The following is a 70,268-nucleotide window of genomic DNA, read 5'->3' on the forward strand; positions in this document are numbered from 1 at the left end:
AGCCAAGAGCTCGAGCAGAGATCGCTCGATCTTTGCCGTAGCAAACTAGAAGGAATCGAAGATCCAAATCGGTTCCCTAAGCTTCCCGAGGAGTCAAGGATCATTGTTAAGTCATTAGATCAGCTCCAGCATCCCGAAAAAGGTAGTTCTCTCTCTTGAACCTCACACCGAGCATCCATGGCGAAGCTCGCTTCCGACTTCCATTCTTGTTATTTCTTGAAGCGCTTTTCTGTCCGAACTACTCCGAGCACAATCTACTTCATTTTTTCTTTAACTATGCATAATATCCCTGAGTCGAACTCTACGCCATAGCCAAATCTGTCGAACTTTCTCTAGCCAAAACTGGCAATCCAGGACTTGATCAAGACCTCAAGTAAGCTTCTTGAACTCCATGTAGTGCTATTCTATGAGTTAATCACATAGGTATGCTCTAGATTGCACTTATAGGCTCTTCCATAGATGAATTACGTGAGCTTCAATCATGTTTATTCTGCCATTGGATCACTCTAGGCTTTGGATATGTTAATCTAGGGCCCGAGACGAGTTGATTGGCCTAAGTTTCGGGTAAATTGGTGAAGAATCCACCGTTGATCATCGTTGGGAAACTCTTGGTCGTCCATGGTTATCTTCCAAGCGGGGACGAAGACTAGTCAACTTGTGTTGACTTGGTCAATGTCTACGCGGAGGCGTCCACGTTAGCTGTGCATAATATTTGCAAACATTTTTGAAAAAAGTAAAAATAAATAAAATCCAGATCATATGGTAGGTATTAGACCACATGTCCTGATTTGAGAATTTTCAGAAATAAAAATCATTCTCGTATTATAAAACTAATTTTCAGAATAAAAAATAAAATTGTCTATCAAACAGTCGAGGATTAGCTGAGTCATTCGATTTGGGCCGTAGGATTTAGTAGTTAGATCGAACGGCTAAGCATTAGTCTCCCCGTTCGATCTCGATCATTAGTTTTAGTATGTAGGTCGGACGATCTAAATGTTGGCAAAACATTTAATAAAATATTCTGATGATTTTCAGACTATCCTTTAGCACTTTATTTATCTTCGGTTTGTAGATGTTTATTGTATATGGTTAAAGATCACGAGATGGCAATCGGATAAAAATTGCGTGAAGACTTAAGCACTTCTGTGAAAACATTCGCTGAGGATCTCAAAAGATTTGTTCACCAAATTTTTTAAATCGGAGCTTGAAAGATCAAGTCAAACGAGGAAAATAAAATTCATGAATGCAAATGTTTCGAAAAGATCAGCTGAAATTGGCCACTCTTGATGGAAATGACCAATGAGAAGATTTCTATCTTCTCAAGAATAGTACATTGTTGTGTTAGAGAAAATCTAAAAACGTCGGCGAGGAACAAAGAGTCAACACTTGTTTTAAAAAAATCCTATCTGACCAAGGGAAAGCAGTTCCAGCGCAAATATAAGCTCTCTCTCTCTCTCTCTCTCTCTCTCTCTCTCTCTCTCTCTCTCTCTCTCTCTCTCTCTCTCTCTCTCTCTCTCTCTCTCTCTCTCTCTCTCTCTCTCTCTCTCTCTCTCTCTATATGTATATATATAGTCACTATGGATCTACCATTACCTCCACCCACATTCCTCCTCTCTCTCTCCTCCTCCTCCTCCTCCTCCTCCTCTCTACAGCCACCTTCGCCGTGGCCCCGACCGCCAACTTCTCCGTCTCTCCACCACACACCATTTCCCCCACCACCTACCCCTCGCCTGCAGCCACAACCTCTCCCTCACTACCTCTCCGATCGCCACCGCCGCCTTCTCCCCTGCCACCTCCCCCACCGCTTCCTCCACCCCCACCAACCCCCACCCCCTCCTCCTCCTCCTCCTCCTTAGCCCTTGACCCAAAACAACTCCAAGCCCTCCAATCCCTCAACGTCCGCCTCCCCAAGGACCCCTGCTCCTCCCAGTCGGCAGCCACCACTTGTGATGCCGCCAAGCCCTTTAGCCACCTCACCTCCCTCCACCTCACCAACTGCTTCTCGGACGACGTATGCTTTCGATTTTACTTTCCCTTGCAAATGTTGCGCCAAGATGTGCATAGATTTGTATAAAAGTCCAGGTGAGGACTTGATCTAACATTCAGCTAATAGGTTGAAAATTGTTCTAAGAAAAGTAGCACTACTTTTGAAAATGCAATTTTGCACCTTGAACTTCGACTCTAAGTACCACTTTGCACTTAAGATTTGCTATTGCTGCTACCATTAGATGACATCGGTGTCTCTGGCCACCATATCTGGCGCAACCTGGCTTGCCGTGGCCTGATGCCAACCTTGAAGCCCCCACCTTCCTATATAAAAACTGCTTGGAAATCTTTCTTCATCAGCCTACCTCCTCGAGGGCGCGCTACGGGACCGCCGACCTCAATCTGGTAATGACTACAAGTTCACATTCTAAAAGAAATCTCCAAGATCACATAATCATATTTTTAGTTTCTTGCCTAGTTGGCCCCGCTCCACTTTGTTGGAGAAAAATTGCATAATTTTCACGAATTGGTCAAATGCAGCGGACCAGGGTCAAATGTGAACTAACATGCCTGAACATGATTTGATTTGAAGTGATTTAGAAAATAGTTTCTTAAAAATGATTGCTGATAAAAATGAATGAATGAATGAATAATATTTTTATCGTTTAGGAAAATATATAGACATAAATTTCTGTCAATAATGAAAATAATTATATTTTCAGAAAGAAATTGTATCTATCTCATCGGAAAACTAAAACAAGAGAGGTAACTTAAGATGTTCGATTCCTGAATATTCATTGCCCCGTGTAGTGTGAAGGTTGTTTGATTCAAGGGAGCTGGAAGTGTTCTTGCATATGTTCTTATACAGATGATGAGTTGCTTTTCCTGCACGGATTGGGCTTCTCTCCTTCAACACTTCTGTTTAGCACCAATTTGTTAATCTAACACAACAAATGAGCCAAACCACATTATTTTTGGGGAGAAAATTACCAAAAAGAGTCATAAACTTATTATACTTTTGCCAATTAATTCTAGCCTCACTTTTGCCAATTTGATCTTCAAAATTTTAATAGTTTGTTAATGTGTTTAATCCGACCAATTGATGACGTGGCCGTCAGCCATTGTACGTGGTACGATCGATGTTGATGTTGAAAACTTTTGAAATCTTTAATTTTTTATTTTTTTTATTGGTATGGGCCAACAGGGGCCTGCGGGCCACCGATCGAGATCCTATGAGGGAATTTTGATTGCATGGAAAGAAAACGCTCTTGTACGAACAATACGTCGCTTGTGTTAGTGATTTTGGACATTGGGTAGCGCAAATATGTAAGCTGATCGTTTTAATTGTCGATGAATCGAAGTGAATTGAACTTGGAACCCCGAGTGGCTATTTGGCCATGGGTATGAAAAGGAGGATTAATTGCCAATGAAAAACCCTAAACCGATATACCTATGACAAATTTACCCTAAACCTATATAGTTGTGACAAATTGACAAACAAAGACGACATAAAAATAGAGTTAATACCATAAAAACATCAAACCGGAACATACGTGACAAATTTACCCCAAATTATTTTTTGACCACGAAAAAATCCAAACTAGTACGGTTGTGACAAATTTATCCCAAACTATTTTTTGACCACTAGAAACCCTAAATTGATAAATCTATGACAGTTTACCCTAAATTAATTTTTTTACCACGAAAAACCCCAAGCTGATACACTTATGAAAAATTTACCCTACGTTAAATTGGGTTAATATCACAAAAAATCTCAAATTGATACATTTGTGACAAATAGGGCGTAAAAATCCCAAACTGATATATCTGTGAACTACCATTTGCCATCTAACTCTGCAATTTGACGATTAGATTTAATAAAAACTAACGAAGGGTAAATTTATCATAGGAGTACTAATTTGGGGTAAATTTGTGGTCAAAAAAATAATTTGGGGTAAATTTGTCACGGATGTATCAGTTTGGAGTTTTCCTTGGTATTAACCCTAAAAAAATAAAAAGGAGAACAACTAACGTGGAACAAACCGGGAACAAGAGCAGATCTCAGCCATTGCAATCCCGGCAAACCAAGTGAAGAGTGAAACCACAACCCATCCCCAAACCAAGCTTGCAGGTCCTGCATACAGAAGGCTTGATCCATACAGAGGAGTGATGCCAGTGACGAATTTCATCGTCGAAAATGATATTGCAAGAGTCTTGACAGAGTCTGCCACCGAAAATATATGAAAACAATTATACAATTTAAGCGTGGAAAAAGGGAGTGAAATATGCTAAAATTTGAAGCTACCATCTCTCTTCTGAGCTCTTGCTTGTAGCCCAGCTCATTCAACCGCCTCTCTCCAGTATCCATTTCTGGGAATTGGGTGTTGGCCTCTGCTTCTTCGTTGTTGAACCCCATGGATCAAAAGATTTGCCACCTTGTTGGCTTTTTCTTGTGTTCAAGATCATCTTCAAATTGTCGTAAACCAAATTTGCAGAGAGACCAAGAGCGCAGAGAGAGAGAGAGAGAGAGAGAGAGAGAGAGAAGCATTGACTCATGCAGATTTTCCTGAATTTATATACGTGCAACGTCATGTTCCGGCGATGAATTTACAGACGTGTACAATTCCAAATCGAAAGTAAAGAAAAGGATAAAGGCAAGGGTGGCGTTATAATAAATTTAATCTTTTTCCAACATTTTGACTTGCGGCTAGTTGGTTGCATACTGAGAGTACGAGGTCAAACAAAACCAAGCTCACATTATTCAACCAAAGAGAAACATCCAAGCTTTTGAAATTGAAGATTGTTATTCATTCTGACATGTCTTTGTGTATGTAAAGCTGGAGGTCGCTTGCAAATTGAGCCAATGGGAAGAGTTCCATTATAAACATGCTTGCATACTTTCATTCCTTTTTTCCCTTCTGGTTTGAAATAGTCTAGTTCAGACTTGATATACAACGCCGACTTGTTCTTGACCACCAAACCAAGTCGAATTCAGCTATCCTGTATACTCTATGTTCACACTTTACATGCCAAAGAAAACAGAGCAGTTAAAGCTAATGAACCCAGATGAAAAGATTGGGTCTTCTTTTCTTTTTTTTTTTGTTTTTTCTCTTTTTACCCCAATTGAACGCTGTGTTGGCCTGTTGGGTAACCACAAATGTCAACAGAGCAGAAAGAGATGGATACGTGGAAGGAGATGGACATAGATTTCTTCAACGATGACAGTATCAGAAGAACAGGAAATAATCATATTAATTGGGAGGATTGGCGAAAGGTTGACCAAGTGAATATTCCATAGTATTATACATCCACCGGAAACCGCACATGGGGACAAAAGATTGTGATATCTTTCCATATACTTGACCTTCTCTTGCATCAAGATTTTCTCCTTTTTAATTTTTGAACTCCATCCAAACAGAAGGCAACAATGATCCTTAATATAGTTTACAGGCCATCTGGTCAAAACTAATATTACCAAGAGCATGTTTTGTAACAATTTTGATTCTGATTAGAATCATATTTTTTGATTTTATTCCCTCGATGATTTTTAGAGAATCATAACGTGTTCCATAACTACACAAATTTTTTGTTCTAGGGTACAATGGCGAGAATTCTTTTTTAAAAAATTTTCAAATCTTTTTAAAATCTTTTTTACTTTTTTCTGATTTTTAACTTTTTTAAAAAATTAAATTTGTTATTTCCCCCATTTCTTTTTATTTTTTTCATTTTTTATATTTTTTAATTCCCCCCTCCTTTTTGAAAATCTTTAAATTTTTGTGTTAAATTCTAAAGCTTAGTTTTAAATTAAATTTTAAAAAATGTATTTAAAAAATTATTTGTCAATAAATTCTCAAATCTCATTTTAATTTTTTTAAAGTTCAGAAGTTCACATGAAAGCCTACATGGACTTAATCTTTTTAAAAGAGCCGAGACTTTATCCTTTCTTGTGATTCTCAAAAGTGATTCCTTTTTTCTTTCAAAATCAAAAAAAAAAATTATTATTGTAGTCATTTCAAAATCCTCAAAAAGAGGAGAATTACTCCGGCTAAAGCTTTGAACTGATCTGATCTTACTGAATGAGTCATGTTTGGGAAATTCCTGTGCAGGGGGGAAGTATATCATATCTGAAAAGAGCATTCGAAACTCTGCCATCGGAGGAGCAAAAGCTTTGGCATTCTCATGCTTATGAGGTTACCACTTCCCCTCCTTTTTCTCTCTATTTTTCGGGTTTTCGTTGGATGCTTCTCGGTTGCCGTTGGTGTGATTTTGTTGTCGGTATAACTTCAATACAAGCTGGTTGGTACAGATATAATCGGGCCTCTGGATTCATCCTCGAGTCCCAGATTTTGTGGAGAAAGTAGAACTCTGGAAGCTGGCCAAGACTTATGGAAAGTTTTGGTGCACATGGCAGGTTGACCGAGGTACGTAGATCTGGTCATTAACATGTGCTTCCCAGGATATGGCTCTCATCGAACTAACTGGTGGGAACTTTCTTTTGGCTCTCGCTTTGGATTTTGTGGTATGGGAAGTTGATAAGCTTCCGATGGGTGCGCCGGCGCTGATGACGTCACCTCAGCCATCAGGCTGGGGCTTATTGAAGCCAGATGTGGTGATGAAGAGGGACGACTGGCACGGCATTAGTACTGATCAGCTGAAGGTGACAAGGGAAGCCATTGAAGAGCCCGAGCGGAACCATCCTTGTGTCGATCATTGGACATGAAATGGGTTGGGCTTTGCTGTCGACATCGTGCATACTGATATGAAACGACTTGCATCTTTTCCCTAAATGAGCTTTAAAGAATGCACTTTCTGGTGGCAAGTGGAAGGTACATGCACGTAGCTTCATGTTGAGTGTGGGCATTGCAAAATTTCGAAGTGCTTCTAGACATGTATGAAAATGTCATTTTCCTCAACGTAGTCTCCGAGTTTTCAATAAATTCGATCCACGTGATTCCATTGTTAAGTGCACAACCATATTGACAATTGCGTTCCCCGTTAGATTTGTTGACGGAAGGATTATATTGAGCGAACTTATAAAAGTTCAGGGATTCAATTGAAGAAATGGTTCGAACGTAAAATTGATCATTAAAAAGGTTCAAAGGCTACTTATTTTTTCCTTTTCTTTTTCTTGTTGGTCGACTGCTTTTAATGGGCACAGTAGAATACTTTCTTTTAATTGATCACAATCAATAAAAAAAATATTTTAACGTCTGCGAAATTATTTAAACATAGATTATTATCAATATTAAAAATATTTTTAATAGACTAATTACTTTAAGTGATATAAATATTTTTTTAAGAAAATATTTTTTAAATTATTTATTTTTCACGAAGCAAAGAGAACTTCATCTTATTCCTTGCTGATCACTAGCCATTGTCCTTGTCACCTCAGCCTGCCGCGCATCGGTGTCCCATGTTCCTGCTTTGAGCTTCCATGATCGCGAGGGTTGAAGCTCTAGCAATGGTGGCTGGGAGCCGAAGATTCAACAACCATGATCGCGAGGGTTGAAGCTCTAGCAATGGTGGCTAGGAGCCGAAGATTCAATTGGAAGGACAATCTACATCACATTAAATTGAAGGAGGAATCAATCAAACTTTTTTGAAAGTAATGAGAAAATATTTCAAATAAATTCTTTAAATCGATCTTATTTTAAATAAGAATGTAAAATTGCCATGAGTTATTTCAAATAAGAACCTGATCTCGTCGACCGGCTAAATATTTTAGCCGATCAATGACATTTTAGTCCAAAGATAATTTTAACATAAATTTTAGGTATATTAATAAAATTAAAAAAGCTAGAAGTTTTTTTTTTGCGAAAGATCATTTTCCAGTCAGGGGCCAGCTCTTCTGCCTGTGGCCGCCACCTTACTGCTGGTGGAGCAACGGCAATAGCCGAGGATCTTCTCCTAGATCCGGGCGAGGGTCGCGGTCGTCGCGTTGGCCAAACCTTCTCTATTTGCACCTTGGGTCTTGTTGCTTCACCGTGTCTTGTCACGTCGCTCTAAACTAGCGACTCTGCTCGCGGCACCCGGCGTTCATTGCTTCTCTGGTTTGCCAGCTAAACCCCCCAGCTTTCCGGTGACTTCCACGCAAACCCCTTACCAGCAGCACTCGATTTTTTAGTGATTTCATGCCAAATTCCAGTGGGCCTAGCGAGTTTCGGTCTTTTCTTTGCAGGTTAATTGGTCAGTCAGGAAGGTTTATTGTCGCTGTTGTGGTTCTTGCTAGCTGTTCAGCGATTCCTTCGCTACCGTTGGCGTCGCTTTCAGCCCTGGCCGAGGCGCTGCGACCCCACCACCCATGGCCGACACTCCACCGATGATGATGCGGCGGCCACAGGCAGTGGGCCTAAATTTATCTATTTTTGTGGGTTTTCTTTTTTGAGTTTTAACCTTTTTTTTCTCTCTTTTTTTTTTTTTGAGTTTGTCTTTTTTGTGTAAATCTTTTGGATTTTTTAATCTAGGGGCGGCTGGTCCTCTCCCATGTCTTTCGTTGGCAGCCTCACTTGGCTCTCTTTGATCATAGCCTGAAATCGGCTATTGTCAAAAGTAAAAAAAAAAAATAGAAAAAAGTAAATAACTCAAAAAGGTAAATGAAGAAAATGCGATTCACCAGTCGATGAGGTTGAATTCTTTCTTTAAACCGATATGACTATTTTATTTGAAGCAAGATTGATTTCGGGTATTTATTTGAAAAAATAAAAGCAATTCAAATGTTTATTTGAAATAAGACCAACTTCAAAGCTCAAGCTCTTTTTGAGAAAATGAGAATATTTCATGCTTTTATTTGGAATGTTTCCAAGTAGCAGTTCGGTTTTGGAAAAAAAGAAAAAAGAATTAACAGAGGAAGGATGATTTTAATTTTCTGAGAAAAGACTACTCGTGCGATTCGAACTTTCCACGTGCAACGGTAATCAAAAGCTCGCCCGGAATGTCCTGCGCATCTCCCGCACACGCACTCGCACTCGCAGTCCCGATTCCAGCATATTCTCTCCGTCCCGGCGTAAGAACAACGTCGAGAGTCATATCGTCCCCTTCGTCCCCCTCCTCGTCGCCACCCCCACTCTGCATTTCGGGGTCTCCCCTCTTCTCCTCCCTCTGCTCCCCCATGGATACCCCGCCGAAGTTCACGTACTCCGTGTGGGCACTTCCGCCGGACGACCTGGCCCCGAGGCTGAGGACGTTGATGGCCGGGCTCCGGTCGGAGTTCGGCGGGCCCCAGTTCGAGCCCCACGTCACCGTCGTCGGAGCGATCGTTCTGACGGAAGGTGATGCGGTCACCAAGTTCAGAGCGGCTTGCGATGGGCTCAGGGCTTACACCGCCACTGTCGATCGCGTGGCCACCGGGACTTTCTTCTACCAGTGCGTGTACTTGCTTCTCCGTCCGACGGCTGAGGTGATTTTGCGCATCTGTTTCTAGTCCCTAAATGGTTTTTTCTCGACGCCCCGTCGTTTTGCTTGATTGCCACGGGCGGTGTTTGCTTTAGTGCCTCAATGGGATTGTTGATTCTGTTACGGGAGAACTTCATTTGCTTTTGGAATTTTGCTCTGGGTTGACTCATATTTTATGGCTTTTGGGGGTAGACTAGTGTGATGTGCAGAAGAAGAGTTTATAGCCTGACACATTCTTAATTGACGTGCTTCGCTTACAGCAATTGGCATTTTTTAGACTAATTTGAGCTTTGATCATATTTGTCAGTAGCGAAACTATAATTCTTGCTAAATTTTTTCTATCAATCTCATCATTGACGTTTTCTTGCTTGTTTGATACATATTTGGTCCATCATCCATTCAAGAAAAGGACGGCCCATTTGCTTCTTTTTGTTGTATTTCCATTTTCTTTGGGCTGTGGGAGAGATTGGATGGTGCTATTTCAAGTTGGATTTCAGAGATTGGCTGCTTCTGATGCTAGTTGAGCATGGATTGTTAGAAATGCATGCTGCTTCCTTTTCTTCCTCCTTTCTCTGAGTGACGGTCTATTGGGTTGTAGTCTTGATTGATATGTATAATTCATATTCTTATTCTAAGTTTTGAGTCGAATAAGGATAGAAGAATCTTCTTCAACAGATTTACAATTAATGCAATATCAAAGTTCTACAAGAACTCACAAGGTCGGTTTCGACTAATCACTCATGAGGTGCCTGAAAACTTCAGATTCTGACAACTACTGAAGTCATACCATCATCAGTTGATCCAACGTAATATATTGCACCATAAAAACAGTTGGTCCAAAATAATGCGCATGGCAGCAAAGCTTTTCGGACTAAGTGAGGACAAGGCACAATTTGTCAATTTAGAGAATTTAACAGGGTGCATGTTAATTATGGTATTTCATTGTTTGGGATGCACATTGTTAGTTTCTTTTCCTTTTCTTATTAGGACATCGAAGATGGGCATTGAACCCACTATTGAGAACGTGTTTGTGCTCTGGATCCACTTACTTGTATTCAATGGGGGCCTATTTGTGTGCCAACAATGTGTATGGCCTGTCTCTATCTTTTCTTCATTGTAGTTTTCTGGGCAGTCACTTGTTTCATGTCTCATTGTGTCAGATTTGTATGATAGTGGATTTTGTTGGCATTAGTTTGCATTTCACATTCTTGCAGAGAATTTCCTTCTGGTTGGAATGAGTTGAGATTGTTAATAAGCACAAATTATGCACGATTGCGAGAACATTTAGCATTTTGTTGAATGAATTGTTTGAGAAACCTGCATATTTTTCTTCCTTTTGTTTAATGGGATAAGTGATTCACTCAATTTCTTCTTCCAGGTTGTTGAAACCAGTGATCATTGCTCTGCTCATTTAGGTTACAAGAGGCCAACGCGTAAGTTCCAGACATTACTGCTTTAGTTCTAGTCTATCCATGGGTTTTCTGGTTGTATGCTGAAATAGTTGCTTTATTCTATATTAAACGAAATGACCATCGTCCAGGATTTGGCTTAACCGTGGGAAATGATTACTTCGTTTAACATTTGTCAGAAGGTGTAGTTGGTATCTTTGTTTCAAGTGTCACTGCATGTAACAAAACATCTGCACAAGTTCTGTCCATTTCTCAGATAGTCATTGATGTGATCTCCAAAGAGTCATGTTAAAATGTAAATTCGTGATGACAGAACGAGTGATTTACTTTCTGTTTTAGTGAAATGCAAAGAAAAGACCACTGAGCTTCCATTTACAGACCTAGAATCAGTAATAGAATGAGGCAAGCTGACAGAAGTCTGATGGAGATGATAATCTATAGTCACTACTTTAATTATTGTATAGTTTGGGATAACCAAGCAGTTGCCCATTTCTACCCGACGGTAGAACCTCACCTTAAGGCAAAAATAAAAGAAACCCACGAGTGTTTTGAAAAGACGCTCTGTTCCCTTAACCCTCTTTTGGCTTTTTGTTAGAAACAGTGTTAAATTGAAGACCTTCATAGGCTTTAAGCTAGGATTAAGTTAGATATACGGATCAGTGAATTCATGAGAAGGATCTCATTCTTGAAGTTGCATGGCCTCCTCTAGGATCTTTCGAAACGTGTCCCATCAATTCCTGAGGACAGGGGGAAATGCTGAATTCTATAATTCTCTATGAATGATATCGAACTCTCAGGAAAGGAATTCCATACATGTGAACAGTGAACCCGTTTATCTCGATTGAGTCTTTACTTTCTTTGCCTTTTTTCCAGTGCTTTGCTGTTTAGAACATGCAAATGAATACATTTGCGCCCATACAACTAATTTGGAGTATCGTTGCTTTCATTTATTTGCTGTGAATCTAAAAAAGAAAAAACAAAGAAAAGGTTTTAAAAAATAAAATAAAATACCAAAACAGACACGGAAAGAGGGGGATTCGAACCCTTGGTACGAAAAACTCGTACAACGGATGAGCAATCCGACGCTTTCGTCCACTCAGCCATCTCTCCCAAATTTTAATTTTTTTTTTTTGGTCAGACATCTCTCCCAATTGAAAAAGGATAATTACTATCTTACATTATACAAAAGTAAGGCTTGAAAAAAAAATCCTTTCTTTATCTCTATTTATTATTTTTTTACTATATTGATAAGTACAACTTTAGTATATACTACTTTTATAAGCAATCCCATTTAGATAAAGAAAAGGTTCTAAAGAGATGTTTCGAATAAAAAAAACTAAAATAGTGGTTTCCTGGGAAATGAGTATACAGGGCTACGGTTAGTATAGTTCCTGATACTAACATTCGGCTTTGCTAAGTCGCATTATCTAAGTGTTATCTCCTCATATGCCTATTCAAAGTAATTCAGCAAAAAGAGTATTCTGCGGACTCGCTCTTTGTCTTCATTTTTACCATTCAATCTATACATCTCAAAATCAGTTGGCACTGTAACTTTTGTTAGTCTATTCACTTTGATGTGGTGACGAGGTCCTATGTTGTTGACCCTTAACAAATGCTACTGATGAATGGAAATAATTGGCGGAGAGGGACTTTTTGTTTGTGAAAGCGCTCATGTGTTGCTTCTATTGGTTGATGATGTAGCTTACATGCCACATCTGAGCCTGCTCTATGGAGACCTGACAGATGAAGAGAAGAAGAAAGCTCAGGAAAAAGCCAATGAGCTCGATGGGAGCTTAAATGGCCTCAGCTTCCTGATCTCTCGCCTCGCACTGTACAAAACCGACACGGAAGATAAAACTTGTCAATCATGGGAAAAGATAGCAGAGTGCAGCCTCAATACAAGTTAGATTTTAATTGTAACCAGTATTTCTTTCCTTATGTTCACAACAGTTCTGAAAAACTCGTGTTCTCTACTTTGTCATCTGGTGTTGGGAATGAGACTATTCCATGGGCATGTGCATCCAATGTCCTAGTACATTTGTAGATTGCTCACCTTCAATTTACTCTTCCTGAAATATTCTTAGGTTCAAATTACGGTCATCTAGTTTTAGCTCTGTTAGGATGAGTCTGGCATTGTTCCTCCTTGCTAAGAAACTAGTTGAACACTCTCGTGCAGTGCGTGGGTTTGATAATTGATTTGAGACATCTATACGAACAAAAATATATCTACCAATTAAAATGCGAAAATGATCTCTGTATAGATTCAAATAGAGTAATGTTACTTTTACATGTACTCATAATTCTAGCTATTTTTTCTCCGAAAAATCCACAGTTAAGAGCATCGCACGATTATGGTCATTTTAAATAGACTTTCAGCGTACAATCATGATTTTGTGCTAATTCTGATGACATGATATTTGATATCAGGGCTGCCAATGAGAATTCGATCATTTGAATACTAATTAGAATTCTTTTTCTCAAGGGTAGAATATATAGCAAATTGGAATTCGTGTTAGATAATCTTTCATTTTTTCAGGATTCCAGTTTCGCCTTTTTGTAAGCTTTTATTTATTATTGCAAAATCAATAGTTAAGTTTTGAGCTCTTCCGATGTCCCGTGGACCGAAAAAAAAAAAAGGAAAAAAAGTCTGAGCTGTCGCGACTCTCAAAGGAGGATCTAGCGGTGAACGCCGATTTTCCTTTTAAAATTCCATGGTGATCCATAGATCGGCTTGGACTCTCCCAAGTCCTCACCTCGCGCGATGGCGGGATTTACAGACGGTATTGATCTTTTAATGCGTGGTCGGGTGACATGTGCGTAGTGTACATGCTTCAGAATCGTCACCAATCTTTGGCAAAGTTAGATTGGAAACCTCGTCGGGCGGTGGGAGAGGTCGCCCGGCTCAAATGGAATCGGATATTCGGGAACGGGGACTAGTTGCGCTAATATCATTTATGGACGCCCTTTTGGTATCTAAGTTAAATGATTTTTTTAATTTGAAATTTCATGCAGATGATTTGGGATGAGGAGAGTCCTAAAATCTAGGAATATCTACCGTATCAAACACAATCAATTATAGAAAGTGTGCAAATTAAGGATCCAATGACATGCGGATAAAACATATCAATACAATACATGACATCCCTAGTATAGCCCTAAAGCTTAGAGAAAGAGTGTTCAGAGTTCTGAAGGAGTTCAGGGAAGATTTGGAGGCAATTAGCCCACGAGAGGCAAAATTGTCATTTTAGAAGAAAGGGGACAATTTGCCCGCAAGGGGAAAAATTAGAGGTGAGCAAATTGGACCGCCCGAATCGGGATCGCCCGGACCGGACCGGGATCGGTGGTCCGGTTCCCGGTTCTAGAGGGAGCGGTCCGGTTCCCGGTTCTAGGGTCTGCGAGGACCGGATCGATCGAATTTTTTTTTTTTTTTTTATCAAGAAAATTCCATGCGCATGGAGTTTTCTCGATCTTGCCTTTTTAGTCCCCAAACAAAATCCTCATCTCGATCTTGCCTCGGTCGGTTCCCGGGCCGTTTTTGACCTAAAGGGAGATCGTTTTGCTTGAATCCCATATGCATTTTGGAAACAATCTTGCAAAAAGTTCTCAACTTTGCCTTGAAAGACCCATTTTAGGAAATGAACTTGAAATTTTTTAATGTCCAGTCTCTATATTTTCTAGATCGGGACTGTCCGGGAATGGTACAATTTTTTTTTTTTTTTGCATGTGTTCAATCCAATGGAACCGCCCGGGAACCGGACCGGACCGGTGGTCCGGTTCCCGGTTCCGGAAAACCGAGAACCGGAACCACCGGCCCGGTTCTCGGTTCTTGAGGGGAATCGGACCGGACCGGGAACCAATCACCCCTAGGCAAAATCATCATTTTGAAGGGATTAGGAACTCAAAAAGCATCAAAAATAGGATTAGCCGGTTGAATGTGTCCATTTCCTATTTTCTGACATTTTTTCGGAATTTAACTAAATTTTCTGAGCGATTTGCCCATGAGGGGTAAAATCATCATTTTGAAAAGAATCAAAAGGCAAAATCACTAAACATAGGATTGGCCAGTCAAAATGGTCCATTTCCTAATTTTTTGGACTTTCTAGAATTTTCGTAAATTTAGGAGACAATTTACCCTTAAGGGGTAAAATCGTCATTTCTCGAAGAAAGAGGGGGTAAAATCACCAAAAATAGGATTGGCTAGTCAAAATGGCCAATATCCTACTTTTTGGGATTTTTCCGAATTTTTTGGAATTTTTTTGGAATTTTTTCATATTTTTCACATTTTTTTAAATTTTCTATGATTTTCCATTTTTTTGGATTTTAAAATTATTTTTCTATTTTTTTAAAAAAAATATTATTCGGACTGAGTCGGGTTGAACCGGCCCATGCCTCGGGGGTGCCCGGTCCAGACCCTACGGGTCCCGAACCGATCTAAGCCTAAAATGAAGACATTTCTATTTTTATTATTCCTTTTCGAATTTTTTGAAAATCCAAACGGATGGCTAGGATGGTGACGCGTAGCCAAACCTGGCCCACGCCATCACAAGACGTTTCTTTTTTTATTTTCGAAATACATAATATCTTGAAAATGATTTTTTATTTTTGAAAAATCCAGATCACGACACGTGGCACTAGCACCACCATCGGATCTGGGTTTTTATTACTTTTTATTTTCTAAAACTGTTAAAATGATCGGGCTGACGTGGATGCCCACGTGGCGCCACGTCAACATTGACTTAGTCAATCGGCCCACTGGAGAAAAACGATCAGCGCCGGTGATTCTCGCTGGAGACTTGGTTCCGACGTCGAAACCTGCCCGAAAACTCTCGATTTTTATACCAATCGGATCCTTGTAGCTTCCCCATCAACAAAATGTCGAATTTTCGACCAAGACAGACCTAGAAATAGGTTCGAACGGTCGGAGGTCGGACTCGGGGTTTCACGCAACGAAAATGCAACCCAAAGGCATGGACGAGATCAGTGATACTCCAAGAGTAATTTTAACCATATAACAGATAAATTACACATATTGAACTTAATTCAGTCTTTGAAAGGACGAAAGCACGTTTTTCACCTCTTCATTTGCCTCGTTCTTCACCTCCACCTCCTTGTTTGTAAACCTTCTTATTTGTCTCGTTCTTCGCTGAATCTCCTTATTTATATTGTTCTCGTTTCGTTCTTCGCCTCCACCTCCTTTTTTTCTCTCGTTCTTCATTGAATCTCCTTATTTGTCTTGTTCTTGTCTCGTTCTTCACCTCCTTAGTGTGAACCTCTTTATTTGTCTCGTTCTTCACTGAACCTACTTATTTGTGAACACATCAATTATCACCTAGAGGGAGATGAAGAATTTGACTGAGATGTTTGACTAAAGGCTGAATCAGCATCCCATCTTCAACCTAGTTAAAGCCCCCTTCAATGTCACAACCAACAAGCCCTCAACTTCAGCACCACCCTCCTAAAGTCTTTCAAAAGAACCTCATGTTCATTTCAATTGTCTTAATGATGATTCTATTACTTCATTTGTGAAAAATTTTGGGTGTAGCTCTGAAAGTGAAGTAGAACTTCTGTTTAAGATACTAGAGAATCTGAGCAGTTCTGCTGAGGCTGATAAGGGAAGGGGTAATGCTGGTCGTTCAAAAGGAAAGGAGAGGATAATTGATGCTTCTATCCCTTTAGAAAAGGATGACACTTTGGAGGAGTCGTTTGATGTTGTTGGTGGTTACTTAGACATGGACTTTGTTAATTCTAGGTCTGAAGAAGAGATTGCTGGAGAAACAGAGGTGCGTACAAAAATAAGTGATGATGCTGATCTGCTTTTTGATAACTTTGAAGCTTTGGGTGGTTTTGCCAGAGACACGAAGTTTAGGCCAAAAACTTTTTTAAGTGTCAATGTCACTTTGATGCTTTTAATAGTTATCCGGATAGGAAGGTAATGCCACATAAGATTGTTGATTTCGGACGGGATTCCTATTGCAAAGATGTTTGAGGATCTTGATCTGGTGAGATTCTACACTGAGACAGAGACTGTCTATCCTGGGTTTGTGGCAATATTCTATTCTAACCTTCATTTTAGCATTGATCCAAACAAAATGACCTTCACAGTCGGAGATTACTAGTATGTAGTTACTGCTGATACCCATCAAATTTTGTACGTATTGATGTTAAGCCAGATGATGCTTACAAGCTGATAACAGAGGATGAAAACTTTTCTAGAGCCGACCTATGTGAATTATTAACTAATGCCACTTAGATATCGCATCATTCACAAGATCCTGATCGGTTGCATTTGGCCTATGGCATCCCCTACTACACGTCTCAAGATATGAAGCAAGATTGATTGATGCCATTGTAAAGGGACTTCCTTTCTCTCTTGCACGCACCATAATGTTTCACATTTGCAGAGTTAACAAGAAGAAAGCAGGTCGGTTACCCTATGGAGCTCATATCACAAAAATCTTTCGAGTGCTGGAGGTAAAAGCACCTTCAAAGACGTGAAAAGATATTCTTTCTGGAATGACACTAGGATCTGAAGCATTATTCAAGATTCACTTCACTGCAACCCCTGAAGGCTGGGTAGACAAAGAGGGGACTGTTGTGAAAATTGGAGGTATTCTTGATGAGGAATCCAGAAAGGTAATTGCTGCCACAATTGCAAAGCAAGTCAAGCAAATCAACACAGAAAAGGAAGGCATTGATTGGGACCTCTACTAGTTCTTCTCAATAAGGGAAGAAAAGAACGACAAAAAGAAAGGGAGTGACTCTGACAATTCGTGAAGCTCCTAAATCTGGTAAGTCAGATAATACACTATCTAATGATCAATTGCCTTGGGAAAAGAGTAAAACTCATTCTGAGTTGAGAGAGAGCTCGAAGAAAAGATTGGAGGAATTGCAGGATGAAGGGGACTCTGTTCTCTTGGAGAAAAGAGCAATGCTGAATAGAAGAGAGAAGGAGGTTACAAATAATCAGCAAACGGCTTTCAAATTGTCTGAAGACATAATAAGACACTTTGATGTCTTAAACAGAGAAAAGGCTAGAGCAGAAGCTGAATCAAAAGGGAAAGCTGAAGCAGAGGCTCATGCTGAAGCCTTGGCAAATGCTAGATCGCAGGTCGAGGTAGAAGCAAAAGTGAAAGCAGAAGCAGAAGCAGATCTAAGAGGGAAACTATTGCTAAAGTTCAACAAGAAGCCGTTGTTGCTGTAAAGAGAGTGACTGATGCTGAAATTGCAAGGAAGGACGCTGAGTTGAAGGCTGCAGAGGAAAAAGGTTGAGAAAAGAAGAACTTGACATAGAAAGATGAGAATGAATTTTCTATTTATCTTATTTTATATTTATCTTTTCTCCATACAAAAATTGCTACGACGCCTTACTCACATTTGTTTCGTGAAAAATAAATAATTTAAAAAACAGTTTTATAAAAAATGGCCGCTTCTATTGCTTAAAATAATTAGTTAATAAAATATATTTATATCATCGACGGCAAAATTATATCTAAATGTTTTCTTGGATGTTTGAAATATCTTTCTTTCATTTAGTTTTGTAAGCAATGAAAGCGACCATGCATCCATATTTAAGGAAAACGTTTTTCAAACTTTGATTTTCCGCATCACATATGTGTTGTCGCGTTATTTAGTTAAGAGCTAGAAAAGGAGTTCCAAATTCCATTTGCTGGCTCGGTCCCTCGCCTAGTCTAGCGAATTCAAGTTTTAAAATACATGATTTTTTTACTGTTCGTTAGACCTAACAAATGGGTGAATCGGGTCAAGTTCGGATGCATCGGAAATGAGTCCGGTGGAATCGATGCATCTTCTTTGACCGGAATCCACCCGTCGGTTTTACCTTGAGCTCAGAGCTCGACGGACCATGGTTGCCGTGAGGAGAGAGAAGGGAGAGAAAGTTGTACATTAATAGGGGGAAGAGCGGGGGTGAAACTTAGGGCCCCTTGTTTCATGCAAAATGTTACATTTTTCTGTAAACTTTTTTCAGGAAATTATTTTTCAGTAAAAATCAGAATATTTTTCCTTGTTTGGTTGAAATTTGAAACAGAACCGAAAATTATTTTTGTCATTTGGAGGAAAATCTAATTTTTCTAAATACACATACATACGATAATTGAGCGCTGCTGATTTGCGCACAAGCAACCGGAGAACCAAGCTTGGGCACTAGAATTATGGGTCTAGCCTTAATAGATCCGACCGGGGCATCGAGGACCTTGGCAAGACCACTTCGATCCTGAGCAAGAGCGTGCACCGATCCCTCGTCCACGTAACTTGAAAATCGAGAACCCAGTGCTTGTACACAACTTCTTGGCGCCTCGACCGGGGTTTATCAAGGCCCCGGTGTCGATGGCCGGATCCTCGGCACCCGGCCCGGTCCACAAAAGGCCCGGTGTGAGCCCGATGATTCGAGTCCTCAACGCTTGTGCTCGATTCGTTGACACTCGAGCCCTAGTCCATCAAGGAATGTCGATGCCCGTGTCTAGTTCCTTGACAACTAAGCCTAGGTCCTTGGCATCAAGCTCGGGTTCATCAAGGTGAGCTTGGCATTGAGGAATACCGGCTCGAGCTCCAAGGACCCCGACATTGGCACCGGCGTTCTGGACTCGGCCTCGTGGGCTTGGGCACGGGTGTCGAAGTTTTGCGCTTGACCTTTGTGGGCCCAACCCCGATGCTAGGGCATTGGGCACGAGCATCGGTCCTCGGGCCCAACATTGATGGATCCAGGCTCGGGTATTGGAGACCTCGAAACCGACATCGAGGTCTCGAGCCCACCTCGATGGATCCCGGGGATGGCACCAGCTACCTAGGTCTAGGCACCAAGGACCTTGTCCTGGGCGTGGGGACTTGGGCAAGGGCACTAGGGTTGGAGGCGCGACCTTAATGGACTGGTCCTGGATGCCGAGGATCCTGGAATGAGAGTGAGGGTTTCCATACCCAAGGACAAAGTTTCTTATTCAAGCACCGATATATAATCATTTTAAAAAATGATTTTCGACTTTTAAAGAGAAAATTATTTTTCTAAAATTAAGTATAAATATTTTGGGCGAAACAAAGGATGCCTAAAAAAGTGGGAAAAAAAAAAACAACTTAATTGTCCCCCATGCTTTGAATTAGGTTAGCCGTTAAGATTGTAAAAAATCATGGATTTACATTTGTAAGAAAAAAAAAAAACAAAGGGAAAAACAGAGATTAAGATCTAAAACTTTAACTTAAAAGTCAACCCCTCTGTTCCCTGCCCGTCCTTGCCCCTCTGCATTTCTCGATCTCACGGGCAACCTCATCTCTCTACCTCTGCTTCGATGGAAAGCCCGCCCAAGTTCGTGTACTGCGTGATCGCTCTTCCGCCAGACGACCTGGCCCCGAGGCTGAGAAGCTTGATGGACGAACTCCGGTCGGGGTTCGGTGGGCCCCAGTTCGTGCCCCACATAACCGTCGTCGGACCCGTCAGCCTGACGGAGGACGATGCCGTGAGCAAGTTCAGAGCCGCCTGTGATGGGCTCAGGGCTTACCCCGCCACTGTCGATCGCGTAGCCACGGGCACTTTCTTCTACCAGTGCGTGTACTTGCTCCTCCGTCCCACGGCTGAGGTAATTTCTCGCGTGTGTTTCGATTCCCTGTCGCATTCTTGATTGACGTACTTCTCTTACAGTTTTTTGGGCTGTGGGGGAGATTGGAGGGTGCACTTTCAAGTTGGAGTCTGGTTACTTTACGTTTGAGCATGATTTGTTAAATATGCACTCAACTTGTGGTCTTGGTTTATGTGTATGTATCATATTCTTCATCTAAGTTCTGAGTCGAGTAAAGATAGAAGAATCTTCTTCAACAGGTCTACAATTAATGCAATCTCAAAGTTCTTCAAGAAGTAACTGGGTAGTTTTCGTTTCATCACTAATGAGGTGCCTGAAAAATTCGAATTCCGACGACTAACTTCGGCTCCAAAAAAGTTGTACCCGTCATTAGTTGATCTAGAGTAATATCTTTGCACAGTACAACAGTTGGCTGATGGCTGTTAATAGGTCCTATTCCAGGAAAAGGCACAAACTTCAGGTCACGCGATTGCCATTTTATTGAATGAAATGTTTCCTCTTCCAGGTTGTTGAAGCCAGTGATCGCTGCTCCGCTCATTTAGGTTACAAGAGCCCAACACGTAAGTTCTGGATATTTCGCTTTAATTCTGGTTTATCCATGAGTTCTCTGATAGCATGCTGAGATAAATTCTTTATTCTATTGGACGCATGGCAAATGTTTACTCTATGCAAAATATGTTGGTAGTAGTAGGCGGTATCTGTGCTTCAAGCGTCTCTGCATGAAGCAAAACATCTGTGCAAGTTTTGTTCCATTTCTCAGATAGTCATTGAGGTGATCCCCAAAGAGTCGTCTTCATCGTAAATTTGTGATGATAGGATGAGTGATTTACACTCCTTTAGTGACACTGTAAGAAAAAAGAGCTTCCATTTGCAAAGTTAAAAATCAGCATTAGATTGAGGCAAGCTGACAGGAGTCTGGTGGAGATGATAATCTATAGTCACCAATGATGTCATTGTACCCTCAGGGATTACTGAGAAGTTGCCCACCTCTGACTTACAGACTTACAGCTGAACCTTGTTTTAAGGCGGAAATAAAAGAAGTCCGCGAGAGTTTTGAAAAGATGATCTGTTCCCTTAAATCCTTAGGATCAAGCAAGATATGGGTATCACTAAGTTCATGAGAGGATCTTATGGCTGTAATTCTTAAAGTTGCCAAGCTTTATCTAGGATCTTTCTGAATGTAATTTCCTGAAGAAAGGAGGAAATGCTGATACCTAACAAAGATTAATGTCGATGTCCCGGGAAGTAATTGCATACACATGAACAGAAAACCCCGTATATCTTGGTTGAGTCTTTACTTCCTTTGCCTTTTTTCCAGTGCTTTGCTGTGCTGAACATGCAAGTGAATTCAAAGTTCGTATTCAACCCCCCCCCCTCCCCGCCAAAAAAAAAAATGCCAAGTTTTTGCCCGTACAACTTATTTGGAGTTCTGTTGCTTTCATATATTTGCTGTGAATCTAAGTAGGGGTTTCCCAGGGAATGATTATGCATGGCAACAATTGTTGTAGTTCCTTGTATTATCATCTAGCTTTGCTAAGTCATATTGGCTAAGTGTCAACTCCTCACACACCTGTCCAAAGTAATTCAGTAGAAAGTGAATTCTGTGGACATGCCCTTTGGTCCTTCAGTTTTGCCATTCGATTCTTTTCATCTTAGTATCACTTGGTGCTGTAACTTTTGTTGCTTCTGTTGGTTGATGGTGTAGCTTACATGCCACACCTGAGCCTCCTCTATGGAGACTTGGCGGATGAAGAGAAGAAGAAAGCTCAGGCAAAAGCCAATGACCTTGATGGGAACTTAAATGGACTCAGCTTCCTGATTTCTCACCTTGCACTGTACAAAATCGACCCGGACGACAAAACTTGTACCTCATGGGAAAAGATAGCCGAGTCCACCCTCTGTGCAAGTTAGATTCTGTTTGTCACCAGTCCGAAAACCTCCCATCTTGGCTTCTCTACTTTGTCATAAGGGTTTTGGGAACGTGACTATAATTTGGGTATGTGCATCCGAGGTCTACGTGCATTTGGAGATTACTCACTTTCGATATAACTTTCCCTAAAAGTTCAGTTAATTGCTTGCGAATGAAAGAATAATTTCTGGATTTACTCCACGAGTGAAAAAAAGGGCTTTGCCTTTAGGACAAGTGATGTAGCTGTTGGAGTGGGCATCGACATCAGAGTCCCACGTAGTGGACTGTAGAAATGACTTGTGAGAAGAATGTTGATGGCATCTTCAAGCTCTCTAAATGAGTTCTGCATGGAACAGGCATTTAGATATGCCCATTCCAGCTATAGAGGATATCGATCGTGATTCCAGTGTCATACAATATGCAATACAACAATGGGACTCGCCAACAAAAGCCTAGGAAAGTTTACGCATGTACAAATCTTTCGCGGCAGTACTTGGAACAAAGACAATCCTTTAAATAGAAACTTGTGCACAAATATCACCAAAATATAAGTGGATTATATTCAACGAGATCCTATAATCAGCTAATACTGTGCAACTTTTACATTTATATGTTCTCCTGGATTCTAATCTGGGCAGATTATAAGAACAGATGAACAAGAATCCTCTTTTAGCTGTATTAATCAAGCTTCTTACCTTACACGTAAATAGTGCTTCTTCCCTTGCGTTTCAAGTTGCAAGCAATTAGGCTCGGAAAATAAAGTGCCACGCAATTATTCCAGCATACATGTAGATCTCCTCCTCCCACAGTTCTGTTCAAACACCACCAATCTGCTTCTTTCTGCGAGTTCCTGCTCCTTGTAAATTGGCAATGTGAATGAGAAAAGCCAGCAACAGGAAGCTGGAATCCAACTAAGTTATGCAAATGAGGCTAGCAAAGTAGTTGATGCAATTGAGTTTCTTTCCTTCGACGCTCTATCTCTCCCTCTGAGGTGATTCTAAAATTTAGTATGGAAGTGGTGAGATGAGACAGACGCAGCTGTAGCAAACTTGTCTTGTGGGAAGAAGGATTAGGAAGTATAATTTAATAGGTAAACCAAAAGTATATAACTTGTAATGAACTGTCAGTCATCTTTTAGATTCTAGAGGGGTCAATATTCAATTTGCATTGCGATATTACCCAAAATATCACAGGGTATATATCAATGACTCAATTCTTTCCGCATAAAATGATGCAATCAATCCATTCTGATAATTCAGAGTTCTTCCAGGCAAGTCGCATGTCAGTATTTGAGGAATAATTGATTTTCCCAAAAACTGAGGATGAAAATAAACAAAATTGGTCAAAAGAGGCTTAAACACAGAAAATGATATCGCAATGTGATCTAGCAAGAAGTCTGCCTTCGCGGCAAGGTGCAGGTAGATAAGGCATAAAATGTAAAAAACATGGAGAGAAATCTCCAGCAAGCTAGTTCGAGATAGGCTTTATTTGTTGTTGATAGTTACAAAGAGGGGCCAGAGAATCTTGTTCATGGAATAGTGAGCAAAAATTACAGAAAGAGCTATACAGCAAGTTATAGAGAAAAGGTCAGTAGATTTGTGGGCCTGCTTCCTAAGCTTCAAATATCGAAAACTATATCTACATGGAGAAGTTGATCAATCTAGACTCATAAATGGACATCTAGGAAGCCTGTTTGATATGACTTGAGCGAGATTCAGCAAGATAATCAAAAGATGAAAATGACGAAAATGTTCAATATGGCCCAATTTCAGTTGAAAAGAAATTGGTATAGGCCAAACAGATTTATGATCTCTTCCCATCACATTGGCCGTTAGTGTACCATATCCAGCTTACGTGCATGCTCTAAACAAGTGAAGACCTCTAGACTATTTGTTGAATGACACGCAAAGACTTGAAGTATGCTGCACATTGACTGAGATTTTGTGATGAATACCTTTAGTGCTCTTGCTCCAAAGTACTTGACCATCAATTGCAGTAAGGTATTGATCATCAAGGCGCTTCCATGTTTTAATCGACTTCACAGGACCCCAACTTGCCTTTTCTGTTTTCTCTAATGTCGCGACAACCACCCTTGCCCTCCTTGCCCATCCAGCCTTGCCATAGGCGTGGTATCCAAAACCCCCAGCATAACAAAGCTCTATACCAGTTAATTCACCACAGAAGTCATTAAGGTGATCATGGCCCGTGAAAACAGCTTTAACGTCACCTGCTTCCGCCATAGTTGCAAAGAAGCCCGAGTTTACAGAAGCAGAGCTAATGCCTTCTTGTTTTACACCAGTAAAATTTGATGAATCAAAACTTGCAAACTCGGGCAATGGGATATGGAAGTAAACAAGCCCTGGTGCAGGTGCTTTCTGGGCCTCTGGCTTACTCATATATGCTCTCTGAAACAGAAACACCAAAAACGAACTAGTTAATCGCGTAATTGCTGTCATCAAGCTGGGATAAGGCAGAAGAATCTTAGTCTGTTTCTTTTCTTTGATAAGTTGCCCCAGACTAATCATTGATGGCTCCTTGCCAATGAAACCAATTTAGTAGAACAATAACCTGATTGAGATGGCTTGGTAATTGACTAACTGTTTCAAAGCACACAAAGTGCTTCGCTGGAAGCAAACTGAATGTTCTTTCTTGAGCGAAGGCTTAGGTTTACATACATCAGGAGCATATATGGAAGAAGAGGATGGAACATTTGTAAAATTCATCCAACAATCAGTAAGATTATTCATGAAGAAATGCCAAATAAACATAAAAACTTAAAAACTAAGTGATTCCAAGTAGGAGATTTTTAGAGACGATCCTTCAAAATATGTGCGACCAATGCTTCCATAAACCATGTAGTGCATGGACACACAGCAAAGTAGCAACAGTTGGTCAGTTACAGTGACGAATATTACTTTATTATTTTGAGTGTGCATTTTCTACCTATAAACCAAGGTAATAAATTGACTAAGTACCTTAGCTCCTCTTATTTAAGGAAGAAAAGAATTTTCTCTTTATTTCTCACCCCAGGATAATTAAAGTCAATGCAATTCCTGACCAATATTCTTTTGTTTCACGACAGACATAAGTACCTTCATTAGATATCCATAAAGAATGTCAACACCCGTAATTTTTCCTTGTGCGAAGCTACACTTGATAGCTATCCATTTGGAATCGCTGTTCGCTCTATTATCTGTGAGGAGAAAGACAGGAAAAGAGGAAAGAAAGGAACTGGCACCGTTCATACCTGAAGGTTCATAGACGTGCGTTGAAACCAAACTTGCTGAGAGGGTTTGATCCAATTATAACCAGGGATTGAGGGTACTGTTGAATAATCTCCACTATCGAGGAAATAGAGATTGAGGACTGATTTTTTTTCAAAACCAGAGCCTTCAACTCCATGGACCTCCAAGTTGTAATTCCCAAAACCATCAATAACATCAACCCCGGTAGGATTGACCTGAGACAAAGTGTGCTTGAGGCTAACTATGTGTTTCATAACCCCTTCTCTTGACAAGGTGGACTCTTGGTCGTGGTTTCCCAATACGGCAGCCCATGGTATGTTTGAGGACATGGCAGGGGAAAATGCATATTCCAAAGATTTTGCAGCATCAGTCGCATCAAAGCCAAATATATTATCCCCTTCATCACATTGTAAAAGCATGAAACAGTTAGCTTCGGGTACCTTACGAACCCCTTACCTATTGATGCAAAGAGAAGCAGAGCCAGATGAGGAAAAATCAAGGGGCTGGAGAAACAGAAGATCCAAACAAGAATGGCCATTGAAATTTCGGATCTTTTGAAAGACAAATTACACGATACTAGCCAAACAGTCAAGTATTTCCTCAGTGTGGATTCTAATTGCGCAACTTCTCTATAAATCAGGGCTAGGATAATAAACCCAGATGCCCAGAAAAGCAGTTACCATATTCAGAATTACAGGAGAAAAAAGTCGCATTTTGAGAATAGGGAGAAGGGAAATCACCCGTGAAAACAACGAGGTCGGGCTTCTCCGCCTGGATCATCCGGTGGACGAAGGCGGTGGTGTTGAGGTCGGAGCAAGTCGCCATCTGAGAAAGGAAAACGTTCTCGCAGGGCGTTGTCTCGCCGTTGGCATAGTGCATGTCCGCCACTTGCAGTATCTTGAACTCCCCGTTCTCCCTGAACCGCAGCTGCTTCTGCCCGGCTTCTCCTGTCGCGCCGGCAAGAGAACTCAGGCAAAGGATCGCCGCCGCCAACAGACCCGGGACGCCGATTGTCTTCTTCTTCTTCTCCTCCATGTTCTGGATGCCCACAGAAACAGAGCTTCCGGGTTCGGTTGCGGACAATCCCTGTGAAAACCAAACGGAGTTCACATTGCCACAAGAGAGAATAGAATAGTGGTCACAAGTTTAGATAATGATGATTGCAGAGTATGTGGCGAAGAAGTTATTGCATACATAGTACATAAAACAACCGCCTACTTCTGTCTTTTCATTTATTGTTCATTTAAGTAACGATAAAGAGACATGATCTTTGAGTTTCCGATTAGCCATTAAGCAAAATTTGACAAATTCTCACACATAAAAAACATGTCACTAAAAACATAGGCTTTGATTTTTTTTTAAAAAAAGAACAAGTAATTAATATAGCATATTTTAGTAATAACATGTTTTATAATGTATAAATTTTCGTTTCATCTTTTTGGTTTTCATCTATCGTAGGGTAGAACTTATCTCATTCAAAATCAATATATAGAATGTTAAAATGTGGTTCATACTCCTCAATAATAAGAAAGCACGTGAATTCGCTTCATGCCGAACATATGAGGCATGAGGGAGCCGCCCCACCGAGGTCTTAAGGAAGTAGAGACCCTTAGATATTAGAGAGCTTTTACAATTTGAACCCATAATTTTTAATTAGTAATTTGAACTCCAGTTCATGAATAGCTATTGCTATTTATAATCTTTCTCGCTACGCTTTACTTCGTTGAGATCGTGTGTCGAATCGTAACGTACTGAATACTAGCCAAAGAAAAAAAAAAGCAGAAGAAAGAAAGCACATAGAAACCCATTCAATTTGAATTTCGGGAACGAGTGTCCTCATCTCTAGACAACTTTACATGAGTATCACAGAACGTCACAGACCCTAAAGTTGAAATGACAAAGATGACGAGCTCCCGAATTCTATAAAACTCTCGAGGATAGCCCAATATTCATCGCTTCGATTGCCCCTCCAATTATCCTCGTCTGTCTGCACCACCAAGGCCCATTTGAACCCACCATCTTGACCTCCTAATTGGACTTCGAAAATTGACCAAACAAGAGTCAAGAAAATTAACTAAATCCAAGAGATGAAGGCTGTAATTAAAAGCTAAACAGGGGAGGGGAGGGGAGGGGGGCACTGTGAATCAACCATGTTCGAAGGGGCAATTTGCAATATTAATCCGATCCACCAGCAGATTATTCGCGAAGGGTTTGAAATATATGAAGTGTGGCCCAAGTAATAGGCATATAATTGCGGCTAAAATAGATGAGATGAGGCACACATAACAAAAAGAATAAAGCAGGATAGATAATGCAGGGGATAGAAGGGTAGTCCGAGAAGCAGCAGGAGAAGTGAAGAGATTTTGAGCGTATCAAAAGGAAACCTCCCAAGGCAAGAAGCCCACCTACAAGGACCTCTCTTAGGACTTCCAAAAGGATGCAAAGAGAGCTCCCGGTGGGCTCTTAATTAGTTAATTGTGGCCCCATACCCTAACAAAATCTCAAATTTTAGCTTTTGTCTCAATTTTATTCTCTATCTCATAAAAAAATTTCAACTTTAGGCTCACTCCCGTTTTTGTCCTAAAACTTTTTTTGTACCATAACAAACCCTTAACTTTTGGTTATGGCTCAATTTTATTCTAAACTTTTTTTGTCCCATGAAAAAGCACCAACTTCAGATCTTATCTCAATTTTACTGTTCATTTTCAATTTTACCCTAATATTTTTATAGTCTCATAAAAAATCACAAGCTTTTACTTGAGTTACAAATATGCCCCCATTAACCATCCATCCAAAATTTCTCGTTCACAACCGAGAAATAAAAAAGCTCCCGAGCACGAATTATTCAAACATCGTGAATGCGAGCTCTACGATCATGAGAGATGAAACATTCACAAGCACAAGAGATCGAAGATCGAATTCAAAATCCCTAACGGCGATTTTGATGGAGGGTTAATGGAGACATATTTATAACTCAAGTAAAAGTTGGTAATCTTTTATGAGACAAGAAAAAATAGAGAAAAAAATTGAAGCTTTTTTTTTAGACGAAAAAAGTTAGGGTAGAATCAGTACTAGACCTAAAGTTGAGAGTTGTTTATTTATACGTATACACATGTGATCCAAAAGTTGGAAAATTGGGAAAAACAATCGGAAAATATTTTTTGTGAAACAAACGAAATTTAAAATATCGAAAAGAAAGGTATTCCTCTCACCTCTCTTCAAAAGGGAGTTTATTATACTTTTTTATAAGGGTGGGTGGTTCCATAGTCGATCCAAGTTGCACTTGGAACTTAAAATTGACAAGTCGGAATTGATTCTTTAATTTTTGAAACCCGAAACCTACCCTACATATATAAGAATCTAAAATCGAATAGGCTCTCAGCGGTCCGGTTTTCTGGTTCCTAATTCTATTCTGAAATCATGCTCATTCCTACCTATTTTATTTGGGCTGGGAATTGACTCGTGGAGTTTGAAAACTATATACTATTTTTGGACTCACACTGACTTTTTTGGTGACTATAGGGGATGACTTGAAACAAAATGCAATATATAGCGGTATTTGGAGTATTTGATACGAGTACGGGGCAGCTCGGAAATTTTCTTAGTTATTTACTTAGGATATTTTTTGAAACTCGCAAAGCTGCCTAACTTTTGAGTAAATTTGATAATTCGGAAACGATCTACACAGCTTTGATAAAATGGCTTGAATAAGTACTAGAGTTATAACTAGGGGAGCCTCTTCCACCTAGAGGGTCATAACTCCTATTAGTGGAGAGTCTGGAGCAAGCTCCCAGCATGACTCCCGGCGCGGGTGGCTACTATACCAACCTACTAGGTAGTCGCCGACCGAAGCCGATTTAGGATCTACCTTTCCCAGCTACCACCCCTAAGTTCTCTATGAATATTTTTCTTCCCCAGAGAGAGGGAATACAGAGAGAACTTACGGGGACTTTCCTCCACCAAACCGGGGAATTCCTTCCTCTGTCTCACTTTAAGTCTTTTAAGGTCTTGCTTAGGACCAGTACTACTAACCAAAAACTATCTGATAATTAGTGTCGGTAAGTAATTCTAATAAAATCAGTAATTTACTAATAACTCGATAGCTTCAATAAGACCCTAGAGTTCTGCGTGGAACAAGCATCAGAATGCCCGTTCCACCTATAGCGGGTACCGACCATAATTCCTACATTCATACGACATGCACTATAACTACAACGATGGGACTTGTAAACAAAAATCCTAGGAGAGTTCATAAGAGACAGAGAGTGTCTCATTCCAGCGCCACGAGTAGATCGCCTCCCCCCCATACCTCTCTTCAAGTACCACCTGCACCTTGCAAAATTGGCACAGCGGGTGAGAAAAGCCAGCAGCAGCATCCAAGCTGGAATCCAAATAAGTTATGCTGATGAAACTACCAAAGTAGTGGATGCAACTACATGTTCATGAGCGTAGTTTGACTTGTACTAAACTGTCTGGCATCTTTTAGAATCTAGAGCGTGGTCACTATTCAATTTGCATTCCCCAAAGTTTCTCAGGGAATATGTCAAGGATTCGTTTCATTCGGCAAAGGTGACGCAAACAATCCAGTCTCATAATTCAGGATTCTTCCAGGCAAGTGAGATGTCTGTATTTGAGAAAGAATTTACTTTCCCAAAACTGAGGATGAAAACAGACAAAATTGTTCAAAACAGAGGTTTAAACGCAGGATTTTTGAAAGCTATTCAGTAAGTTATAGAGGAAAGGCCAGTATATCGGAAACTATAACCACATGGAGAAGGAATTTGTCAATCTGGACTTGAAAATGGACTGGAAAGTCTCCATGATTTGACTTGAATGAGATGCAGCAAGATAATCAGAGGCGAGGGTATGGTAGATTTTCCTTATGGCCTAATTTCAGTTGAGAAGAAGCTGGTACAGGCCAAACAGATATGCTCACTGCTTGCTTTTCTTCCCATCAAATGGGCCATTAGTCTAACATATCGATCGTATGCATGCACTTTAAACAAGTTTTTTTTTTTTTTTTATGACCCAGGGAACCCCCGCACGGCCGGCAGCCGGGGGTAAACCCTGGGGGCAACACGTGCTAGCACACACACGTGCCACCGGGTAAGTCACCCTGCGACGCCCCTGGGATTCGAACACTCGACCTTTTGCGAGAGGAAGAGTGCGCGAACCAGCGGCGCCACCCAGGTGGGTGGTCACTTTAAACAAGTTAATACTGGAAGAATGCTGTATATTGACTGAGATTTTGTAATGAATACCTACCTGTAGTGCTGTTGCTCCAAAGTACTTGAACATCAATGGTAGTAAGGTTTTGATCATCAAGGCGCTTCCATGTTTGGATCGACATCAAAGGACCCCAACTTTCCGCGTCTGTTTTTTCTAATGTTGCTACGACCACCCTTGCCCTCCTTGCCCATCCAGCCTTCCCATAGGCATGGTATCCAAAACCCCCACCATAGCAAAGCTGTATACCAGTACATTCGCCACAGAAGTCGTTAAGGTGATCGTGGCCTGTGAAAACAGCTTTAACATCACCTGCTTCTACCATGGTTGTAAAGAAGCCCGAGTTTACAGAAGGAGAGCTGATGCCATCTTGATTTACACCAGTATAGTTTGATGAATCGACACTAGCGTACTCGGGCACAGGTATATGGAAGTAAACGAGCCCAGGGGCAGGTGCTTCCTGAGCCTCTGGCTCACTCATATATGCTCTCTGCAATGGAAACACCCAAAACGAACAAGTTAATCAAGTTATCATTGTCATCATGTTGGGACAAGGCTCAAGAATTTCAGGCTTCGTTTGTTTCGTGGAAAATGAATAATTTAGAAAACATTTTTCTAAATATTATTGCTTGCATCTCTTATGAACGAAAAATAAAGACAAAAGAAAGGAACTAGCAAACATTAAAACCTGAAGCTTCATAGACGTGCGTTGAAACCAAAGTTGCTGAGAGGGTTTGATCCAACCGTAACCAGAAATTGCTGGAACTGTCGAATAATCTCCGCTGTCGAGGAAGTAAAGATTGAGGACCGATTTGTTTTCAAAACCAGAGCCTTCAACTCCATGGACTTCCACGTTGTAATTCCCAAAACCATCAATTGCATCAACGTCGGTAGGATTGACCTGAGACACCGTGTGATCGAGGGTAACTGTATGGTTGATGAGTCCTTCTCTTGAAAGGGTGGACTGTTGGTCGTGGTTTCCCAATACGGCAGCCCATGGTATGCTTGCGGAAATGGCAGGGGAAAACGCATATTCTAATGATCTTGCAGCATCAGTTGCATCAGAGCAAATATTGTCCCCTTCATCGGATTGTAAAAGCATGAAACAGTTAGCTTTTGGTGCCTTCTTTCATCAAGATTGGCATGTAAGGCTGAGTTGTAATTGCAAAATGTGTCTCTACCTCTTAGGGTGAGCGGTTTCAGGTTCCTTCCAAATTATACCCGAAACCTGAAACTTACCCGTCGGAACCAATTTCACGTATTTCGGAACCCGGAACCTGCCCTACATACTATGGAACGAGAAACGTACCCTGTCACATGTTCTAAGGTCGGTTCCGAGGTCTACTCATGTTCCACACATATTCTTAATTGAATGATTACAATGATTATCATCTCTAATGACCATTATTTGTTACTACAATCCACTAATCATAATTCATATTTAAACGCTCGAAGAATATAAAACGTTAACAAAATGAAAGTCTCAATCGTGGATATTGCTGGAAATGGAAACACAAACAAATGATTTCACATTACACATTCAATATCGGACATCATGGAATAGCACAAGATCGCATGAGGATATAGAACCAAAAAAAAAAAACCACAAAAAGACGTAGTTCGAATTTTAGGTTATATGTTCTAAGTTTCACCTTCTAGAACCTGAACCTACCCATTGGAAGAGAATCCTCAATTTTTTTTAACCTGGAGCCTATCCTGTTTTCATAAGTTCGGTTCTCTAACTCCACGTTCTACCCTGGGACCATGCTGACCTCTACTACCTCTATCACCTCTAGTGACTGTCATGTAGAGTTTGTTTGAGAATAGAAGAAGAGAATTAACCGGTGAAAACAATGAGGTCAGGCTTCTCAGCCAGGATCATCCGACGGATGAAGGCGGTGGTGTTGAGGTCGGAGCAACCCGCCATCTGAGAGGGAAGAAGGTCCCTGCAGGGTGTGGTCTTGCCATCGCCATAGTGCATGTCCGCCACCTGCACGATCTTGAATTCCCCGTTTTCCTTGAACCGCAACTGCTTCTGCTTCGCTTCTTCTGTGGAAACGGCAAGAGAGCTCAGACAAAAGACCACCGCCACCGCCAACAGACCCTGGACGGCAATCGTCGTCTTCTTCTCCTCCATATTCTCGATGCTCCACGGAAACAGAACTTTCGTTTAACGGTGGACTCACACTGATATATCACCTCATCTGTCCGCAAGTCTTCTTTCAAATAAACGGAGTTCACATTGAAGGAGCAGTTGACTGGAGATTGCTCGTGCTAAAAATTATTATAAGATTGATTTTGGTTGTTGAGTTGTCAACACCATCGAGTCACTGACACAAAGGAGACAGAAGAGAAAAAGACAAAACTGAAGATGAACAAAGCGGAAGGAAGCTTGATTCTCAGTATGTTCTTTTTCTTTCGAAGTTGGTCGTTCTCATAGATGTGATGCCAATCTAACGATCGCCCCTAAAAGAGTTTTCTTTTCTTCTGTTTTTTCTCTTGATCTCAATAGTAAGCTCTTCCTGCCTAGGGGGACAAGCATTAAATTCCTTCGTGGGGCAAATCGAAGAAGTGTTGTTGTCTCCCAGAGATCTCAATCACTCGTGAAGCATGGTTCTTGACTTTAATTTATTCGGCTGCAACATTTTCCTCGTGTTGCAGCTTTTGTAAGCAGGCCTGCTGACCATTGATGTATAAATATGAGTTTTATGTTAAGTTTAATTAGAAGTAGGCCACGAGCAAAAATGTCAGTTTCAGAAAAGAGAGAAAAGAGAGGTTTCTCCTATGGGAAGGTGACAAAAAGGTAAAAAGAGTAGTGGATCTGTCTTTGCATGAGCTGGTGTCTTCTAAGTATTTTGTGTGGTGAGAGAAAATTATTTTGTAATAGTGAGTGAGATTTTTTATGTACCACATCTTCGTGTAAGTGTGTCTTGAGTTGTGTTGTAACTAATGCGAAAAGCAAACACAGAACACAAGGATTTACGTGATTCGATCAAGGTGATCTATGTCCACGGACAAAGCAAAACAAGATTCCACTATAATTAAAGAGAGTACAGATTACATTAGTCGATCTTAACGACTAAATAAAAGCACACGGCTCACAAGTCTCTTATGTAAGGAAAATCCTCAATCTAAACGAAAAAAACCCTAGCCGCAATATAAATAGAGCAAAAAAAAAAAATTTCTCGGGGACGTTGCCCCCGAACCCCCATAGAGATCTGTTCGTACCGCTATAGAGATTTGTTCACTTGCTTCGAGTTGCCTATCGGCCCAACTCTCCACGTCACGAACTAAAACTCAATTTTTTATCCACTTTTGGGCTGTACAAAAAAATATATATCGGGTCGGGTGATGAACCGGACTGAGTGCATAAAATTCAAGACATATTTAACAAGTTGCCTATTACGGATTCTCGTTTTACCATCACCTCTACGTTATCACTATTCTCGTCACATAATTGAATACAGGTCGACTTGAAGATAAGGTCACGAAATTGGACACCCGACTGCGTCAATTCCAAGTTGGAGAATTCACTGCACAACGCATATACAATCTACCATCACAAATTCTCATTTTCTTTGATATTTTCTCTCTCCTACAAGGTATTATCTTACTAAAATATGAAATATAAGACTTAAACCACATCGGTTTCACCTGAATCCTAATTTTGTTTAACCAAAATCTTCATTAAATTAGACTCTTTCTTTGGTCAGATTCATAAACTTAGATTAAAAAATAAATAAAATGTATTTTATAAAGGAAAAAGAAAAAAGCAAGACCAAGCGGTTGGCCCTCACCACTATTATCCTACCATCGCTGCAAAGCGTCGGTAGGGTAGCGGAAGCCTCGACTAGGGCCAGTGATCCTCGCCCACTTGTGATGACCCTCAGCTAGACCGCGGCAAGGGTGCCCCGCATTGGCCAGGCCTTACCATGGGCCGATGCCCCTCACCTAGATCTAGGCGGAGGCCCACGAGCCTCACTCAAGCCCTGCAGACCCTTTCCAGCGATGGTGGGCGGCGAAGCTCCTTGCCCTTGTCAAAACGACATCATTTTAGCCTTATATTTTTTAGTTTTACTATGGTAAATGCCACGTAGGGTAAAGAAAATATTTAAAAAAGTTGCGTAGGAGAAGTTTATTAAAAAAAATCTTCATTAGTTAAATCGGATAGAATTAATGGAAGGACTTGATTGAACTAATTTGATAAATTTTATAACTTGATCGTACTTTTTGTAATTTGTAGAACTCAATTGTATTTTTATGACAAGTTTTAGGATTTCCAGTGCAGTCACTGTAGCATCTTTTAGTAATATCAATCCTTAGGAAGTGTAAATTTCTATTTCATCTTTTTAGGTTTCATCTGCTGTGGGTTGACACCTAAATCTTCACCCGTAGGTGACCATTGCATTTTTCAAAGTGCAGGGAAACGAATTCGCCTGTAACAGCAACATTTGGCCCCCTAAGCAAAAACTACCAGCTTATATTGTCCTGCGACCATTTTGGCCTCTCCGTCCAGCTTACATTATCGTCTGCTCTGATGACGGAAGCCATGGCGATGCTTGAAGCCCTTAATTGCAACCTCTCTCCTCAAGCTGGCAACGCATGTTCTCCAGAGACTTGTACAACCCCACAAAGTACAGAGCTGACTTTTTGCTCAGATTGTGAACTGCTGGTTGAGGCCATCTCAAGCCCATCACCTCTCTCTTGGGAGGCCCATGTTCCGGTTTTACTACGTAAAGACTTGCTTTTTGATTTCCCTAAAGTTAAGGTACTTTTCTGTCCTAGAGTGTATAATATGATGGCGGATTGGATAGTCAAGACGCAAAAAAAGAAAGAATTACCCCAAAACTGGGTATCCTCTCCACCTCAAGCTCTTTGGGATCTGCTATGTAATGAGGCCCATCTCTCGGGCATTCCACCTTGATCATTATCAATGAAAATGTCTCTTCCGGCCAAAAAAAAAAAAATGTTATCCTGCAACCATTTTTCTCGCCGGATTCCTTCTGTACTTAGAAACTAGACACGTTGTAGTTTGTTAATACCTAAGTTTCACCTCCCGTAGTCCATTAATACAATTTTATAATAGGGATCGAATCAGATGATAACGGCGAAATTGCGCTCCTAACAAAGAACATTGAGTTTGCACCATCTCGCATGCTCATTTCGTATTACATTTCTTTGCATCTAGAAACTAGGGACAACGTAGTTTTAGGACCTCGGGCCAGAAGGCAAGAATGAGGGGCCATGCAATTTATAAAAAAAAAAAAAATTAAGAACCGAATTTGTCAATAGATGATGACATTTGATCCCTTAGCCAAAAACCCCAACCTCGTACGATTTTACATTTACTTCATTACATTGAGTGATTAGAATCGTGATAAATTTGATAGCTTGGACTAGATATCGGAAATTTGGACAAGCAATGACAACGGTATTAGGGTTATCCCACGTCGGTTGTGAAAGGGACAGACAGTCGATTTATAAGTGTGATAGAAAGTCTTATCCTTTGAACTAGCTTTTAGGATGAGAGAGACTTAAGAACACAAAACACTAATATTGGAGCCTAGGTTACCAACAAGCTTGGAATCAAGAGTCGGACGGGAAATATACGGGTTATTACTACTTCAATCCATGGGTCGATATGTGAAGGGGAGATTATTGGAATTGTCCCGCATTGATTGTGAAAAGGGCTGGTAGTCGGTTTATAAGTATGAGAAAAAGCAACACCCTTTGAGTTAGCGTTTTTGGGATGGGAGAGACCCAAGACACCCAATTAATAGGACTCCCTAATCTCCTTGGACTAGGGTTTGATTGAATGAAAGAAAACTTATAGCACCAAATCACACAAAACGAGAAAAATAGAGGTGCTTTAGAAAACAGTTTCGATTAAAGTTGATTTTTGGCGATGTATGATGAATAAATTTCTCAACGAAAGGAAAATCATCGTGCGTGGATCGCGATTTGATTCTTGGAGGCCCTAGATCCTGTATCATATGGTTAGGCCCTAGATCCTGTATCATATGGTTAAACTATCGAGCCTTACTTTTTGTACTTGGAAACTACCTAAAATAAGATGACTTGCTCGTGTCATCTAGTCGAAAGTTTGGATAATCATATCATATAAAGAATTAAAATGCCGAGATTTTTTCAATTGATAGTAGATATTAGGCATCAAATCGAAGCACAATGTGAGATTCGATCTAATTGTAACGACAACGACGTGAATGGTCTTTCTTTAAACTTCCCCGAAGACTCCCATATTTATTTAAGATTGAACTTTGGATTTCTAACCTTTATTTTGTTCGTTTAAATTCCCTAACTTTCTTGATCTATGTGATTTGATCCTCTATGTTTTATTTTATGCAACCAAGTCCTCTACTTTCTCGACTTGTTTATTCCATTTCTTTAGTCAACTACTTTCACTAAATCGTCAAATTAATTAATGGCGTGGCGCTCTCAAAGGCAGAAAATGACACTTGAATCGTGATGTTAGTGTGACATCAAATTGACAAAAGAAAAAGGCTTGGAATAAAAAGAAAAAGAAACCCTTATTTGAAAAGTGAATCAATTTAGTACAACTCGTAGAGATTGGCCCACTCAACAAAGATGGATTTGGCATAACATCAAAACTATTATGGCGGCTAGTCATTGAATCTCTCATCATCATCAGTGATGAGTATACGGTAAGAAATATCTCTCAAGTAGCTACGATTTTGCTTAAAGACAGTACACGCCTAGATTTGGCGTTCCTAGCACCATCGCCATATAGCAATTACTACAACACCAATAGATTGAAAAAAAATAGAAAACGCTTTATAAATCCCAAATCTAGATCTAGCTCTAAATCAGGAGAGAATGGTTACAAAAGGTATAGTACTTGATCATAAAATTACTTTTAGATAAGTTGACTGCTGAAGTTAATAGTAAATGAACCTCGAAGACTTATGAAGTGTTCGACTATATGGAGCGAGCACTCGTAGCTGGAGCGAGCGAGTAGATTTAGAGATAGCAATTCTTTAGAGGCACTCGCACTTCGATCTTCGAAGCTTACTTCTATGGAGAATGTCGACCGCATCCGTCCACGCAATCGACGGAGAAGCCTAAAAGATAAAGAAATAAAGAAACAAAGAGGGAAAAGGAGATGGGGAGGGGATCCCTCAGGGGCGTCTGCTTCAGTAAAGGGTTGGGCGGCGGCGGCAGAGAAAAACCCTGGGAGAGAGAACTCCTTTGTGGGGGGAGTGGGGTGGATCTTCATAGTGTCAGTTTTCTTTTTTGGTCAAATTGATGGTGTTAGTTAAGCGAGTAAGGAAGACACTCGATTGAATAAAAAAGAAAATAAAGACAGAACCAAATCGCACAAAATGAGGAAAATAGAAGAGTCAATTGCATAAAATAAGAGTTGGACTATCAAATCGAACAGACACTGAAACTTAGAGGACTGAAATTGCACTCAATCCCAAAGGGATACCCAAGTTGGTGGTTTAATGAGAAGGAGAAAATGGCTGAGGGAAAAAATTGTTCTGAGATCAATTTTCAGTTCGATCATCACAACTTGATTCTTGGCCGGAGGCCACTAGACCTTCTATCATATGATTAGACTATTGAGCCTTACTTTATCTACGTGCTAGCGACGTGAGACAAGATGACTTGATTGTGTCGTTGAGTCAAAAGTTTAGATAATCATGCCATAAGAAGAATGAAAATGCCCAGATTTTACAGTTGCTAATAGAAATTAGTCATCAAATCGAAGCACAAAGTGAGATCCAAATCAATAGTAACGATAAGGATGCAAGCAATCCTTCTTTAAACCTCCTCAAAGACTCCCATACTCAATTATTTGTGATTAGATCAAATGGGATCGACAAGGATGCGAGCGATTTCTCTTTAAACTTCCCCAAAGACTCCCATACGTGTTTATGAGATTGTATACAATTGTGTGATCTACCATTGGAAAATAGAAGGGATAATGACATAAATAGTTCTTGAAATTAGTTCAATGTGCAATGTGGTCCATTACCTTTAAGTTTGTTCAATGAGGCTCCTAAACTTTAGCTCAATATGCAATGTCGTCATTGAACTTTAAATTTATTCAATATGGTCTTTGGACTTTTGGTACATGTTCAATTTGGCCATGGACCGTACAAAAAGTTAAGAGACCGCATTGAACAAATTCAAGGTTTATGAATTATATTGTACATTTGGTCAAAGTTCAGAAACCATTAATGACATTAACCCATAGAATTATCCTAAGATCACAATGACGTGAATGACTCAACGCGGTCCATGCATGAAATATAGTGGTCAATACTCGGCTTCTGGATTCTTGGCGATAACGTTGTGAAGACTAAAGACCCAATCAACTCCACATAGTTCTAATTTTCCATTTTTTTTTATATTTGAATTAAGTATAAGGAAAGACAGGGTTAAGTGTAGAATTAGTCCTTTGAATTTTACCATTCGTGTAATAAAACATTGAACTGTGGTTTTCTAACTAGTTATTTTGTTTGATTAAATTTTCAAACTTTCTTGATGTGTGCCTTTTGATCCTATAAGTTTATTTTATGCAACCAAAATTTTCCACTTTCTCGACTTGTGCAATCTAAGTCTTTGATCAACCGCTCTCACTAAATCGTCAGATTAATTGTTGGACATGGCACTGTCAATGGTAGAAAATGGCACACGAAAATGAAACTACCAAAGTAGTTGATGCATCTGTAAGGTATACAATCACGAAATCGCGAGGAGAATTTGTAATGGAAAGGCCTCCGACTAGAATCAGAAGAACGCCCGGAGGATCGTGGCTCCTAAGCCGGCAACTAAAAGCAGCGTGCTCCGTGAAGCGCAGTCGCCAGTGTTTCCGGTCATCGGAGCAGGGGAGACCGCGGGAGACAGAAGAGACCCTGCGTTTCGATTTCTCCATTAGAAAGAGCACGACGAAAAACTTAGGATGGAAAAGAAAAAGGCGAAACCCGTGTCCGAAAACAAATTAGGTACGAGAAAAATTTCCTTCATGAAGAAGAATGGTCGTTTGCCTCCCTCGAGGACCACGCATTAAACTTTAGAATGAGGGGCCATGATTCCGAGATCATTTAAACCTCCGCTCGTTGTCTCTATTGTCCTCGAATGTGTGTGTTCAATGATCAATCTCTCACTCGAAAATCCGAACCCCGAAAGAAAATAGCAGGTACCTGGTGTCATACCCGAAGGCCCTTCGCTCGCCGTCGGAGCCCCGACCGGACTTCCAACTTCTGCAGAACACAAAGATGCCGAAAACCACGTCAAAACCTCTTTCAAATGGCGATCTCGATGGGCATCTTTTAGATTCTAGAGTGTTCAACATTCGATTTGTAATGAATACCTGCAGTGCTGTTGCTCCAAAGTATTTCAACATCAATGGTAGTAAGGTTCTCATCATCAAGGCGCTTCCATGTTTTGATCGACATCAAAGGACCCCAACTTCCATCGTCTGTTTTCTCTAATGTTGCCAGGACCACCCTTGACCTCCTTGGCCATCCAGCCTTCCCATAGGCATGGTATCCAAAACCCCCACCATAACAAAGCTGTATGCCAGTATATTCGCCACAGAAGTCGTTAAGGTGATCGTGGCCTGTGAAAACAGCTTTAACATCACCTGCTTCTACCATAGTTGTAAAGAAGCCCGAGTTTACGGAAGGAGAGCTGATGCCATCTTGATTTACACCAGTATAATTTGATGATTCGACACTAGCGTACTCAGGCACAGGTATATGGAAGTAAACGAGCCCAGGGGCAGGTGCTTCCTGAGCCTCTGGCTCACTCATATATGCTCTCTGCAATGGAAACACCCAAAACGAACAAGTTAATCACGTTATGATTGTCATCATGTTGGGCCAAGGCTCAAGAATTTTAGGCTTTGTTTGTTTCGCGGAAAGGAATTGGCAACATTAATACCTGAAGAAACGAATCTTACCTTTATTTCTTACCCCGGGAACATTGAAGTCAATGCAATTCCTGACTAATATTCTTTTGTTTTCGTGACAGACATGAGTACCGTCCATAGATATCCAAAAAGAAAGGAACTGGCAAACATTCATACCTGAAGCTTCATAGACGTGCGTTGAAACCAAAGTTGCTGAGAGGGTTTGATCCAACCGTAACCAGAAATTGCGGGAACCGTTGAATAATCTCCGCTGTCGAGGAAGTAAAGATTGAGGACCGATTTGTTTTCAAAACCAGAGCCTTCAACTCCATGGACTTCCACGTTGTAATTCCCAAAACCATCAATTGCATCAACGTCGGTAGGATTGACCTGAGACACAGTGTGATCGAGGGTAACTGTATGGTTCATGAGTCCTTCTCTTGAAAGGGTGGACTGTTGGTCGTGGTTTCCCAACACGGCAGCCCACGGTATGCCTGCCGAAATGGCAGGGGAAAACGCATATTCTAATGATCTTGCAGCATCAGTCGCATCAGAGCAAATATTGTCTCCTTCATCAGATTGTAAAAGCATGAAACAGTTAGCTTTGGGTGCCTTCATTCATCAAGATTGGCGCCTAAGGCTGAGTTGTAATCACAAAATGTGTATCTACCTCTAGGTTGGTGAGCACTTAAGGCCGAGCGATTCCAGGTTTTTTTCAGGTTGCATCTAGAATCTAGAACCTACCCGTAGAAATCGATTTCCCTTTTTTTGGAACCTGAAATCTTTCTGTCGAAACCGGTTCCTCATTTTTCAGAATTAGAAACCTAACATACATGTCATGAAACTTGAAATCTACTAGTCACAGATTTCAAGTTCAAAGTTTACTCGGGTTCCACATATATTTTTAATTGAACGGTTGTAGTAGCTATTACCTCTAAGGATCACTATATGCTGCTATAATCCACTAACCATAACTTATATTTAGATACACGAAGAACATGAAACATTAATAAAGTAAAAATCTTAGTCATAGATATTGTTGCAAATGGAAGATCAAACTAATGGTTTTAGATTACGCATTCATCATCGGATGCCATGCAATACCGTAGGATTACGTGCAAACATAGACCAAGAAACACACAAAGACTTGGTTTATATTCTAAGTTCTAAGTTCCAAGTTCCAAGTCTTAAGCCATTGGAATAGATTTCCTAATTTTTGAAACCCAGAACGTGAAACCTACCTTGTCTACCTTGAAATGTGGAACTTACCCTATTTCCACGGGTTGGGTTTTGCAATTCCTAATTCTACCTGGAACCCTGCTCACCTCTACTGTCTCTAGTGATTGTCATGTAGAGTTTGTTTGAGAATAGAAGAAGAGAATTAACCTGTGAAAACAATGAGGTCAGGCTTCTCAGCCAGGATCATACGACGGATGAAGGCGGTGGTGTTGAGGTCGGAGCAACCCGCCATCTGAGAGGGAAGAAGGTCCCTGCAGGGTGTGGTCTTGCCATCGCCATAGTGCATGTCCGCCACCTGCACGATCTTGAATCCCCCCTTTTCGCCGAACCGCAACTGCTTCTGCTTCACTTCTTCTGTGGAAACCGCAAGAGAGCTCAGACAAAGGAGCACGGCCGCCGCCAACAGACCCCGGATGCCGATCGTCTTCTTCTCCTCCTCCATATTCTCGATGCCCACGGGAACAGAACTTCCGTTTAATGGGGGACTCACTGATATATAATCTCATCGTCTCTCTCTGCTTCAGGGTAAAAACCAATCGGAGTCCACACGTCTTCTTTAAATAAACGGAGTTCACATTGAAGGAGTAGTTGAGTGAAGATTGTTCGTGTTGACTGATTACAAAATTGATCTCGGCGTTGGATTGTCACACCATTCAAGCATGGATGCTTAGAGAATCGCCGACGCGAAGGAGATGGAAGAGAAAAAGACAAAACCGGTAAAAGCCTCATTTCTTAGTCAACTCCTGTACTCGCTGTACTCTTTTTCTGTGAAAGTTCGTCGTTCTTATGATACCAAATCCAATCTAAAAATTGCCCCTAGAAAAGTTTTCTTTTTCCTTCTACCTTATTCATCTTGCTGTCACTAGTAAATCTCTCCCTAGCTATGGATGTAAGAGTTTCTATGACGTGAGTTACATTAATTGAGATTGTAATTTAACGTTTATGGAATTGGTCTAATAAAGTAAGATATAAAAATTTTCTTAGTCTAATATGGGCTCGACTTATCCGGGTCTAGTCAAGCCCCGCGTATGATGAGAGGGTTTGGTTGAAAACTCTATAAATAATACTTAAGTCTCTTCTCTGACTCTGGACAAATAACCTTTCATTAAGAGTAGTTAAGGAATGCGATACGTGATGGGAAATCTTTTTGAGCTATTGATAAAGAGGACAATAGAGAAGAACAACTTATTCTATTTCTACGAACCGGAGATAATAAGTTTAGAGACTTGGTTAAGCTAAATTACTCTAAAGCCTTTCCGGTACCATTTCATTCTGCTTATGAAAACATTGGACAGTTTGATTGATTTTAATATAAGTCACTAAAGGCAAAAGTTATCATGCAGGTACGCGATCAATAAAATTAAATACCCAAAAACTCAATGTAGCAAGGAGCATGAGCCAACCAATTTATTCTCTCTTTTTGGTTTTCACTTTTTATATGAAATAAACTATATGCAATGGATGAACTCTAATCTAAATGCAATGGCATAATAGAATGCAAACTATCCTAAGATGAGTGCACATAAAATTAATTTAAATTACATGACTATCCTAATGACATGCAATTACATGAAACTAATCCTAACATACAAGCTACATGAGGAATTAATTTACCTAACATTCGATTCTAAATGAAATGGCATTGATGACGTGGGAAATATGATATTTTTTTTATTATTTATTTCCGGATTTAATGACAATCCTAATTGAACTACGCCACAAGAATAGTCATCTAGTAACGATAGACTTTTTTAAACATGCAAATCTATCTAAACATGCAAATTATAACCTAGCTCAAAAATATTTATGTATAAATGATTCAATTGGAACTAAAAGTCACGGCACAAAATCATTTGTGCTTGGAAGTTTAGATATGTCCGTGTGGTCCAAAGAGAGAGAACTTCACTTTTTTGCCTTAGTGCGGTTGGGGCTGGCGAAAAGTAAAAGCAAAAGTGAGACCTTTTATCTTTCCTTTCTCTGTGCGGTTCTCCAGGAAAGATCACTAGTGCAGCCCGTCCATATCTGGTCGAACTTGATATTTTTCTCCAAAAGTAAGTACCTTTCCGCGAACTTGTGCGGGCGCTTAAAGAAAAGAATTCTAATTCAAAATAAGAAAATGTTAAACAAAAAAAAATGAGAAAGTGATCCATTAGAATTTTTTTTTTTTCTTTCTGTCAGTTTCAATTTAATAAATCGGACCTATATCCTCCAATCAAGTCAGATTTCGTATGTGGGTTCAAACTTGAGATATAAAGAAGAAGGAAATTGCTGGGATTTTTCGATTGCCAATAGAGATTAAGCATCGAATCGAAGCATAATGCGAGATTCAATTTGATGGTAAGTGGATGCCAGCTGTCTTTCTATAACCTTTCTCGAAGACTCCCATATTTATTTATGAGATTAGACCCGGTAGTACCGACCAGGATGAAAGCGGTCTTTCTTTATTTGTTAATGAAATTAGATTCAATTTTGCCAACAAGTATACGCGTTTCATAACAAAGGGCCAAGGAGGTCAATTTAAAAGAGTTCTCCTGGATCATAGAATCCATGGGTATATATGGTGAAGTCTAGATCTAACAGAAAATTAATACGGAATGCATCAAATGTATTGGAAATTTCGCGACGCGTTCTCCTCGTGTGAAAGAGTTTGTTTTTTATGTAGTCCATTATCAACTACTCAAATAATAGAATCGGCAGATTGACTTTTACACACGGAAATTTCGTCACAAGAACGCACAAAAAATTGAGTTCTCCGTTAGGTTCGGAAAATGATCATAACTTTCTCGGTACATATCCAAAGCCAAATGTACGAAGACTCTCGGATCTACAACTTTTCTATTTTAAGTTTTCTCAGATGAACACTTTAGAGAGGTCGAAATCGGGGAGGAAGTGGACAGACGAGAATGGACAAAATGAGAAAATGATAGGAACTTCAGTGATTAATCTTCTAGCCTGCAAGGAAGTTGAAACGACATCAATTCTTCTAAATTGATGGTTGCAATTATTCAGTGATGCAGACTTTTATAAAAACTCTTACTCTTCAAGGATGGAGTGAAAAACTCTTCTAAGTTTTCAAGGGATATAAACTCTTCGAGGTTCAAGGGAATTGCACTAAATAAGTTTCATTAATCACATTCGGTCTATTTTCTACAACCCTTCTGCCTGTATTTCTTTTTTCTTTTTTGCTTGGGATATATTCACTAAAAGTCTTAAAACTTGTAAAAAGTGCAATCGAGTCGAAACTTGTCAAATTGGTGCAAATGAGTCATTCCGTTAATTCCATTCAATTTGACTGAAAGAAAATGCTAATGTGGGTTTTTTAAAAAATATTTCTCACCCTTACGTGACGATGACGTGGCTAAAACGACATCATTTTGATCACAATCTATTTTTTTAATATAATTTTTATTTAAATTAATTTAACAAATAAGCTAATTTTAAAAAAAAACCTAGCGCAAATCAACATTTGAATAAGAGAATGTTGGCATCTTCAAGCTCTCTCGCGCTTAAGACAAAGCAAACCTAGGGCAAATCTAACTCCCTTTTTTTTTTCTTTATTTTCGTACTTATCATCATAAGAGGTTATTGCACCTTTTTATTCGGGGTGGAATGAACTAATGTAGTGTGAAAAGTCTATAGTGTCTTGGGACTCACGTGGACACTTTTTGACGAGCATAGTGGATGACTTTGAATAAAAGGAGATGACCCGGCAATTGCAATTGAATGACTTGTGTGTTAGGTAAGTCAAAATCTCGAGAATTAAGAAATGATGGGAACTCTCTTTGTGGCCTCAATGTTTGAATGCCCCAAAAACAAAGACTCTAAGTCAAGATTCGGTAATTTAATCTAATCAATCTTGGTAAAAGACTCAAATAAGTCGGTAATTTCGATTTAAATATGACAGTTTCAATAAGACGTCGGATTTCTACGTGTAATAAGAGGACATCGATCGTGATTCCGACATTCATACGAGGTACAATACAACTTTGGGATTTGCTAACAAAAAGCCTAGGAGAGTTGATGCGTGACAGAGAGTGTCTTATTCCAGCAGCACAAGTAGATCTCCTTCTCCCGCAGCTCTCCTCAAGTACCACCTGCTCCTTGCAAAATTGGCACACTGGGTGAGAAAAAGCCAGCAACAGGATCCAAGCTGGAATCGAAATAACTTATGCAAATGAAACTGCCAAAGTAGTTGATGCAATTATATGTTCGTGAGGGTAATTTGACTTGCAATCAATCTATTTCCATTCTTCCAGGAAATTGGAATCTCAATGAGATCTAGCGAGAGTCTGCCTTAGCAGCAAGGTGCAGGTAGATGTGGGCCTTCTTGGTAAGCATCAGATGCCGAAAACTCTATCTACAAGGATGACAAATTGATCAATCTGGACTCGAAAAAGAACATCTAGAAAGTCTCCTTGACATGACTTGAGTGAGATTCGGCAAGATAATCAGGGGATGAGACTGTGATAAATCTTCTATATGGTCCCATTTCAGTTAGAGAAAACGTTGGTATAGGCCGAGCAGATTTATGATGCTGTTAGTCTAGCACATCCAGCGTAGGTACATACTCTAAAGCTGGAAGCATGCTGCATATGGACCGAGATTTTGTAATGAATACCTGTAGTGCCGTTGCTCCAAAGTACTTGAACATCAATGGTAGTAAGGTTCTCATCATCAAGACGCTTCCATGTTTTGATCGACATCAAAGGGCCCCAACTTCCCTCGTCTGTTTTCTGTAATGTTGCTACGACCACCCTTGCCCTCCTTGACCATCCAGCCTTCCCATAGGCATGGTATCCAAAACCCCCACCATAACAAAGCTGTATACCAGTATATTCCCCACAGAAGTCGTTAAGGTGATCGTGGCCCGTGAAAACAGCTTTAACATCGCCTGCTTCTACCATAGTTGTAAAGAAACCCGAGTTTACTCTAGGAGAGCTGATGCCATCTTGATTTACACCAGTATAATTCGATGAATTGACACTTGCGTATTCGGGCACTGGTATATGGAAGTAAACGAGCCCTGGTGCAGGTGCTTCCTGAGCCTCTGGCTCACTCATATAGGCTCTCTGCAATGGAAACACCGAAAGCGAACAAGTTAATCACGTAATCGTTGTCATCAAGTTGGGATAAGGCTGAAAAATCTTAAAGAAGCCCCATGATTTCCAAAAGAAAGGAACTGGCAACATTCATACCTGAAGCTCCACAGACGTGCGTTCAAACCAAACTTGCTGAGAGGGTTTGATCCAACCGTAACCGGAAATTGCATGTACCGTTGAGTAATCGCCGCTATCGAGGAAGTAAAGATTGAGGACCGATTTGTTCTCAAAACCAGAGCCTTCAAATCCATGGACCTCCAAGTTGTAATTCCCAAAACCATCGAGGGCATCGGCCCCGGGAGGATTGACCTGAGACAAAGTGTTGTTGAGGGTAACTATGTGTTTCATGACCCCTTCTCTTGACAAGGCGGACTCCTGGTCGTGGTTTCCCAATACGGCGGCCCATGGTATGCCTGAGGAAATGGCCGGGGCAAATGCAGCATCTAAAGAACTTGCCGCATCAGTCGCATCATGGGCATAGATATTATCCCCTTCATCAGATTGTAGAAACATGAAACAGTTAGCTTTGGGTACCTTCATTCATCAAGATTGGCGCCAAAGGCTGAGTGGTAGTTGCAAAATGTCTCTATACCTCAAGTGAGATGCGTGTGCGATACGTACAAGCACAAAACCTGACAATGGTAGCTTTGAGAATAGAAGAAGGGAATTAACCTGTGAAAACAATAAGGTCAGGCTTCTCAGCCAGGATCATTCGATTGAGGAAGGCGGTGGTGTTGAGGTCAGAGCAACCTGCCATCTGAGAAGGAAGAACGTCCTTGCAGGGTGTGGTCTTGCCATCGGCATAGTGCATGTCGGCCACCTGCAGTATCTTGAATTCCCCCTTTACCCCGAATCGCAACTCCTTCTGATTCGTTTGTTCTGTCGAAACGGCAAGAGAACTTAGCCAAAGGACCGCCACCGCCGTCGTTGCCAACAGGCCCTGGACGCCGAGTGTCTTCTTCTTCTCCTCCATATTCTTGATGCCTAAAAGGAAACAGAAACTTCCATTCAATGGCGTGGGCTCAAACTGTTATATCGCCTCTCTTCCCTCTCTGCTTCGGTGTGAAACCAATTGGAACCAACAAGACTTCTTGAAAAACAAGGCAGTTTCACATAGGAGGAGTAGTTGACTTGATGATCATTGGTCAACCTCCACAGTGGACGTCACACCCTTCAAAGTGACGAATAATGCTCATGTCGAATTCGTGCAAGAAATAAGGAGGGACAGTCTTTGCATTTAGAAATTAGGGACATCAAAGTTTTAGGACCTCTGACCCTAAGTAAATAATCAGTGATCATTCATTTTATAAGAAAAAGGAATAAGTGCATTCAAAGTCTTAAAACTTGTCGCGAAAGTGCACTTGAGTTCTAAAACTTTTAAAAAGTACAATTAAGTCTAAGAATTTGCACGAAAGTACAATTGAATACTAAAACTTTCAAAAAGTGCAATGAAATCATAAAACTTATTATTAATATGCAATTCAATTCTAAAACTTTCAAAATGCAATCAAGGCCTAGTAAAATAGAGCTAACGGCGGGACTTGAATGTACCAATTTGACAAATTTTGGGAATTAATTGCACATTCATGATAAATTTTAAGACTTCCAATGCACTACTTACATAGAAACCGAATTTGCCAAAAAAAAAGTGAAATTTGATCCCTAGCCAAAAACACCAATCCGTGCATCGATTTCATTACATTTAGTGATTAGAGACATGATAATTTTGATATTGAATAAAAATATCATAAGTGTCATAACTTTCACACGACGTTCACTTGAGTGCTACAAAATTTTTTCAATCACTTGAGTGAAATGACTTCTAAAAAACGTTCACTTGAGTATAACTTTCAATCAATCACTTAAGTGCCATAAATGTCGGAAAATGTTTACCTAAGTGTTGAAAATTCAAAGTGGCATGATACTTGTGGTGAACTTTGTTAAAAGTTATGGCATTCAAGTGATAGGAAAAAAAGTATGACATTTAACTAAGCATCATATGAAAGTTATATCACTTAAATGGCGCCGTACGAAATTATGCCACTTATGGCGTCCGAAAAAATTGTCAAAAAAAGTCATAAATTTATTGCACTTTTTCAAATGCAGCCTAAACCTTTCAATATTGTCAATTCAGTCCTAAATCTTTTGCATTTATACTGATTTAGTCTTGAACCTTTTTTTTTTTGTGCCAATCCAATCCTAATTTTTTTTTCATTTATGCCAATTCAGTCCTTCTAGCCAACTTTAGCCAATCAACGTTGATATGGATGTTGATTGACACTGACATGGATAATTTTTAATAATATTTTAATATTTTATAAAAAAAAAATTTAAATTTTTTTGCCCTTTTTCTTCTTTTCTTTCTCCTTTTTCTTTTCCTTTCTTCTTCCTCCAACTGTGGCAACCGGTCTCGCTAGCCTCAAGCAAAGCTCGCCGACAGCGAGCCTTCGCGGAGCGCCCCGAGCCACCACCCATGGCCACTAGATCTAGAGCAGTAGGTGGAGGGACTTGCAGTAGTGAACTTCAAGTCTAAGTCCATGATTCGAGCCACCACCCGCCGCCAGCGTAGTTTTTGAAAGAACACCAGATTTGGAGCATTCAGTGGACGAACTTGCAGCAAATTTGGGGCCATAACTCGAGCCACCATCCATGGCTGCGATTTTGAAATAATCCCAAATATGGAGCAGGAAGTGGACGAGCTCCAAATCTGGAGCCACGGTGCTTGTTTATAGATCTGGCAACGGAGCGGCTTGCCATTGATGAGCAGAGGAAGACGAAGTGCTTGTCCATGGCGGTCCTCCATGCGATTCATGGACAAGCCACAGTCCACGGCCACCCCTCTTGCGCATCTTCTGCCGGCAAGCCCTCAGCCAGCATCGAAGCTCCTGAGGCCTACGACTGGCCGGCCCTAGGAGGAAGAAGAAATGAAATGAATAAGGTTAAAAGAAAAGACAAAAAGGAAAAAATTATTTTAATTTTATAGAATTATTAAAAATTGTCCATGTTAGCACTAGCCGATCAAAATTTATCGGAAGGATTGAATTGGCACAAACGTAAAAGATTTATAATTGAATTAGTATAGAAAAGGTATAAGATTAAATTGACACAAATGTAATAGGTTTATGACTGAATTGGTAAAATTAAAAAGTTTATAATTGAATTGACAAAAGTGCAATAGGTTTAAGACTTTTTTTTTTTTTTTATAATCTTTCCTGTGCAATCCTTTTCGCAGTTTTATACCTTGGACTCAATATAAGAATATGGGCCGACAATGACAATGTGATTCCTTAACCCACTGGCCAATAGTTGTATTGGACAACTTCATTTAATCTCTTTAGTCATCGAATGCGACTCACAACCTAGAAGGAATTCCTCGAGAATTATAAAATTCACAAATTCACATACAGAGAGGAAGAAAGGGACATTATCCCTGATTAAGTCTCACTAGCTAAGGAAAAATTGTTCAAAAAGTCCTGAACCTATTATATTTTTACCAATTCAGTACTAAAACTTTTAATTTTGACAATTGAGTTCTAAACTTTTTCATATTTTACCAATTAAACCCGTCCTGCCGATTTTGACTAGAAATTATTGACGTGGATGTCGACCGCTTATCCGACACAATTGGTACTGATGTGGATAATTTATATTAGTATTTTAGTATTTTTGAAATTTTTTATTAATTTTTCTTTTATGTTTCCTTTCTATCTTTTCTTTGTTTTTTTTTTTAAACAACTATGGCTAGGAAGGGCTAGCGACCCTCACTTGGTCTAGGCAACGGCCGCGATGCCCTTGCCTATGGCTAGCGAGGGCGTCGCGGCCCCATCTAGATCGAGGCGAGGGCCCAACACCTTTGCTTGTGGCCGGCAATGATCCAGTGGCAACCTCGGTTGCTAGAGAAGTAAAAATAAATAAATAAAATAAAATAAAAAGATAAATAAATAAAAATTCATAAAAATATGAAAATGCTACTAAAAATTATCCATGTCGATATTGACAATGCAATGTAAGATAGCTGGCGTATGTTAGCAATTTCAGGTCAAAATTAATCAAATGAACTTAATTGGAAAAATATGAAAATATTCAAGACTCAATTGGCAAAATTAAAAGATCTAGGACTAAAATGGCAAAAGTACAATAGGTTTAGAACCTCCTGGATAATTTTCTCCACTAGCTTAATACCCCATCCACACACTGTGACGAATTTTATTTACTATCCCAAGTTCCCATGGCAAGCATAGTTTCGTTATCTCTATTTATTGTACAAAGCTACCAAAAATCTTAAATTATGTCTACTGTGATATATTTGCTCCAATTTTTTTTGTGAGACTAAAAATATCAAATTGTTCCCATGTGACATATTTGCATAAAACTTGTAGTCATGTGACACATTTACCTCAAACTCTATTTTGTATTGCCAAAAAAAAAAAAAAAAAACCTTAGACTTGTATCTATATGACACAAATTTTTCCCACACTTATTTTTTATGATCCCAAAAATCCAAAACTTAGAGTCATGCAACAATTTATAGTATGTAAAGATTTTTTTTTTTTTCATTCCTCCTTCGTCTTCGGCTATCCTTACCGTAGCCATCCCCACCGTCGTCACCATTGCCAAACCAAGGAAGAAAACAATGGAGAAGTAAAAAAATGGAAAATGTAAATGATAAAAGAAAAACATATAATGAGTTGATATATTTTGCTTTTCGTCATTCATGTAAGTAGTCACATAAGATTATAAGTAAACGAGTGTGTGTGTGTGTGTGTGTGTGTGTGTCTCTCTCTCTCTCTCTCTCTCTCTCTCTCTCTCTCTCTCTCTCTATATATATATATATATATATATATATATATATATAATGAGTTACTATATTTTTGTCACGTGAATGTTATGTCAGCACTATTTGCTTTCTATCATCCATGTAGGCAGCCACATAGGATTATTAGTGGCGTTTGTTAACAAAATTTTGACATAGGGTAAATATGTAAATATGTGACATGGGTATAAGGTTGAGATTTTTGGTGTCACTAGAAAAAGCTTGGAGTATATATGTCATACACGTACAAGTTTAGAGATTATGGTGTCACAAAAAAAAATTAGGATAAATATATCACAGTATGTATAATTTAAAGTTTTTTTGTGGCATTTACCCGTATAATGAACAGGGAAAACGAGCCCATTCTTCCCTGGGTATTCGGGATAGTGAATAAAGTTCTTCGCAGTGTGCCGACGGGGTCTTCATGGCATTTACTTTTGCTTTCCTTTTAAGTAAGTAATGACGTTTATGTTAAAAATGGAATTGTATTTTGATAATTACAGTTTTCTCTATCCATTGAAAGCATACTTTATTGTTGATTGGATATTAGTTCTCCAGTTTCAACCATCCCATCATTTTTTTAATATTTCAATTTATTTTTTTTTTTGCTAGTGGTTATCTTTTCATGATTGGCCTATTTATTATACTTTTCTTTCTTTCTTCTTTTTAGTATTTTGGCAACTTGCTATTAGACAGGCAACACTTGCCAATGGAAACGCCACGTGGCAATGTCAATAATAGTTTGGAACCCTAATATATACTAATGATTGTGATAATGATGTGATATAGGTATAGCCAAAAGTAGAGGGGGCCGGTTCAACGGAACCGCCGGTTCCGGTTCGGGAACCGACGGTTCCGATTCCAAAAAAAGGTGGAACCGGAACCGGCCCTTGAAGAGCCGGTTCCGGTTCCGGGTTTGGAACCGCCGGTTTCGGGCCTGTTACAGTTCCGGTTTGGAACCGCTGGTTCCAAAGCCCAATTACTCTTTTTATCAAACCTACTCCTCTTTTTTTTTTTTTTTTTTAAACCGGGTTGGAACCGGCCCGGAACCGGCGGTTCCGGGTCGGTTCCAACAATTTACGAACCGGAACCGGCCCTTGAGGACCGGTTCCGGTTCCGGGTTGGAACCGTGGGCCCGGTCAACGGGCCGGTTCCGGGCCCACGGGTCCATTTGGCACCCCCTAGCCGAAAGTAAATTGTCACAAGAGCGTAGTGATATGAACGAGTTTAACGCGGTCGGTTCATGCACGAAATATAATTATAGTGGTCAATTGCTTGATTGTACTTTTGCTTTATAGTATCGACAATCCTATCATTGTTTAATAAATGATTTTTCTATTGGTGGTCATCTTCTCGCATGAAATATAATTGTAGTGGTCACCGGTCAATACTCGGTGTCTGGATCTGTGGGGTTAATGTTGCGGAGCTAGAACTTAGCGTGTCAAGACCCAATCAATCACACATAGTCATACTTTTCCATGTTTTCATATTTGAGCTTACTACAAGGAAAGATAGGGTCAAATATAGTGTTAATCCTTTTAAGTTTCAGCAGTCACGTTAAAACTTCGGCTTTTTTACCTTTATTTTGTTCGATTAAGTTCTCTATTTTTTATTTTTATTTTACTTGTGCGATTTAATCCTCGAAGTTTTATTTTATGCCACCAAGTTTTCTACTTTTTCGACTTGTGCAATCCAATCCTTTTGTCAACTGCTCTCACTAAGCTGCCAAATTAATTCACGACGTGGCACTATCAATTGCTTAAAATGACTCGTGAATTGTGGTATTAATGTGTCATGAAATTGACAACGCAAAAAAAAAAATCGGAATAAAAAGAAAAATGAAATCCTTATTTGATAGTGTTAGTTAGGCAGGTAAGCAAAATACTCGATCGAACAAAGTAAAAAATGCATAGGTTTGAATAAAAGAAAAATTACAGAACCAAGTCACAAAAAATGAGAAAAATAGAGGACTCAATTGCATAAAATAAGAGTTAGACAATTAAATCGAACAAACAATAAAACTTAGAGGACAGAAACTGGACTTAATCCGCAAAGGGATACTTGAGTTGATTGCTTAGTGAGATCGAGAAAATTGAGGAAGATAAATTAACCACTCTATTTCTTTTCGAGAATAGTTTTCGGTTCAATCAAAGCTGATTTTTCGTAAAGGCTGATGATTAAATTTCTTGACAAAAGGGAAATCACCGCGCTCCAATTGCAATATGATTCTTGGAGGCCCCTAGCTCTCTGTCATATGGTTTGACTATTAAGAACAAAAATATACTAAAAGTGTCAAAAGTTTTCAAAAGCTTTTACGGATCACTTAAGTATCACTTAGAAAAAAATCAATTACTTGAGTGTCAACTCTGAGTTAGGTTGTCGGAAATCCAATGTAGCCATATTTCATTAATACCTACGACCGGCATGGCTCGTTGACATGACCAGTCAACATATTATACCATAAATTACGTTGTCTATAAATTTTTACCCAAATATAAAACCTAAATCAATGAAATTCCAAAATTCCAAACCCAAAATCGGCCATTTGACCCTAAACCAAAACCCTAATTCAGTTTGCCCCAAAATTAACAGCTCAATCTTTCCTCGAGGCACGCACGTTAGGCGGACCCTGAAACATCCTCACGAAGCTACCCGCATGTTGCGGTCACCATCATCCACCGTGACAAGCTCGTAATTTATCCGTGTCGACGACCCAGGCCCGACCTAATCTCGGGCGCGCACAGGTGGCATCCGCGGCGTGGTGGAGCGACCAACATCCAGAAGGGAGCATCCTGAGCGTAGTACATGGAACGGAACGAGCCTCGTACACGGCTTCGGGAGCCACCTAGCAGTCCCCACGACACGGACGTCCCCACCACCATACAAACCATGCCCCGACAAGCAAAGTTCGCCAGATCAGCATCTTCAGCGTAGCTCTCGTGGGCCCCCCGCGCGATTCTGAACCCTGAATCTGACCGAGCGATGTTCTAATCGCACGGGGAAATTCCAAAACCCGGGCCGATGTGAAGGCAGCTTTCGCCCCCGAGCTACTGTGCCCCGCTGCGGACGATGATGATTGATCTGCTTGACGTCTTTGACTGGAGGAAATGACAGAAGACCCCGTTAATCTTTCCCCAGCTGCGCTCGTTTCTCACCCGCAATTGCCCGATGTTGGGAAGATTAAGGTGACCGGGACGGCTCGGCCACGTAAACGCGACTCTAATGCCCGAGAACCTCACCGAACTCGGATGCGTGGGTTCGTGTAGGATCGAAGTAGGAAAACGCTAGCGCGGGGGTCGTCCCCCCTGTCGTGTATTAAATACGCTTCGTATCGTAACCGGATTAACTCCTTTTGGACTTTGTAATTACGAAGTATCTAGAGATCATCGAAATTTAAGGCCAGTCTCGCCTGTCTCCCAACAAAGCGGGCTGCAAACCTAGCGAATCATTTTATGTCGGTCCGAGGTCAGCCCTCAAGCTCCCCAATTCCTGCCAAATTATTTTTTCTTCCGTTGGAAGGAGAGAAGCATCACAAAGTCTTAGAAAAGCCTTAACTTCCAGCTTTCCGATAAGCCTCTTAAGAATATGCCCGAGTATGATAATCTTTTCATAATAAGTACGCTTCGCAAGTGTCTCGAAGGCGTCACGACGCTTGGTCGTTAGAACACAGAACGGAAGACCGAATGTTGGTGGAGTTTGATCGTGGTTACTTACTAGAAGCAATGGAAAGTCTCTGTTCTTCAGCCGATCATCATTTACCGAAGATTTTTGTTGTGGGGGTGTGGAAGGAGACTCTATTTTGGGTCTCGAGGGAAGACTTCCAAGTCAAAGTATTCAGAGAGAGAGAGAAGACCCGACAACGATGATTCGTCCCTTTGCCCCTAAGTTTCGTGACACACAATGAAATCAGCGTACGATAGAACGCGGAGTTGTCCAGGAACGTGATTCTGACAGCCTAGGAAAAATTAAGGAAAATCCTAAAATGCCTTCCAACTTTTTTTGCAGGACAAATTTTCAAGGGTGTGGTCTTGATCGGTCACCATCATCCACCGTGACAAGCACGTTAGGCGGACCCTGAATAGTCATCTAGTAACGATAGACTTTTTTAAACATGCAAATTATAACCTAGCTCAAAAATATTTATGTATAAATGATTCAATTGGAACTAAAAGTCACGGCACAAAATCATTTGTGCACAAAACTTAGAGTCGCGCAACAATTTGTAGTATGTGAAGATTTTTTTTTTCATTCGTCCTTCATCTTCGGACTGTCCTTACCGTCGCCATCCCCACCGTCCTCACCATCGCCAAACCAAGGAAGAAAACAAAGGAGAAGTTAAAAATGGAAAATGTAAACAATAAAAGAAAAACATATAATGAGTTGATATATTTTGCTTTGATAAAAGAAAAAAAATATAACGAGTTGATATATTCTGCTTTCCGTCATCCATGTAGGTAGCCACATAAGATTATAAGTAAACGAGTCTCTGTGTGTGTATATAATGAGTTACTATATTTTTGTCGCGTAAATGTCATATCAACATCATTTGCTTTCTATCATCCATGTAGGCAGCCACATAAGATTATTAGTGGTGTTTGTTAACAAAATTTTGACATAGGGTAAATATGTAAATATGTGACATGGGTATAAGGTTGAGATTTTTGGTGTCACTAGAAAAAGCTTGGAGCATATATGTCATACACGTACAAGTTCAGAGATTATGGTGTCACAAAAAATATTTAGGATAAATATGTCACAGTAGATATAATTTAAAGTTTTTGGTGGCATTTACCCGTATAATAAACAGGGAAAACGAGCCCATTCTTCCCTGGGTGTTCGGGATAGTGAATAAAGTTCTTCGCAGTGTGCGGACGGGGTCTTCATGGCATTTACTTCTGCTTTCCTTTTAAGTAAGTAATGACGTTTATGTTAAAAATGGAATTGTATTTTGATAATTACAGTTTTCTCTATCCATTGAAAGCATACTTTATCGTTGATTGGATATTAGTTCTCCAGTTTCAATCATCCCATCATTTTTTTAATATTACAATTTTTTTTTTGGCTGGTGGTTATCTTTTCATGATTGGCCTATTTATTATACTTTTCTTTCTTTCTTCTTTTTAGTATTTTGGCAACTTGCTATTAGACGGGCAACACTTGCCAATGGAAACGCCACGTGGCAATCTCAATAATAGTTTGGAACCCTAATATATACTAATGATTGTGATAATGATGTGATATAGGCATAGCCAAAAGTAAATTGTCACAAGAGCGTAGTGATATGAACGAGTTTAACGCGGTCGGTTCATGCACGAAATATAATTATAGTGGCCAATTGCTTGATTGTACTTTTGCTTTATAGTATCAACAATCCTATCATTGTTTAATAAATGATTTTTCTATTGGTGGTCATCTTCTCGCATGAAATATAATTATAGTGGTCACCGGTCAATAATCGGTGTCTGGATCTGTGGGGTTAATGTTGCGGAGCTAGAACTTAGCGTGTCAAGACCCAATCAATCACACATAGTCATACTTTTCCATGTTTTCATATTTGAGCTTACTACAAGGAAAGATAGGGTCAAATATAGTGTTAATCCTTTAAGTTTCAGCAGTCACGTTAAAACTTTGGCTTTTTTACCTTTATTTTGTTCGATTAAGTTCTCTATTTTTTATTTTTATTTTACTTGTGCGATTTAATTCTCGAAGTTTTATTTTATGCCACCAAGTTTTCTACTTTTTCGACTTGTGCAATCCAATCCTTTTGTCAACTGCTCTCACTAAGCTGTCAAATTAATTCACGACGTGGCACTATCAATTGCTTAAAATGACTCGTGAATTGTGATATTAATGTGTCATGAAATTGACAACGTAAAAAAAAAAAAATCGGAATAAAAAGAAAAATGAAATCCTTATTTGATAGTGTTAGTTAGGCAGGTAAGCAAAATACTCGTTCGAACAAAGTAAAAAATGCATAGGTTTGAACAAAGTAACACTATCAATTGCTTAAAATGACTCATGAATTGTGATATTAATGTGTCATGAAATTGACAACGCAAAAAAAAAAATCGGAATAAAAAGAAAAATGAAATCCTTATTTGATAGTGTTAGTTAGGCAGGTAAGCAAAATACTCGATCGAATAAAGTAAAAAATGCATAGGTTTGAATAAAAGAAAAATTACAGAACCAAGTCACAAAAAATGAGAAAAATAGAGGACTCAATTGCATAAAATAAGAGTTAGACAATTAAATCGAACAAACAATAAAACGTAGAGGACAGAAACTGGACTTAATCCGCAAAGGGATACTTGAGTTGATTGCTTAGTGAGATCGAGAAAATTGAGGAAGATAAATTAACCACTCTATTTCTTTTCGAGAATAGTTTTCGGTTCAATCAAAGCTGATTTTTCGTAAAGGCTGATGATTAAATTTCTTGACAAAAGGGAAATCACCGCCCTCCAATTGCAATATGATTCTTGGAGGCCCCTAGCTCTCTGTCATATGGTTTGACTATTAAGAACAAAAATATACTAGAAGTGTCAAAAGTTTTCAAAAGCTTTTACGGATCACTTAAGTATCACTTAGAAAAAAATCAATTACTTGAGTGTCAACTCTGAGTTAGGTTGTCGGAAATCCAATGTAGCCATATTTCATTAATACCTACGACCGACATGGCTCGTTGACATGACCAGTCAACATATTATACCATAAATTACGTTGTCTATAAATTTTTACCCAAATATAAAACCTAAATCAATGAAATTCCAAAATTCCAAACCCAAAATCCGCCATTCGACCCTAAACCAAAACCCTAATTCAGTTTGCCCCAAAATTAACAGCTCAATCTTTCCTCGAGGCACGCACGTTAGGCGGACCCTGAAACATCCTCACGAAGCTCCCCGCATGTTGCGGTCACCATCATCCACCGTGACAAGCTCGTAAATGACAAGGACAGCGAAACCATACCGCAAAGGAAAGGAAAGGAAAGAGAACGAGCCGAGTCAAACACGCCTTGAGCTTTCGACGGAAGGAATGACAATGCATATCCACCAGCCATGGTGCATCTGGCCATCTATAGCTCCTCCTTGACCCTGTCGGTCAACTTCGAATCCAGTAGCCCGCTGCTCACTTGAGCACCGATGGAGGCCCAGATGCGGTGGATGGACGAGTCGAGCGTGAGCGTGCACTGCCATGACGACGGCTCCTCACTCGACATCCGGGCGACATGCGTGACGGTGGAGTCCTGTATCTCCTTCGCCTGCTCCATCGCCCGCAGCACCTCCTCCTCCTCCATTCGCCTCTCAGCCTCTTCTGCCTCCTTCGGCGGTGGCGTCTTGTGTCTTCTACAGAGAGGAGGGGGGATAAACAGGTTCAACAACAAAAACAAAAGATAAAAAAATGCCAACTCATATTAAAATCTTCATTGTAATAGCCACATAATACTTTTGGCTGAAATTTCTAATTGGAGGTGCTTAAGTGATTGTGTTTACTCCAATTTGACACCTAAGTGAGCTAGCAAAAACTTTTGACACTAAAAACGAAATTTTTAGTACTTTTAATATGCTTATACCGACTATTGAATATTACTTTATGTAAATGCTAACGATCCCTAAAATGACTTGTTAGCCGAAAGCTTGGATAGTCAAATCATAGAAAGAAGGACGTGAGCGGTCTTTCTTTAAACTTCCTCGAGGGCTCTCATATTTGAATCTGGGATCAGATCCTACGGCACCGAGAAGGACGCGAGCGGGCTTTCTTTTAACTTCCTCGGAGACTCCCAATTGTATGATCCAGGCAGAGGAAAAAGAGCTATCATCACATCACAATGACATGAATGTTTCAACGCCGTACATGCATGACATTGACATATGATGATAGTGGTCACCAGTCAATACTCTCTGGCCGGATTCCTGGGGATAATGCAGCCAAGACCCAATCCAATCACGCGGTCATACTTACCCTGTTACCCATTTTGTTTTTTCGTTTTTGTTTTTTGTTTTAAATATTTTAGCTAATATAAGTAAGGATTAATACCATGAAAAACCCTAAACTGGTACACATGTGACAAATTTACCATAAACTATTTTTTTGACAACGAAAAACCCCAAATTGGTACACCTATGACAAATTTACCCCAAACAATTTTTTTGACCACCAAAAATCCTAAACCAGTATATCTGTGACAAATTTATCCTAAACTAATTCTTTTAACCACGAAATACCCAAAACTGGTATACCCGTGACAAATTTACCCCCCCCGTTAAATTGATTTAATATCACGAAAAATCTCAAATTGTTAAACCCGTGACAAATAGATGGTCAAAACCCCATACTAGTATACCCGTTAACTGTCATGTGTCACCAAATCAGCAATTTGACAGTTAAATTTTAAAAAAATTAATGGAGGGTAAATTTGTCACATGTGTACAAGTTTAGGGTAAATTTGTCACAGATGTACCAGTTTAGGATTTTTTGTGATAAAAAAAATAGTTTGGAGTAAATTTGTCACAAATGTACCGGTTTGGGGTTTTACGTGGTATTAACCCTATACGTAAAAAGAGGATTAAGGATAGTATTTATCCTTTAAGTTTCAGCATTCGTGGAATTAAACGATGGGAAAAAATCATCAAAAATCTTGAATTATGTCAACTATGACATATTTATCCCAAATTTTTTTTGTGATACCAAAAATCCCAAACTTTTACTCATGTGACACATTTACCCTAAACTTTTTCTTATGACATCAAAAATCCTAAACTTATATCTATGTGACGCATTTACCTCAAAATTTGAGATAAATGTGTCACTTGCCTATAAGTTTGAGTTTTTTTATGTTACAAAGAAAAGTTTGGGGTAAATATGCCACACGAGTACCGGTTTGGGGTAAATGTGTCACGTGCGTACAAGTTTAGGGTTTTTTATATCATAAAGAAAAGTTTATGATAAATGTGTCACATAGGGCATAGTTTAAGATTTTTGGTGGCTTTTTCCCTTTAAACGATTGAACATTCATTATCTAATCTTTATTTTGATCGACCCGCTGGGCACACCTAGCGATAAAAATATTGAACAAGATGAGGATGTTTAGCTTTAGGTGTGAGGTTCAATTCCTATACTTTGTAAAGAGGTAGCGTAAAAGTCCGAAAGAGAGAAGACTATGCTCTTTCGGACTATGTGCGATTGATTGGGTCTTCGAGCAGAAAGTTTGGATAATCATGTCATAAGAAGAAGGAAATTGCAGGGATGTTTCCATTTGATGACAGAGAGTACGTATTAATTCGAAGCACAACGTGATATTCGTTTTGATAGCCGATGGTAACGGCAAGGATGCGAGCGGTCTTTCTTTAATCTTCCGCAGAGACTCCCATATATGTTTATGAGATCAAATCCCATGACACCGGCAAGGATGCAAGCGGTCTTTCTTTAAACTTCCTCCAAGAATCCCATAGTTATCTATGAAATTACATCCTTATTTTGCCGACAAGGTTGCGCGGGGTTCCATGAGTACAGCAAGGAGCCAAGGAGGTTCCTACGTCAAACACTTCTTTTTTGGCCTTAATTTTAGCACTTTCTTTCTTATCCATTATACTTTCCTTCTGATTTTATTATCGTGCTCTTCATTTCACCCTCTATCTTAGTTGTTTCTTTTAAAACTGTCGAAAATTTTATATTGGCATACTTAACATTCAAGTTCACCTCCAGATCTTCGTGATTTTTATGAGTTAAAATATTCTTTAATTTGGAGGGGATATATTTTTATATGACTTATTTGGTGGCTTAATAGTGAGAAAACTCCCGTCTATAATCTTTTCCATTTATTCTCAACTCCAAACCCTAATATCCCCTTAAGGAGATTAAAAGCAATAAAAAGGTCATTTTAATTTTTTTGACGGTGCTCCGAGACTCGTCGGGAAGAGAGAGGTAGCGATTGAGGTGGAAAAAAATTGGGCAGAAAACATTCGAGCATCTGTGGAGAAGCGACTCTTTTCATGGGAGACCGAGACTTGCTTGGTGAACATACGGGCCCTTATGGCCCAGTTCAGCAAGATTACTTTGGCCCATTGCAATCGTTTAGCAAATTCTGTAGCCGACTGGGTAACCATAGCACATCTGTCGGATTCCATCCCTACAAATTGGTTTGTCAAACCACCCCCACACCCACCCCACCACACCTCCCCCCCGCAAAAGCTCTTTGGGATTGCTTTATTTTGATGCCTCCTCTTTGGACACATATTGTAAGAGCTATCTTGATTAGTATCATGCTTATTTCGACCAAAAAACATAGATAATCACATATACCAAGACGTCAATTTAAACGACAATTTAAAAGTGTTCTTGTGGATCATGACATTCGGGTCAGTATTAGGTAAAGTTTAGATCCGACTATAAAGAGAGTACCAAGAGCACCAAAGGCATTGAAATTACTCAACATGTTCTCATGTTAAAAGGTTAAGTTTTCACTTTTCTTTACTTTCTTTCCTTTAACTAGAATAAGGGTTTCGATTTCTATTTCAGTGGACTGACTCAGTAAGTTGGACACAATAAAAGAAATAGAAAAAGAAAAGCTCTGAAATTCCTTGTACCTGCAGAAATTTCCAAATTACCGAAGTCAAGACCGTGCATTAATACATAAAAACTTAATGCGATTTTTCAATTCACGTTATTAATAACGTAATACAAAAAAGTTAGGCCCGCGCTATTTTCACTCCTTATTGGCTCTTGACACCACCTATCGCATTGATTTGACTACATTAACCTTTGCAGGTCTCACTCTTGATTTAAGATTGCTTCTTTCCTCTTTTTTTTTTTTTTCGTTTTCTTTTGTTTCAATTTACTTAGAGACAAAACTAGCCATACTCCTCTCAAACAACATTTGCTAAGGTTAAATGTGATGCCTGTTGAAGAATATTTCTTGCCTTCTTTTACTCTTTTGAAAATTTTCCTTTCCTTATCCATTTGGAACAAAATCGATGCGCCCATCTTTCAATAGAAATAGTTTATTTACTATATAGCTAATGCACTATTGTGTTAATGAGTTGATATTTCTCCTTTTTTATACTAGGAAACTAGTATTCAAAAAATAATCCAAGCATAAGTAAGGGTGAAAAGGTTCATTTACCAGTTTTTGTATGCATTTTGCTCAATTGTAAAATTAATATGTGTCATTACATTATTGTCCTTGTATTGTAACTGCTCTAGATTTCATTTTTTTTCAATGAATGTAGTAGTCGTGACGACGAGGCTCGGCAAAGCACAGCAAGAGGCGCGGTGGGTTGACACGGTGGTGTCACGGCAATAGCAACAATCACAGAGAAAAGAGTCGTGAACTCCCGAGATGTGCTCTTACTTTTTAATGAGCGTCCCCCTTTCTATTATTGCCAAGCTTTCTATATTGTGTCCAGTTGGGAAAAATATTCAAAATAGGAAGAAATGAAATTAGACTTTGAGAAGTAACAACACTCTTTTAAGGTATTATTTGCCCACACAACGTTGTTAATGGTTGCTGGCAAAAATTATCCATGATACAAAAAAGTTTTGGAATGAGAATATTTTTTCAAAAACTCTCAAAGGGAAACAATTAGAAAGAAAGTTGTATATGTTTGGCAAGTCAATATTGAACAGACAATCTAAGGTATTTCCCTTTATTATTTCCTCCATGACCATACTTTTCAAAAATATCAAATTTATCCTCCCCTAATTGAACTAGATAATGCAATCTTTCCTTTTTTTTTTTTGTCGGACAATCTTTCCTAGTTAGGACATGAAATGTGCATATCACATGTCAAATTTGAGCCATAAGGACAATATTGTGGGCTTGGCCGATTTTTGTACTCCCGCAGGCTTGGTCCAAATATTATAATTAAGCTTAGAGTCTCCCTACTTAAATCCACTGGCTCCGGTCCATGTGGGCTTATTAATATTAAATGATACTGCTCCCAATAAGTAAATTAATAAACTTTTTGTTTTGGGATCGAGGCTCGGTCCCGAATTTTCTATGCAATGGACCATCACAATTTAAGTGCCAACATTAATATGTTACCCAATGCTAACATATAAGTTAAGACGACACTGATGCATGTCATCCACGCTCGAGAAGTTCCAGAATATGAGATTAACCCGAATGTTGTGGATTTTACCAGTAGCAAGGACATAACACAAGTAAGGTTCTGCAAAATCTTTTCTGTTGGCTATCTACATTTTCAGTCCTTTACTATTGTTACTGTACTTTGGAGAATACTTAATCACTAGTTTACACACAGGCTGATTGTTAATAATCAAGCTCGCTGACTTTGCTTCCTCCAATTTTTCTGTCACGTCTACAAAGCATGAGGGAACCAGGCTTCCCCTTGCATGATTTGATTTTTTGCATACATGTACTACTTCCTTCTTGTTTTATCTTTTCAATTCTGGGGCTGGGAATCCATAGTCTCCTCGTTGACTACTCACATTGACTTTGAAGCCTGATCTTGCATGCCCAACGTTAGTTGGTTGCTATGGAAGTCCAGTTTTCCTACTTACGCAAGCTTCTGGCCAACTTATCCTTGCATTATAGTATGGAATTGACCATTCTCAGAAGCTAATTGTAACAGCCTAGTCCGATGAGGGTGGGGAATGGTCGCCGTGGCCAAAGAGCTCGGACAAAAGGCAGCTTTTGGCAAGCTGCTAGGATGTCAATTGGGGTAGGAATGAATCAAACTGCGCATCAAACAAGGGAAGAGCGATTCTGGAATATATATGTAAAAATTGGAATTAACTTACGGATGTGCCTTTTGACGTAACAACAACTTTTAGCTTTGAAATTCTAAAGTTAAACATTCCCAAGCTAGAGCACTACATGATGGTGACCTCTCGAGAAAGTGTCTGCATATACATCAAATGACAAAATCATGAGATTCGATATGGAACGGGTCGGAGCGGACAATACCTTGAGTGAATTAATCCAGGGATGTCATACTAATTATTGGATGTTCCAAAAATCGTGAGACTTTTGGGACTTGATCGGACTTGGACCAGGTGGGCCGGTTCCGATTCCACAAACTGGGAATCGGCCCACCTTGAAACCAATCACACCTAATATAACCTCCAAAACCCTTTAGAAACCCTCAAATGACCCTCAAAGAATGACATCGAAAGTATGAAAAAATCAAGAAAATAACACTAAAACCTAAAAATTAAGGAAAAGAAAAAAAAAAAATGAGTAACCACAATCTTGAAATAACTCCTAAATGTAACATAAATGAGCCCCATATCACACTTAAGCCATTAATAAATGGCTAATATTGAAATGACGAAGATTCCCTACAATAAACCCTGAATGCGAAATAGCGCGGGACTTAAATGTGTTGCCCCAAATCTACAATAAATAAAAAAATCTCACTAAAAACAAGGATATAACACCAAAACCTTAAAGATCCGATCAACCCGTCACTAACCCCTAGCCGTAATATACATCCCCTAAACTCGAAATAGCCACTAGAGAAACAAAAAATCACCAGTTCCAATTTTATAGAACCGGGAATATGACTAGCACCCTCGAGAACCAGACCAAACTAGTTGATTGTTTGGTTCGATCCGATCTAAGCGGTTTTTGATTCCGTTGATCCGTCTCGCTCATCTCTAATTGACAGACGGGATATTGCGGGCTTTGCTACTCATAGCTGTCGTGGTCAGTACCGTTCCTCTGTGCTGTCGTCGTCGTCCTTCTAGATGAAAGAAAGAGCGAAGGTGAGAGGATGGAGATGTTGTCGGGGATCAAACGTGATCAGTCGAAAAATACTTGGCGTCCGGATTCGTGGGAATAATGTTGAGGAGCTGGAACTTTGCGTGTGAAGACCCAGTCAATCACACAGAGTCATGCTTTTCCATGTTTTCATACTTGAGCTTACAATTTCATGGAAAATAGAGGGTTAAGTATATTGTAAATCCTTTAAATTTCAGCTTTTGTGTAATTCGACGTTGGACTTTGGTTTTCAAACTTTTATTTTGTCATATGCGAATTCGGTCCTTTGAGTGTATTTCATGTAATCAAGTTCTTTTTACTTTCTCGGGCTTGTGCAATTCAATCTTTCGATCAAAAGGACTCACTAAACTAATTTGATAGTGTTAGCGAAGCGGGTAAACGATACACTCGATTGGACGAACTAAGAAAGTTACGGGGCTTGATTGATAAAAGAAAACTTACAGATTCAAATCATACAAAATGAGGAAAAAATAGTGTTGACTAAACCCTAATCGTGTTGTGTTTTTCCTTTCTGAAATGTCGATATTCAACGCAAAAATGGTACGACAGCTTCAATTGATTCCGTTCATATTAATCGATTCGATTTTATGCCGAACAGCATTCCCATGGCATGGATAGATTAGTTCTATGTTTGACTTTTTAATAAGCATCGCTATGCCACGTCTGAAGTCGCGAGTATTTCAAGAAACGGAAAGCCGTTTTTCGTTCTCATCCGGCGCCGTCAACCCGAGACGCCGTCATGATATGAGTTGCCCCAAGAAGGCCAAAAAAAAACAGAAAAAGAAAAAAAAGAATAAGGAATATCCAGCGAAGTTGAGTAACCCCCAACTACCGAGCCGCCGACTCGTGCCGAACCGCCGGGAAGCATCCCGTACGCGCCCTCGCTGCGCGCGTGGGCCGCAGTCCTCGTCAAGTCTACCACCCCTCCTCTGTCCCGCGTTCAAACTTTTCGTCAATGTTTTTCTGCTGAGGAGCTCCAGCTTTGCCTTTGAAGTTTATCCACCCATTTGCTCTCTTCTTCACACTTTCCTCCATTCTTCCGCGTTAATACCCTTCGTCAATGCATACGTTTCTCTCTCTCTCTCTCTAAACATATATAGGATCACCGCCTGAACAAAGACGTCTCCATTTTCAGGCATCTCTAGCTCCAGTCCACGTACAATTCAAGAATCTCCTCGATTTGTTGTGCTTTCTCGGCGTGTTCTCTTGTAAATTCCCTCCCTGTCGCAGTGGTCGCCCTGTTTATTCTGAATTCTGCTGTTCATTGACCCCGCAAGGCGTTCGGAGTTTGTGGATTCGTGGAAAATTGTCCTAATCTCGTCGTGCAGTGGGTGCTTGTCTCAATTTCACGGCGTGTTTGAGCAGATTGTGGGTTTTTCTCGCATTTTTAGCTCGAATTAGAATCCAGTTCGCGAGAAGAAGGAATCCGGGTACCAGGGTGTAGGGCTTTAGGCTAACCATCAAGTTGGATTTGGTAGAGGATTTGTTCCGTTAGCGTTTTAATCAGGGGGAGTAGGATTTAGTGCTGCATTCGATGGAATCAAAGCCTCCGGTGAGGTTTACCTTGGGGAAGCAATCGTCGCTGGCGCCGGAGGGGCATGGGGATGAGCTGGAGGGGTCAGGTGAGATCGACATGGGTGAAGAGGTTCTTCCTGGAGTGAGGCTCATGTACTTGGCGAATGAGGGGGACTTGGAGGGAATGAAGGATATATTGGATTCGGGTGTGGATGTCAATTTTAGGGACATCGATGACAGGACCGCCCTGCACATAGCGGCATGCCAGGGTTATGCAGACGTCGTCGCGTTGTTGATTGAAAGGAAGGCCATTGTTGATTGCAAAGACCGATGGGGCAGCACTGTAAGATCAATGCCCCCACAAATTTCCTGCTTCTGTGATGGGTTCTTTATGTGTTTTTGTTTTATGGAGAAGTGTGTTTCCTGTGTGAATACTCCGCAGGCTTGTGTGTGTGTGCTCGCGCCACTGGTGTCTATGACTGAATGCAAGCCCTTTTCTCCTTTTTTTCGGTTTTGTCATTGCTCAGGGCCTCCAAGCTGTAATTTGTTTAGAGAGGCCATGAGTTTGGTGCAGTCTCTTAATCATTCAAACTTCTCTGTAGTTACTTTGAAAATTTAGTGGCAGCAATGCGTGAAATACTCTTTCAAGAGAATAATTCGTTCTCCTTTGCGAGCATAACCAAACAAGTGACAGGTTAGAAATGGAGTGGCCAAGAAAATTGGACTTCTTGGCACCTAAACTGCTGCTCGATGTTCAGGCACAAGTTCGTATTAACATCACTGCGCCAGTCAGTTGTATGATGTATGAGAAAAGATGCCAAAAGAGAGCTTTAATATTCAGTCGGATAAGAACCTGAAGCCTGCATATATAGGCTTTAATAAACTCTTTTATAGACAATCTACTCCATCAACTGTCAAGATGGAGTAGAATTGACATCTCTCTAAATGACATTTGTCTCTGTGAATATGATTTGGTCAGCTAGTCTGCAAATATAATTTAGTCTATTGGAGCTAGTACAATGGGCTCTGTATACTCTTGTTATGCCCCATTGTTTTTTAATTACTTGTGATATAGCCACTGTCTGTTAATTACTAGTGATTTACTGTGTTTCAGCTGTTGCATAGTGCACATATGTTTATACTGTTATCTCTTGATTTTCCTAAAGATTTAGCCATGGCTATGGTTCAGAATCTAATAATGTTCAAACAGCCTCTTGCAGATGCTATCCACTATAAAAAACATGATGTGATCAAACTTCTGGAGGAAAATGGTGCAAAACCTTTGGTAAGTTTCCCGATTTGTTTTCTTTCATGGACTGCTTTGACTTCATTTTACTGACTTGAATTGTTTTCAATATCTAACCCAATGCTGATATATGACTTAAGATGGCACCGATGCATGTCAAACACGCTCGAGAAGTCCCAGAATATGAGATCAACCCAAATGATCTGGATTTTACCAGCAGCAAGGACATTACAAAAGTAAGGATCACTTTTTCTGACTTGGAAATTCTGAGTTTTTCTAACTTCAGAAAAACATAAGAACTCATCCCTTCGCTTTATGGAGGGAAATTGCTATCCTTCTGATTTGGGGAGAGATTAGCATTCACATAGATTTTGTTCTCACTGCCTTTAATAAGTGTATTTTGGCACACAAAATTCATTTATTGCAAGCCACGATTTCTTCTCTACATCTTTTCTTCTTGAATATTCAACCACTAATGTACACAGAGGCTGATCTGTTAATAATTGAGCTCGCTTGACTTTGCTTCCTCCAATTTTTCCGTTACATCTACAAGCATGAGGGAACGGGGCTTTCATTTGCACGATATGATTTTTTGATGCATGTGGTAAACAATATCAATCAGATGAATCTGCACTGCAACCACCCTTAGGTCCTTTGTTGTTTAAGTTTTGAATTTCTGGAGCTGGGAATCCATAATCTCCTCATTGACTACCCACATTGTTGTTCAAGCCTGATCTTGCATGCCTAACATTAGTTATTTGCTTTGGAAGTCCAGTTTTTCTCCTTATGCAAGCTTCTGGTTAACCCATCTTTGCACTATTTTATGGAATTTAATGAGTGTGTAGTGCTATTTTCAAAAGCTTATTATTGGATTTTCTAAAAAAGTGATACTTCTGGATATTCAGAGATTTTGTTTTATGTAAGTTGAGTTCTGAATGCCCAATCCGAAGCTTAACCTAAAATTATCTTGGCCTACGATTGGCTGAGTGCTCATTGGGAGGTGATTGCATAGTTACTTTTCTATTTACGGGGAACAAAATACGAATGGTAAGACATGCTCTGAAAGTGTATTTTATCTCACAGTGAATAAGGTTTATTGATTCAGGACAGGCACTTTTTAGTAAAATGAAGTAGTCAAGGAAATTCATGGCATTGCGATTGTCTATGTTTTATGTATTAAAAGTAGAGGCAGCTGAATTGTAGGTAGTCTTTGTTTAGTTCTTGAACCCTCGACTTTTTTCGTGCACAATATGGCGAGAATACAAGCAGCAGTTCTGAGTTAAATATCTCAAGTTGCAAAGAGAGTGTATTCGTTCTAAGTTGTTATCAGTTCTATGGTGTGGATGCTGCAGCAATATAATGAGTTACACATATAGCTTGAGTGAATACATTACTTGATTGGAGAGGGTTGCATTAAAGCAGATATGTGGGATACTAGGACAGGAGATGGATTTGTTTCATGAGTGCAGATATTGTGAACACGCAGGAGTAGTTTTCCCCCCATTTGACCCGAGGATTGAACTGAGGTTACTATTGGTGTGGTTTTTTCCTGTGCAATATGCAATTCGGTGAGGTGCAGCCTACCTGTATTTAATGGGAAATGCTCGTTGGCTGTTGGATGGAGTTTAGCTTAGAAGCAGCCACTGTGATTGTTGGGGGATGAAGCAAGCTGGTCTCTATCTGTTTGGGAATTAAGGAGATTCCGTCTCTCAATTAGAATTCTCATTGTTGACCATTTGCAGCTTGACTGTTTCCTTCATAAATGGATATGTGCCTAGAGGGAAGTATGCGACATAAGCTTTAGTAATCGAACCTTAGGGTTCCAATATTAGTTCTTCTGTTTTTGTTGCTCTATTACATAAAATCCATTGTCACCTATCTGTTAACAAACAGTTAAGCCTCCCCACTCTTCTTTCATTATCATTTGCCCTTAACAATTTACATGGTTGAATATGTGCGAAATACA

The 70,268-nt window shown here is 39.8% G+C and overlaps 5 protein-coding genes, 1 long non-coding RNA gene and 1 pseudogene across 14 annotated transcripts in view; 5 read left to right on the forward strand and 2 right to left on the reverse strand.

Moving 5' to 3' along the window:
• Positions 1 to 5,143: 5,143 nt before the first annotated feature.
• On the forward strand, positions 5,144 to 6,772 carry LOC115726881 (annotated as a pseudogene).
• A 2,037-nt stretch (positions 6,773 to 8,809) lies between these two features.
• LOC125312474 (cyclic phosphodiesterase-like) lies at positions 8,810 to 12,812 on the forward strand. Its single transcript, XM_048276368.1, has 4 exons — positions 8,810 to 8,889; positions 9,060 to 9,382; positions 10,757 to 10,811; positions 12,489 to 12,812. The coding sequence occupies exons 2-4, from the start codon at positions 9,095 to 9,097 to the stop codon at positions 12,692 to 12,694; spliced, it is 549 nt and encodes a 182-aa protein (XP_048132325.1). The 5' UTR covers positions 8,810 to 8,889; positions 9,060 to 9,094; the 3' UTR covers positions 12,695 to 12,812.
• Positions 12,813 to 13,387: 575 nt separating this feature from the next.
• Positions 13,388 to 31,161, forward strand: LOC125314338. The gene is made up of 3 exons (XR_007197848.1): positions 13,388 to 13,398; positions 13,440 to 13,441; positions 31,029 to 31,161. It is a non-coding gene; the product is annotated as an uncharacterized LOC125314338 (long non-coding RNA).
• LOC115726887 (cyclic phosphodiesterase-like) lies at positions 19,972 to 22,333 on the forward strand. Its single transcript, XM_030656968.2, has 3 exons — positions 19,972 to 20,371; positions 20,877 to 20,931; positions 22,077 to 22,333. The coding sequence occupies exons 1-3, from the start codon at positions 20,084 to 20,086 to the stop codon at positions 22,280 to 22,282; spliced, it is 549 nt and encodes a 182-aa protein (XP_030512828.1). The 5' UTR covers positions 19,972 to 20,083; the 3' UTR covers positions 22,283 to 22,333.
• LOC115726885 (probable inactive purple acid phosphatase 29) lies at positions 22,818 to 26,655 on the reverse strand. Of its 2 annotated transcripts, none has more exons than XM_030656961.2 (4): positions 26,266 to 26,653; positions 25,528 to 25,922; positions 24,235 to 24,685; positions 22,818 to 23,130 (listed from the first exon to the last, which is right to left on the reverse strand). In XM_030656961.2, the coding sequence occupies exons 1-4, from the start codon at positions 26,558 to 26,560 to the stop codon at positions 23,096 to 23,098; spliced, it is 1,176 nt and encodes a 391-aa protein (XP_030512821.1). In that variant the 5' UTR covers positions 26,561 to 26,653; the 3' UTR covers positions 22,818 to 23,095. The 2 variants fall into 2 exon arrangements, with proteins under 2 accessions (XP_030512821.1, XP_030512819.1); XM_030656959.2 differs by having other exon boundaries at positions 23,123 to 23,266; positions 26,266 to 26,655.
• Positions 31,162 to 39,437: 8,276 nt separating the features above from the next.
• LOC115726883 (probable inactive purple acid phosphatase 29) lies at positions 39,438 to 48,057 on the reverse strand. Of its 5 annotated transcripts, XM_030656956.2 has the most exons (6): positions 47,660 to 48,056; positions 47,084 to 47,478; positions 46,507 to 46,957; positions 42,630 to 42,631; positions 39,940 to 39,996; positions 39,438 to 39,651 (listed from the first exon to the last, which is right to left on the reverse strand). In XM_030656956.2, the coding sequence occupies exons 1-5, from the start codon at positions 47,958 to 47,960 to the stop codon at positions 39,946 to 39,948; spliced, it is 1,200 nt and encodes a 399-aa protein (XP_030512816.1). In that variant the 5' UTR covers positions 47,961 to 48,056; the 3' UTR covers positions 39,438 to 39,651; positions 39,940 to 39,945. The 5 variants fall into 5 exon arrangements, with proteins under 5 accessions (XP_030512816.1, XP_030512813.1, XP_030512814.1 ...); XM_030656953.2 differs by lacking the exon at positions 42,630 to 42,631 and having other exon boundaries at positions 39,940 to 39,999; positions 47,660 to 48,057; XM_030656954.2 differs by lacking the exons at positions 42,630 to 42,631; positions 46,507 to 46,957; positions 47,084 to 47,478; positions 47,660 to 48,056 and adding exons at positions 40,110 to 40,560; positions 40,827 to 41,218; positions 42,036 to 42,415 and having other exon boundaries at positions 39,940 to 39,999.
• Positions 48,058 to 66,664: 18,607 nt separating this feature from the next.
• LOC115726889 (integrin-linked protein kinase 1-like) overlaps positions 66,665 to 70,268 on the forward strand; it is an 8,961-nt gene continuing 5,357 nt past the window's right edge. For all 4 annotated transcript variants that reach the window (XM_030656969.2, XM_030656970.2, XM_048276348.1 and 1 more), the window contains exons 1-3: positions 66,665 to 67,399; positions 68,267 to 68,341; positions 68,443 to 68,538. In XM_030656969.2, coding sequence (XP_030512829.1) covers positions 67,076 to 67,399; positions 68,267 to 68,341; positions 68,443 to 68,538 — 495 coding nt within the window. In that variant the 5' untranslated portion in view covers positions 66,665 to 67,075. The remainder of the gene's footprint in view (positions 67,400 to 68,266; positions 68,342 to 68,442; positions 68,539 to 70,268) is intronic.

Source organism: Rhodamnia argentea, chromosome 3 (assembly GCF_020921035.1).
Source record: "Rhodamnia argentea isolate NSW1041297 chromosome 3, ASM2092103v1, whole genome shotgun sequence".
Taxonomy (NCBI): domain Eukaryota; kingdom Viridiplantae; phylum Streptophyta; class Magnoliopsida; order Myrtales; family Myrtaceae; genus Rhodamnia; species Rhodamnia argentea.

What these genes read in the sequence shown, in the direction of transcription:
- LOC125312474 (XM_048276368.1), top strand. Translation starts at nt 9,095, where the DNA reads ATGGATACCCCGCCGAAGTTCACGTACTCCGTGTGGGCACTTCCGCCG. An exon ending in TTCTCCGTCCGACGGCTGAG is followed by an intron (nt 9,383 to 10,756) that starts GTGATTTTGCGC and finishes TTCTTCTTCCAG; the next exon opens with GTTGTTGAAACCAGTGATCA. An exon ending in AGGTTACAAGAGGCCAACGC is followed by an intron (nt 10,812 to 12,488) that starts GTAAGTTCCAGA and finishes TTGATGATGTAG; the next exon opens with CTTACATGCCACATCTGAGC.
- LOC115726887 (XM_030656968.2), top strand. Translation starts at nt 20,084, where the DNA reads ATGGAAAGCCCGCCCAAGTTCGTGTACTGCGTGATCGCTCTTCCGCCA. An exon ending in TCCTCCGTCCCACGGCTGAG is followed by an intron (nt 20,372 to 20,876) that starts GTAATTTCTCGC and finishes TTCCTCTTCCAG; the next exon opens with GTTGTTGAAGCCAGTGATCG. An exon ending in AGGTTACAAGAGCCCAACAC is followed by an intron (nt 20,932 to 22,076) that starts GTAAGTTCTGGA and finishes TTGATGGTGTAG; the next exon opens with CTTACATGCCACACCTGAGC.
- LOC115726885 (XM_030656959.2), bottom strand. Translation starts at nt 26,560, where the DNA reads ATGGAGGAGAAGAAGAAGAAGACAATCGGCGTCCCGGGTCTGTTGGCG. An exon ending in GCACGTCTATGAACCTTCAG is followed by an intron (nt 24,686 to 25,527) that starts GTATGAACGGTG and finishes TTTCTGTTTCAG; the next exon opens with AGAGCATATATGAGTAAGCC. An exon ending in TTGGAGCAAGAGCACTAAAG is followed by an intron (nt 23,267 to 24,234) that starts GTATTCATCACA and finishes GAATCACCTCAG; the next exon opens with AGGGAGAGATAGAGCGTCGA.
- LOC115726883 (XM_030656953.2), bottom strand. Translation starts at nt 47,960, where the DNA reads ATGGAGGAGAAGAAGAAGACACTCGGCGTCCAGGGCCTGTTGGCAACG. An exon ending in TGACCTTATTGTTTTCACAG is followed by an intron (nt 47,479 to 47,659) that starts GTTAATTCCCTT and finishes AATCTGATGAAG; the next exon opens with GGGATAATATCTATGCCCAT. An exon ending in TTGGAGCAACGGCACTACAG is followed by an intron (nt 40,000 to 46,506) that starts GTATTCATTACA and finishes TGTGTTCTGCAG; the next exon opens with AAGTTGGAAGTCCGGTCGGG.